At 72.8% G+C, this 60,948-nt stretch overlaps 5 protein-coding genes across 11 annotated transcripts in view; 2 read left to right on the top strand and 3 right to left on the bottom strand.

The window, feature by feature from the left end:
- Window positions 1–1,446: 1,446 nt before the first annotated feature.
- Window positions 1,447–32,736, top strand: KIF1A (kinesin family member 1A; the record flags this gene model as incomplete). 7 transcript variants are annotated; one of them, XM_084254876.1, is made up of 48 exons in its annotated part: window positions 1,447–1,552; window positions 2,382–2,458; window positions 3,043–3,222; window positions 3,314–3,379; window positions 3,657–3,835; window positions 4,210–4,321; window positions 5,129–5,206; window positions 5,510–5,575; window positions 5,903–5,920; window positions 6,168–6,243; window positions 7,272–7,350; window positions 7,624–7,766; window positions 7,916–7,942; window positions 8,829–8,962; window positions 9,067–9,146; window positions 9,379–9,454; window positions 11,007–11,086; window positions 11,377–11,483; window positions 12,073–12,156; window positions 12,568–12,748; window positions 12,822–12,894; window positions 13,021–13,114; window positions 13,660–13,808; window positions 13,876–14,054; window positions 14,667–14,804; window positions 18,029–18,147; window positions 18,767–18,852; window positions 18,991–19,129; window positions 19,329–19,500; window positions 19,577–19,667; window positions 20,398–20,516; window positions 21,017–21,072; window positions 21,478–21,586; window positions 21,873–21,939; window positions 22,040–22,124; window positions 22,837–22,942; window positions 27,335–27,358; window positions 28,304–28,418; window positions 28,670–28,803; window positions 29,202–29,263; window positions 29,407–29,552; window positions 29,648–29,848; window positions 30,018–30,095; window positions 30,469–30,593; window positions 31,174–31,326; window positions 31,602–31,794; window positions 32,319–32,437; window positions 32,694–32,736. In XM_084254876.1, 48 exons carry the CDS (start codon window positions 1,447–1,449, stop codon window positions 32,734–32,736), a joined length of 5,124 nt encoding a protein of 1,707 aa, XP_084111002.1. The 7 variants fall into 7 exon arrangements, with proteins under 7 accessions (XP_084111002.1, XP_084111001.1, XP_084111005.1 ...); XM_084254875.1 differs by lacking the exon at window positions 27,335–27,358 and adding an exon at window positions 24,711–24,737; XM_084254879.1 differs by lacking the exon at window positions 7,916–7,942.
- A 6,444-nt stretch (window positions 32,737–39,180) lies between these two features.
- On the top strand, window positions 39,181–42,649 carry LOC311172720 (aquaporin-12-like; the record flags this gene model as incomplete). The annotated part of the gene is made up of 3 exons (XM_084236249.1): window positions 39,181–39,787; window positions 40,364–40,480; window positions 42,381–42,649. The coding sequence occupies 3 exons, from the start codon at window positions 39,181–39,183 to the stop codon at window positions 42,578–42,580; spliced, it is 924 nt and encodes a 307-aa protein (XP_084092375.1). The 3' UTR covers window positions 42,581–42,649.
- Window positions 42,650–49,965: 7,316 nt separating this feature from the next.
- Window positions 49,966–51,078, bottom strand: LOC311167380 (G-protein coupled receptor 35-like; the record flags this gene model as incomplete). Its single annotated transcript, XM_084228319.1, has 1 exon — window positions 49,966–51,078. The coding sequence occupies one exon, from the start codon at window positions 51,076–51,078 to the stop codon at window positions 49,966–49,968; it is 1,113 nt and encodes a 370-aa protein (XP_084084445.1).
- Window positions 51,079–52,939: 1,861 nt separating this feature from the next.
- On the bottom strand, window positions 52,940–56,730 carry GPR35 (G protein-coupled receptor 35; the record flags this gene model as incomplete). Its single annotated transcript, XM_084228306.1, has 3 exons — window positions 52,940–53,985; window positions 56,423–56,627; window positions 56,725–56,730. The coding sequence occupies 3 exons, from the start codon at window positions 56,728–56,730 to the stop codon at window positions 52,940–52,942; spliced, it is 1,257 nt and encodes a 418-aa protein (XP_084084432.1).
- A 175-nt stretch (window positions 56,731–56,905) lies between these two features.
- Window positions 56,906–60,948, bottom strand: part of CAPN10 (calpain 10) — a gene marked incomplete at both ends in the record, with an annotated part of 13,646 nt that continues 9,603 nt past the window's right edge. The window contains 4 exons of the mRNA XM_084228296.1: window positions 56,906–57,049; window positions 58,721–58,823; window positions 58,975–59,261; window positions 59,755–59,913. Coding sequence (XP_084084422.1) covers window positions 56,906–57,049; window positions 58,721–58,823; window positions 58,975–59,261; window positions 59,755–59,913 — 693 coding nt within the window. The remainder of the gene's footprint in view (window positions 57,050–58,720; window positions 58,824–58,974; window positions 59,262–59,754; window positions 59,914–60,948) is intronic.

The raw sequence follows: 60,948 nt of genomic DNA, 5'->3' as shown, positions 1-60,948 counted from the left end.
GGCTGTTGGGGCCAGGAGCAGCGTCCATCCGTCTCGTGTCCGCCACGGCCTCGCGGCCCCACTGGCTCCGGCACGTGCCCGGCTGGCGGCTGAGGGGCCCTGAAGCCGGAGGCTCGAGCCCCGCAGCTGACAGGGCAGCCAGCGCCCGGGACACCTGCCCTGGCCGTTGCCTCCCCCTTCCTGGCTTTCTGCTGGGTCAGCTTCAAAGTCTCCACGTTTCCCTTCTTGCGGGTAGCGGGTCAGTTGCACCTTCTCGCCGGCACTCAGCAGGGCCGGCCCTGCGAGCTGCGTCCAGGGCCGCTGGGAGGGGGTGTGGCCGAGTCCTGCCCCCTCAGAGCGTGTGCGTGTGCGTGTGGCGTGTGCATGTGCCCGTGTGCCCCCCTTGCGCCCACTGTCCCCTCCTGTCCTCTGACTCTTTGGCACCTGAAGACCGGGGCCGGGGCAGCCGCTGCCTGTGGCGCTGTGGGGGCTTCACTCGCCCCCGGCAGGTGGGGTCCCTGGTTCGGCAGAGACTGCTGCCCCCTGGGGCTCGCCCGGTGCCTCGGCCCCTCCGGCCTGCTCGGCTGGGCTCCGACGTCCAGGCATCAGGCTGTGAGGCCCCCAGGTCCGAGAATGGCCCGGCCTTAGGGGACCCGGGACCCCGAATCTCTGGGCCGGCTTCCCCGTGGCCCGGCAGTGGCTTGGCCTGGGGGCACTGCAGGTCCCGGCCATCACAGCGGCCACGCGGCCCCACCTGGGGCACCCAGGACCAGGTGCCTTGGCCGAGAGCCCGTGGGGGCTCTTTGCTCTCTTCAGACCTGAGGCCTGTCCATTTCCTCCCGTGTGCTGGGAGTGTCACTGCCCCCCCGGCCCCCCAGGGCTCTGTGTTGCCCACTCCCTGCCCAGAGCTGCTAAGGCCCCTGAGTGTCCTGTGACACCTCCTGGGCCGGGCCCCTGAGGTCTCCTCTGCCATGTGTCAGGCCTGGACTCCGGACATGGACAGTTTGGGAGTAACTAGGGTCGCTGTAGGGGGCCCCTCTTTGTTCCTATTTTTCAAAATTCTCATTTGCCAAATTCCACTGGAAGCCCCACGCGTGGGAATCGTGTGGACGACGCAAGCAGCTGCCCACCCCGGCCCTCACAGGCTTCTCCCTGGGGCCATGTCCAGGGCCGCCTGGGGTGGGGCCCCTCTCCGAGAGGGCGCCCCGGGGTCCCGGCCGGGGGTCTTGCGGGCACACAGCTCAGGCCTCGCCGGCCGCTGAGCTCCCCGCTCTGGCTTCCCATGACGCCGGCGCGGGCTTCACGGCAGCGGCGCCCTCCCCAGGCTGGGGCGGGTGTCCGGCGGGGTCAGCGGGGGCGCCGTCCTGCCTCTCTCGGTGCCTCCTGACTCACGACCCTCTCTCCCAAGGTGCCTCCCCGCTGCCCGGGGCTCCCGCCGCTGAAGGGGTGACCGAGAAGACCGCGGAGATGGCCGGGGCCTCGGTGAAGGTGGCGGTGCGCGTCCGCCCCTTCAACTCCCGGGAGATGAGCCGAGACTCCAAGTGCATCATCCAGATGTCGGGGAGCACCACCAGTGAGTGGACCCGCCCCCCGCCCCCCCCCCGCGGCCCCTCCACGCCTCAGTCTGGGGGCTCCAAACGGCGGAAACGTCAGCGCTCACGGGGCTGTGGGGCAGTCCCAGGTCAGGGGCGGACAGGGCCAGCGCCCGCCCGCCGCCCCTCCCGCCCCTGGGGGCTGCTGCCCTGGCCCATTCTGGGGCCCAGGGACCCAAGAACACAGCAGGAGCGCCCCCTTGCCCCGCTGCGGTGGGCTGGGGCCGCCCAGAGCCTGGGCAAAGGCCAGGTGGGGGGGGTGCCTGGAGCCCGGGGCGGAGGTTGAACTTGGCCACCGCGCTTGTTTCTGAGGCCGCCACCGCGTGGGCCTGCGTCCGTGTCCTGGGAGAGCGGGGCCCGGGGGGGGGGGCCGGGCCTTGCTCTGGGAGGAGGCACGGGGGTGACCCCGGGCCCGCGAACAGGCCTGACGGGCAGTCCCGCCGCCTCCTGCTGCCTCCCATCCCAAAGGCCCCGTCACCTCCCTGGGCTGCCGGACCTGGGGTCTGGGCCTCGAGTCTAGCCGGGCAGCCCTGGGGAGCAGGCTGGACGCCGGTGGCTGCCCATGAGGCAGCTCCAGAGAGCGGGCGTCTCGGCTTCTGGGGCGACGCCTGAGGTCCCAGCATGGCGACCCCCCCCCCCCGGGCCTGTCTGCCTGGCACCCCCCTGGAGGGCTGTGTGCGGGGCCAGCAGCCGCAGACCCCACCACACGCCAGGCCCCGTGGCCTGGGTCCTGCACCGCTGCTGGGGGCTGGCTGTCCCACGGGCCCCCGGCTCAGCGCCAACCACCGCCCCGCCCCGCCCTGCCCGCAGCCATCGTGAACCCCAAGCAGCCCAAGGAGACGCCCAAGAGCTTCAGCTTCGACTACTCCTACTGGTCGCACACGTCGGTGAGCCGCGCCGCCGCTGCCCGGAGTGTGGTCGGGGGCCTCTGCCCCTGGGGCGGGTTCCGGGGCCCCGGTGTGTGCAGACACCCCGAACCCAGAGGGGCCAGAGCCGGGTGCCCTGCGGCCCCTGCTGCGCCCCTGGGAGACCCCGCTGTCCTCCCTCCCGCCTCCACCGCCCAGTCCACCCCCTGCCCGCCCCCAGCTCCTGACCTTCCAGAGAGTGCCCAGTCCGGACCCCCAGTGCCGGCCCCTGCCTGAGCTGCCTTGGGGGCCTGTCTCAGGTCGGCCGGGGTTGCTGCTCTTCGGGGCGGTGCCAGCTCCTCCCCTCCACTTTGCCACAAGCCCTGGTCAGCAGCGCCCAGCGCTGTGCTGGGCCTCCCTGGGCTCGGGCCCGCCCTCCGCAGCCCTGCCCGGCTTCTCTGGCTCTGAGCCCTGCGGCTGCTCCCTCTGCGGGGACGCCCTTCCCCTGCTCGCCAGCAGCCTCGCCGCCACCCCTGCCCATCGCCCGCGGCCCCCGGGCCGCGCAGTCCACTGGGGAGGCGGGGCGGGGGGGCCTCCGCCACACCCGCAGCGCCCGCTCCCCGCAGCCCGAGGACGCCGGCTACGCGTCGCAGAAGCAGGTGTACCGCGACATCGGCGAGGAGATGCTGCAGCACGCCTTCGAGGGCTACAACGTGTGCATCTTCGCCTACGGGCAGACGGGCGCGGGCAAGTCCTACACCATGATGGGCAAGCAGGAGAAGGAGCAGCAGGGCATCATCCCGCAGGCACGCGGGGCACGGCGGGGCCGGGGGGCGGGGCGGGGACCGCGGGGCGCGGCGGGGCGGGGCGGGGCCTCACTCTGCCCGCCGCCCGCAGCTCTGCGAGGACCTGTTCTCCCGCATCAACGACACCACCAACGCCAACATGTCCTACTCGGTGGAGGTAGGCCCGCGAGGCCGTCCCTGCCCTGGTGGGCGCCCTTGGCTCCGGCTCCCGCCCGCCCCCCCAGCGTGACCCCAGGGCAGGCCCGGGATGACCAGGGGAGGGGAGGCCGGGAGGCCGGGCCGCTGAGTCCCGACCGGAACACTCTCGGGGCCCCACCTGGAGGCGGCCCTGCACCCCCACCTGGGGGCCCCGGTCACAGCCCCAGCCCCTGCCTGGGGGGGCCCTGCTGCAGGTCCCCGGCCCCACCGCGGCCTCTCATGCGCGTCCACCGCAGGTCAGCTACATGGAGATCTACTGCGAGCGTGTCCGCGACCTCCTGAACCCCAAGAACAAGGGCAACCTGCGCGTGCGGGAGCACCCACTGCTGGGCCCCTACGTGGAGGACTTGTCCAAGCTGGCCGTCACCTCCTACAACGACATCCAGGACCTCATGGACTCGGGGAACAAGGCCAGGTGGGTGTGGCCCGCGCCTGTCTCCCCAGGACGCCCGTCTCCCTGGTCGGTGGCGGCCCGGGCACCCCTTGTATGGGCTCTCGCCTCCCAGGGCTGCTCCTTCTGGGTGGCTAGCTCCGCCTGCCCCCCACCGCGGGGCCCGCAGCCCAGGGGGCCTCTGGCAGCTGCGGCCGCGCCCGGGGGACCCTGCTGGGCTTTCTGCAGAGGCGGGGGCGGCCCCTGGGGCTCTGAGGCCCACGGGCAGGAGCTGCTTTGGGATCACGGCCCTGGGGCGTGTGAAGCTGCGCCTGCTCCCCAGCTACGCGTGATTGGGGGCAGCAGCCCCCAGTGCCTAGACCCCCCACCAGGTGACCGCCTGTGGCTTCCGTCCCCAGGACCGTGGCCGCCACCAACATGAACGAGACCAGCAGCCGCTCCCACGCCGTCTTCAACATCATCTTCACCCAGAAGCGGCATGACGCCGAGACCGACATCACCAGCGAGAAGGTGCGTGTGTGCGGGCGGGCGGGGGGCCGGCGGCTGTCCGGGCCTGGAGGCCGCCTCGTGTCTGTGTGGGCCGGGGTGTGGGTGGGCCCGGGGCAGAGCACCGTGGCCCAGGGTCCCCTCGTTCGCTGTCTGCTGAAGGGTGGTGGAGACTGGGGTACACGGGGACATTTGGTGGCCCTCCCAGGGCAACGGTGGGGTGGGGTGTCTTTTGAGAGGTGACCCTGGCCTTGGTGTTGGCTGGCAGCAGAGCAGAGGGGGCCCAGGCCCTGGGCTGGAGCGGAGCCTCTGGGTGGGTGCCGGCATCTGCGAGCACGAAGGAGAGGTTGTGCTGGCAGGCAGTGCCCAGCCTGGTGCCTTCCCCACAACTGGGCACGCTCAGGGGCCCTGCAGGTGTGTCTCCTGGGGCTTCCGCCCAGGCCCACGGTCTGGGCTCCCCAAAGGCGCAGGGCGGCACCGGCTTCTCCTGCTCATCCCGTCTCGACCTTGGCCCGGGTCTCTCTGACCGTGCCCTGCCCCTGCCCTGCTGTCCAGGTTCCCTCTACACCTGCTGGCACCAGTGACACCATGGCCAAGGTGCCTGGGAAGGGGCAGCTGGAACTGGCAGAGGAATCTGGGCTGGCTCCTGGGCGTCTGCCAGCGCCCCCTGCCTGCCACACCGGGCCTGGGGCTGTGGCTGGGGTGTCCTGGCCTGGAGTGTGGGAGGGCACTGCTGTCAGGTCAGGGCAGCTGGGGCAGGCTGGGGGTGGCTCCTTGGTGCCTCTTGCCAAGCCCCCAGCCCTCACCTGCCTGTGCCTCGCCCGCCCTCAGGTGAGCAAAATCAGCCTGGTGGACCTGGCCGGGAGCGAGCGAGCCGACTCCACGGGCGCCAAGGGCACGCGCCTCAAGGTAGGCTCCACTCGGCAAGGCCCCGGCCCAGCTGCTGGGGGGCTGGGCCCCAGGGTATGCCTGGCAGGAGGCTGGGGGCTGCCAGAGACCAAGCCTGGACTCCCGTGCGTTAGCAGGGATGGAGGCCCCAGCCAGCTCCTCGCCTGTCTGCGTGTCCCCGAGACAGACACGGCCTGGGGCACCCCGGGCGGGGCGGGTGGCACAGGGGGCACCTCAGGCAGGGGCGGGTGGCGTGGGGGAACCACAGGCTGGGGGGCTCGGGCCCAGGGGCATGCTCAGGAGGCCCGGGCCTCTCGCCCACAGGAGGGGGCCAACATCAACAAGTCCTTGACCACGCTGGGGAAGGTCATCTCCGCGCTGGCTGAGATGGTGAGCTGGCGGGGCCTCTGCCTGGGCCCTCTCTGGGGCGGGGAGAGGCCACAGGCCAGAGATGGAGGAAGGATCTCCTGCTGCCTTGGGGTCCTCCCTGGAGGATGGGGGTCCTGGCCCCGGCAAGGGGCTGGCCAGTGTGTGGTGTGGGTAGAGCTGGCCTGGCCTTAGCGGTGGCCGGGCTTGGTGGGCGGGTCTGCGGTGGGGGCGGTGGGCAGGGGGGCGGCGTGGCCTCCCACGAGAGGCTCCTGTGGAGGCCGCAGGGACCGGCGCGCCCCCCGCCCCGCCTCCCCCAGATCCTCAGGCCCTTTCTCTTTTCCTTCCCAGGACTCGGGGCCCAACAAGGTGAGCCGCCCGCCTCGCTCTGGGGCCGGGGGGCAGCGCCGGGAGCGGGTGGAAACATGAAGTGGAAAAGCCCAAATCGCTCTACACCGGGATGGGTCCGCTCAGGGGCGGGACGCGGCAGGGGCGGCCCTGGCTGGGCGCGGGCACTAGGCGCAGGGGACACCGCGGGAGAGGGTGGCCCCCCGCGGGCCTCTGCCTGCCCCGCCCCTCCCGCCAGGGCTCAGGGGGCTCTCCACGTCCCCTGCAGAACAAGAAGAAGAAGAAGACAGACTTCATCCCCTACCGAGACTCCGTGCTGACCTGGCTCCTGCGGGAAAACCTGGGTGAGGACTGGCAGGCCACCTGGGCGCCCGCCCGCCCTCCGGGCCCTGACCAGCAGGCTAGGAGGCAGGCCTGGGGCCCATCTGGGGGCCGGGCCCGTGACTGGCAGAGGCAGCAGGTCAGCGAAGCAAGTCTGTCGGCAAGCCTGGTCCAGGCCTGGCCCCCAGGCCAAGCTGCCTCTCCTTCCTGGGCCTCAGCCTCCTCCCGCGTGATGCCAGTAGCCACACGTGCCCACTGGGCTTCGGGGCCGCCGTGGGACTCCCTTCCCGTGTCTGAGTCCTCAGGAGGGGCAGGGAGCTGGGGCTGACTGGCCCCACTGTGGCTCCCTGCCCATCGCAGCTGGAGGCTGACTCCAGAGGGGGTCCTGGGCAGAGCCACGGACACATGGCCGGGCCTGCCCCTCTCCTGCGGGCGTGGCTGAGGTGTGCAGAGCCCGGCGGGGCCACCCCATGCCCCAGGGCCAGCCTGGCTGACTCCCAGCTTGGGCCAGCGCGATGCTGCAGCGTGCATCCGGGGACGGGGCCGCTCCCGGGCAGGGAGGGCCCCCACCACCTTCCTGGGCCCCGGCCTGGCCTCTCACTAGTGCTTCGCAGTTCAGGTGGGGTCGCCAGAGCACAGGTCCCCCAGGCCAAGCACGCGAGGCCGCTGTCCAGCCCCCAGCCCTTGGCAGCAGTCACCCGATAGGGCCCTGGGCTTGTGTCTGGACACAAGGCTGCCTGCCGTGGCCTCCACGTGGCCTGGGCCAGGGCCTGAGCACTGCCGGTGAGGCCAGCATGGAGGAAACTGTCCTGGTCTTGCAGCCAAGGCCATAAGCTCCCTGGATTCTCCTCTTTTGGGGGAGCTGGTGTGAAAAGACAGAGTATGGGAGAAAAACACCAACAGGCCTGGGGGGACGGAGGCCAGCCCTGCCGTCTGTGTTCACCTAGCAGGCCCATGACTCAGTTGACCCCACGGGGCGAGCACCCGGTCTGAAGGGGGGGCGGTGGTCAGGGCTGTGGGAGCGGGCGGGTGTGACCACATCTCCCCATAGGCGGGAACTCGAGGACGGCGATGGTGGCGGCCCTGAGCCCCGCGGACATCAACTACGACGAGACACTGAGCACCCTGAGGTGTGTCCTGCCCGCTGCCCGCACTGGGGCCCCGGGTCGCCTGGGACCCCGGGCCCGCCCCCCACCACCCCCGGGTGCACCCGGGGGCTCAGGCAGGCCGGTGCCCCGAGGCAGGAGAGCTGGCCCCGAGGCCCCGGTCATCGTGGGTTTCCTGGCCTGTGGTGCTGCCCGCCTCGGCCCGCCCCCGGCCTCGGTTTCCCCGCGAGGGTGAGCCGCTGCCGTGTCCCAGGCTCTGCCTAAGCCCGGCCCGCTGAGGCGCTGCTGCCCCACCAGGTACGCCGACCGGGCCAAGCAGATCCGCTGCAACGCCGTGGTCAACGAGGACCCCAACAACAAGCTGATCCGGGAGCTGAAGGACGAGGTGACCCGGCTGCGGGACCTGCTCTATGCCCAGGGTCTGGGCGACATCACCGACAGTGAGTGTCCGGCCCCGTGCCCAGCCCCGGTGGTCAGGGCCGCCTCCCGCCCGCGGTCAGGGCCCTACTGTGCTGTGCCCACCCGCGGCGGCAAACCTGTTCTTCTGTTTCCGTCTCTCCCACGCCTCCCGCGCCTCCCACGCCCGCAGCCAGCACTGTGCCCGGAGGACCCACATGTGTGTACCCCGCTGCCCCCCGCCCCGCCCTGCCTGGCCGCCTGCTGCCTGCCTGCAGCGGGGCTGGGGCGGGCCTGGAGCCCAGTGCCCCCGGGTCGCAGGGAAACCGAGGCTGCGGGCCCAGGGCCGCGCTGATCTAGCCGGCTGACCGCCCGAGCCGGGGATGGGAAGGTCTCTGTCCCCGTTCCTGGCTTGGCTGCCCCCACACCCCGAGACTCCCCGGAAATGCTGGGGTCTCCCAGCGCCCAGCCGGGTCTCCACTGGCCTTGGGCCTGGCTCCATGGGGAGGGCCGCCCCTGTGGGCTGAGGGCACCTCGGTCTCCCCAGCGCCCCCCGCTGCTGCTCTGCTGTGTGCCTGCTGGCTAGGAGGGGTGGGGGCCATGCCCGGGAAGTGCCAGGCAGCTCTGGGGGCTCTTGGTGCACCCCATGCTATGGTGCCCCAGGTTTGCATAGCCTCCTGCGGGGAGGAGGGGCATCCTCAGGGAACCCACAGAGCACCCCCCTCCGGCTCTCTGGGCCGAATGCCCTGCTGGGCCAGGTGCGCCAGGTGCTGTGGGTTGGGGGACAGGTGCCCCTGGGGGGGTGCCGGGCCCAGGCGGGGTCTGCTGCAGGGGGCCTGGCGGTGCCTGTGGCTCAGGCCCGAGACAGCAGGAGGCTGGGGGCGGGAGGAGACGCAAGGGGACCCTGCCGGGAGGGGCCTGCATGTGCTTGTCCTGCCAGGCTGCACCGCGGCGCTCACCCCGGCTCCGCTTGGCCGTCCCTGGACCCCCTAGCTTCCCCCCTCCTTGCGCTCTCCTCTCCCGCTCCTCAAACCGTCCACTCCTTCCCTCCTGGCCAGGGCCCGTCTGGCCGGCCAGCCTGACCCCAGCCCATCGTCTCTCTGCAGTGACCAACGCGCTGGTGGGCATGAGCCCCTCGTCCTCGCTGTCAGCCCTGTCCAGCCGCGCCGCCTCAGTGTCCAGCCTGCACGAGCGTCTCCTCTTCGCCCCGGGCAGCGAGGAGGCCATCGAGCGGCTGAAGGTGGGCGGAGGACGGGTTGGGGTGGTCAGCGCGGTGGGGACTCCGGCCTGGCCCGGCCCCCACCCCCCCAAGGCCCGGCCCTCACAGCCCGCGCCCGCTCCCAGGAGACGGAGAAGATCATCGCAGAGCTCAACGAGACGTGGGAGGAGAAGCTGCGGCGCACGGAGGCCATCCGGATGGAGAGGTGGGCCTGCCGCCCGCCCGCCCCGGCTGCCACCAGGGGCCGTCCATGCCGAGCCTGACCCGCGGCCGCCCCCAGGCCCACGCATGTCCCCACCCCGGCCCCGCCTCTGCCCGCACGTCCCAATCCTGGTCCCGTGTCCCGGCCGCGGACGCCTGCCTGCCTGAGCAGAGGCTCTGGGCGGCCTGGGGGGCAGCCTGGGGTCCCGGGCCCACGCGCGTGCTCCCACCCCCAGGGAGGCCCTGCTGGCGGAGATGGGCGTGGCCATGCGGGAGGACGGCGGCACGCTGGGCGTGTTCTCGCCCAAGAAGGTAGGCCCCGCCCCGCCCCGGGCTGTGGGGGGCGTGTGGACCAGGCGGTTGGGAGGCAACGCGGCGCCTGGCCCCCCAGGTCTGGGCTGGGGACACTGGGAGACCCCGAACGCCAGGCTGGGTCTCCGTCACCACAGATTCACCCTGGCCTCAGAGATGCCCTGGGCGCCAGGTGGGACACTGAGGCCAGGCCAGCCCTCCCAGAGAGGCCTCTGCTCCCACCCAGGCCTGGCCTGGCCACCTGACCAGCCGCCCAGATGGGGCTCACATTCGGGGAGAATTCTCGGGGTGATGCTAGTAGCCAAACCCCACCCCAAAGGGCGTCAGACGCCTAGAGTCCTCGACACTTGAGCTTCAAGTCAGGTGGCCTCCCTGGCGGCGATGGCGGCCTGCCCTGCTCCCAGCCCGCCCCCAGCCCCGCAGCCTGGCCTTGTCTGGAGCAGAGGGCATCTCCATTTGCCAACCCCGGAGGAGCACGTAGGGGGCCTGTTGTGCCAGTCGGGACCCCAAGGGAGGGGCTGGCGCTGGTGTCCCTTTGGCAGGTGGCTGTCCAGGATGGGCTGGGCTGCTCGGCAGAGCCCCAGGTTCTCCAGGTGGGGCAGCACTTGCTGTGGCCCAAGGCAGGAAGGGGGTGCCTGGGAGGCCCCCGGGGCCACGAGGTCTAGACCTGCTGCCTTCACACGCCCCCCCAGAGACTCTTGTCATGGGAACGGGCAGGCCTGCCCCCCCAGAGGGGGTGGTCCACCCCGCACCCCGCTAGCTGTGGGCATGGCTCCCCTTGGGCACTTGGCGCCCGAGGTGGCTGCTTCACTGGCGGCAGGGGGGGTTGCTGGGGACCCCAGGCCCAGGCACTGCCCAGGCTGGACGAAAAGCCCTGGGAACCCCAGGGACCGCCTCAGAGAACTTGGGGTTCCTGGGGCCCTGAGAAGCACTCAGGCGGGCTGGGATCTGCCCTGTGGCAGGGCCCTGGCCTGCATGTCGGGAGCCCCGAGACCCCAGGGAGCAGGAGAGCATGAAGATGGGGCACAGGCAGCCCAGGGGCCACCGGGAGAAGGGCCCCCCGACCTCAGGCCTTGCTTGAGAGACCAAGGCCAGAAGGATGTGGGCATCTCCCAGGGGAGCCAGCGGGTCCCCGCAAGCTCTCCACACCCCCAGGGCCCAGCCCTCCCTGTGACGGCAGGCCTGCTGGAGAGCCCGCTCCTGGCCGCCCTGGTCACACGGGGCCCTGGGGCCAAGAGCCGGCCTCCGCGCACGTCCAGACCCACCACAGCTCCCAGTCCCGGGGCCACGTCGGAGCCCAGGCCCAGAGCCGCGACGCCCGGCCCCTGCGTGCTGCGCCCTGGCCCTGCCGGCACCCAGCGGTCCCTGCCCAGCGTCCTCATCCCCCCTGGGTGCCCAGGGGGCGTGGCAATGGGAGAGGGGGCACAGGGGCCCTTCGAGCCTCTCCTTCGCGTCTCCAGTGTCTCCCTAGCCCTGGGTCTGGCCCTGGGGAGAGGTCAGAAGGCCAGTGGGGCTCCTGCTCCCCAGAGAGGTGACCCTCTGGTCTCCCCAGACGCCGCACCTGGTCAACCTCAACGAGGACCCACTGATGTCCGAGTGCCTGCTCTACTACATCAAGGACGGGGTCACCAGGTAGGGGTGGGGTCCGGGGAGGGGCAGGGGCACGGGGGCGCCCAAGGAGGGACGGGAGGGCCAGGGAGAGGGGCCCAGGGGGTCAGGCCAGGAAGGGGCCCGTGGGGGGCTGGCCCAGGGAGGGGGCCCAGGGAGGGCCGAGTCCGGCCTGCTGGGAGGTCCCGGCCCCCACGCTTGTCCTGGAGCAGTGCTGGGCCGTGGGCTCTCCGGCCAGCCTGCCCGGGTGTCCCTGGAGCAGGGCCGTGGGGCCGCAGGGGTGGGCGTTGGGTCACCGATGGCGCCGCCCCCAGGGTGGGCCGGGAGGACGGCGAGCGGCGGCAGGACATCGTGCTGAGCGGGCACTTCATCAAGGAGGAGCACTGCATCTTCCGGAGTGACTCCCGAGGGGGCGGCGAAGGTACTCGCCCCAGGGTGCCGCGCTGGCCAGAGGCCAGCCTGGGCTCCCGGGCACCCCTCCCTGCTCCCCAGGCTGGCCGATCCCCCAGAGGGCAGTGCCCGCCCGGCGGGCAGGTGGGACCAGCCTGAGGCCGGAGAACTATCTTTAGCTGACCCTCTCCTGGAGGCCGTGGAGCCGCCATCTGTCCACTCCTGCCTGTGCCCTGGCCCCGTTATCCATCTCGCCGTGACCGTGTCGGCTGCCATCCCAGGGCCGGCCCGGGCTCAGAGTGGTCCTGGCCACGTCCCACCATGGGGAGGCCTGCGTGGCCAGACCGCCTGGGAGGGTGGACAGAGTGGCATGGGGCCTGGCCAGGGCTAGGGCATGCTGGACAGTGGTGCCCACAGGAGCCAGGGGGTCAGGCCCGCGCAGCTTCTCTGGCTCCGTGTCTCATGGCCTATGCCTGCTGGGTGCCCCCACTTCCCTGAGGCCCCAGGATCGCCAGCAGTCAGGGAGCAGCGGTCAGGGAGTCCTGGTGGGGCCCACCCGGGGGGCCGGGCCTGCAGGCGGCAGCCCCTCACGGTCCCCTCTACCCTTCGCTGCCCGGCAGCCGTGGTGACGCTGGAGCCCTGCGAAGGGGCGGACACCTACGTCAACGGCAAGAAGGTCACGGAGCCCAGTGTCCTGCGGTCAGGTGCGTGGCGGGTCGGGCCCCGGGCCTCTGACCAGCCCCACGCCCCCCACTGGACACCAGGTGGGGCTCTGGGCAGGACCAGCCCGCAGTGTGGCTCCGTGGGGCTGCCTGCTCTGAGGCTGGCAGACCCCGCCTGGGAGATGCCCCGCCGCACAATTGGGGCTCTGCTGCCAGTCGCGTCTACTCGTGGGCCGCCACCCTGGCGCCTGCCTGTCACCTGTCCGTGCACCTGTGAGATTGACCCCAGGGGCTGGCTCCTGCCATCGCGGGCCGCGGGAGGGGTGCAGCTGGAGCAGAGGGCCGCTGGGGACGTCCGGGGCCCCACTTGCAGGACAGGCCTGGCCCCCGCCTTCCTCCCTCGTGCCTGAGCACCCCCAGCCCGCGCCCCCCAAGCCCGGCCTCTGCCCCCAGGAAACCGCATCATCATGGGAAAGAGCCACGTGTTCCGGTTCACGCACCCAGAGCAGGCGCGGCAGGAGCGCGAGCGCACACCCTGCGCCGAGACGCCCGCCGAGCCGGTGGACTGGGCCTTCGCGCAGCGCGAGCTGCTGGAGAAGCAGGGCATCGACATGAAGCAGGAGATGGAGCAGAGGTGCGCCCCGCCCCCGCGCCCCGCCGGCCCGCGCCCCCGCCGCGAGCCCCCCACTCACGCCCCCGGCCCCCAGGCTGCAGGAGCTGGAGGACCAGTACCGCCGGGAGCGGGAGGAGGCCACCTACCTGCTGGAGCAGCAGCGGCTGGTGAGGCGCCCGGCCCCCCCCCCGCCCCGCCCCTGGGCCCCGCAGTCTCGGGCGGCTCTGCCCCGCGGGGTGGGGGCGGCGGGGGCGCGGGGCGGCCTCCCAGGAGCCCGGCCGCTTCCGCCCCAGGACTACGAGAGCAAGCTGGAGGCCCTGCAGAAGCAGATGGACGCCAGGTACTACCCCGGGGCGGCGGAGGAGGAGGAGGAGCCCGAGGACGAAGGTGAGCGCGCCTGGCGCGTGGCGGGGCCGGCCCCGGCCGGGGAGCAGGACGGGCTATGGGTGGGCACCGCGCACACGCGTGCACCGGCACACGCAGGCACACGCACACTGGGCCACCGTGTGCGGGGACACCGCGCGCGCCCCCGGCCCACATGTGCACGCGCCTGTGCACACCCACGTTCCTGCGCGGCCCCCGCGGGGACGGAGGCAGCCGTGCAGGCGCCTGTGTCGCTCAGCTGGTCCCGAGGGGGTCGCGGCTTCTCCCCTCAGGAGCCTCTGCCTGAGCACTGGGGGCCCCTCTGCGGCTGCGGTCAGGGCGGGCGGGGGGACAGCGGCGCAGACTCGTCCAGTGAGGCCTCTCAGCTGGCCAGCGCCTTCGTGCCGAGCGACCTGGTCTCGCCTGGACGCACCTGCCGAGACGCCCTTCCCCTCCCGGGGCGCTGGCAGGCCAGGGGGGCGCAGGGGCGGGCACAGCGCCAGCCCCGGCCGCGCGCCCTCGCTGGGGTCCTGGCCGCCGGGAAACGCGCTCGGGCGCTGTGCCCACAGTGCAGTGGACGGAGCGCGAGGGCGAGCTGGCGCTGTGGGCCTTCCGCAAGTGGAAGTGGTACCAGTTCACGTCGCTGCGGGACCTGCTGTGGGGCAACGCCGTGTCGCTCAAGGAGGCCAACGCCATCAGCGTGGAGCTCAAGAAGAAGGTGCGGGGGCCGCCGCGGGGCAGGGCCCAGGGCCCCCGGCGCCTCTGACGCTCGCTGCCGCCCCCAGGTGCAGTTCCAGTTCGTCCTCCTCACGGACACACTCTACTCCCCGCTGCCCCCCGACCTGCTGCCCCCCGAGGCGGCCAAGGAGCGGGAGACGCGCCCCTTCCCCCGCACCATCGTGGCCGTGGAGGTGCAGGACCAGAAGAACGGGGCCACCCACTACTGGACGCTGGAGAAGCTCAGGTGGGGGGCGTGTCGCCGGCCCTTCTCAGCCTGTGTCGGAGCCTGGGGGCGCCTCCTTGAGGGGCCGGCGCCCTTCTGTGGGCTGCGGTGGCGGGGGCTGGCGGGTGGGGGGCTGGGGGACGGGGCTGCGGGGAGGGGCGGGGCTGCCAGATGGAGCTGCGGGCAGGAGCAGGTGGTTCCGTGCGCCTGGGCCCGGGGACGTGGCTGCCGACCCCCCACTACTCTTGGGGTCCGGGAGCCACAGCTCCTTCCTGGCCTCCGTGTTCTCTCCCCACCACTGACGTGCCCGGGCGCTGAGAGCCCACCCTGGCCCCAGGCACTCCCCGCCTCCCCCTCCCCTGCGCCCCCTGCTCCCCTCCCCTCCTGTTCCAGTTCACCCTCCTCCCCTGCTCCTCTCCTGCTTCCCCCAGTCCCGCCCCCCACGCCGCTCCCTCCCTCCCTCCGCCGTCAGCTGCTGGGCCGAGCTCACGCGTTGCACCGAGAGCCCCTGCCCGCCCTCTGCTGACCATTTGCAACGTCCCATGAGGCGCCCGGGCCTCGGCGGGCCTGCGCAGGGTGCGCGGGGTCCTGCTGGCCCAGGACAGGCCGCCTGCCCACACCGCTCGCCCCCAGGCAGCGCCTCGACCTGATGCGGGAGATGTACGACCGGGCAGCCGAGGTGCCCTCCAGCGTCGCCGAGGACTGTGACAACGTGGTGACCGGCGGGGACCCCTTCTATGACCGCTTCCCCTGGTTCCGGCTGGTGGGCAGGTGGGCGCCCCTGCAGGGCCAGAGGGCGGGAGGGGCCCTCCGGGGGTCCTGCGGGCCTGGCCGCACCTCTGACGCCAGGCTGCCCAGCGCACACGGCCGGGGCGGGCCGGCGGCCCCTGGTGGCCCCGGTGCGCGTGGGAGGCAGGGCCCGGCAGGGACGGGGCCTCGGCGTGGGGAGCCCGGGCCGCCCTGGCCGCTCTGCCCAGGCCGCCTCCCGCCGCGGCAGCCATGCTAATCTCTGTCTGTCTTGTCGCGCCCCAGCTGGGCCGCCGCCGGCCGCCACAGCTACCCCCTGCTCCGCTCGTGCTTGAGCGAGCGCGCGGCCGCCCCCGCCCCCTCCCCCGCCGGCTCCAGCCCCGGCGCCGCGGAGCCCCCCGAGGGGGAGGAGGAGGACCTGCCGGACGACGCCTTTGCGGAGCGGGTGCCGCACTGCGGCCGGGACCCGTTTTACGACCGGCCCCCCCTGTTCAGTGTAGTAGGCAGGTTGGTGCGGCAGCGGGCGCTGGGAGGACGGCTCCCGGCCCGGGCTCCGCGGGCGCCGGGGATGTGGCTGGCCTGGGGGTGCCGCCGGGGCGGGGGCGGGCGGGGTCTGGCGGGGTCCAGCCCCGGGAGGCCGGTCCCAGAGCCTGCGTGGCCCCCAGCAGAGGCCGGAGCCAGGCCCAAGGCCAAGTGTGGGGAGGCGGCCCGGGGCCCCTCCTTCTGCTTGGGGAGAGGAGGTGCCCCGTCAGCCCCCCGGGCCAGCGCAGGGCAGGAAGGCCCCCCGGGCCTGCCCCTGAACCTGAATAAAGTGAGCGTGGCTCGACCCTCCGACCCCGCAGCCCGCGCAGCCCGCGCAGCCAGCATCTCCTGGAGCAGCCAGGCCAGCGGGGCGGGCAGTTTGGCGGACGCGGGGCCTGTCGGGGGCGCTCCGGGAGTCCGTCAGCAGCGGGAGCGTCCTGGGGACCGAGTGGACGGCGTTAGGCCGGCCCACGCCACCCTCCCAATGTGGGGTTGCCTCCTTGGTGGCTGCTGGGTGTCTTGGACACCGGCCGTGGCCTGAGGGCTGGGCGGCCGAGTGGGGCCTGGCGCTGCATCCCCGGGTGCAGGAGGTGGGGAGGCCCGCTCTGGCCGGGCGACGAGGCGGCCCGCTGCAGGGCTGGGTCCTGTATCCCTCTCCGGAGCTGCCTGGGGGGCTTCAGCGCAGGGAGGCCTTGAGGGATAGGGGTGGGCCTTGCCCCCCGCCCGGGGTCTAGGACAGGACCAGGCCCGGCCAGCAGAGTGGCCGCCCTGGCCCGCGCCGGGGCCCTTGGAGGTGGCCGGCCTGTGGCCCCGGGAGGCCAACTCTCCTCCCCGCCCACCGCCCCCCCTGCAGCTGCTGCTCTCTCTCTGCAGCCTCTGCGGCCGGGACTCTGTGTCCATCTCCACCAGGAGGGCTGGCCGGCCGGCCAGCATGCCCCTCCCCCCGCGCTCACCCCACCTCGCAGCCTGGCTCTGCCCCGCCTGCTTCTGGCCTCGCCTGGGGGCTCCCCCGGAGGAGGGTGGGCTGCCCGGGTGGGGGGAGGGGGCTTGGCACCGGGTTCCTCAGAGTCACCCCTGCCTGGGAGGTGGGCGGGGCAGGACAAGGCGTGGTCACTGCAAAGCGCTGGCCTGTTGGGGCTCCTGCTCCTGGCGGGAGCTGTGCGGGGTGCCAAGTGAGGCCGTGGCCCCCGCCTCCTGGGCCCATTTCCACTCCTGCCCCCAGCTGGGTTGTGGGTCAGAGAAGATGGGGGTGGCCACAGGCCCCCAGGAGTCTTTTGGCAGCAGGCCCCACCCTCCCGGCCATGTCGGCCCCTGGCACCCTGCTGTCTCGGCCCCCCCTCTGAGGGGCGGGCAGCTCCCGACCGCCAGGCCCGGCTCCATGTGTCTGGCTGTGGGCGGCATGGGGCGAGGCAGGGCGCGGTGGGGCGGCGTGGGGCGGGGTGGTGTGGGCGTCGCGGGCAGGTGTCCTGTGCGGGATCCGCATGGGTTCAAGGCCGCGTCCGCGCCGTGCATGGGGGACCTGGCCGCAGCGCCCCCACTGGCCGTGTCCTGGGCCTCGCTCCTCAGCGACTAGAGTTGGGGTGCTCCTGTCTCCTCACCTCCGTGAGGGGGGGCACAGGGCCCCGCTGGCCCCACGGCATCCCCCCACGAGTTCCCAGGGGGAGGGCCTGGGGGCCTCCTCTCCGGAGTGCTGACCGTGCCCCCAGGCCCCACCGGTCAGGGTGCTGGCGCCCACATCGCCCGCCTCGGCCTGAGGTTCTCCTCCCCAGAGGGGGTGGTCCCGGGGCAGGGGGCCCCTGGGTGCTGGGAACAGGACGCATGTCCGGTGGGGCTGGTGGGGCTGGACCGCGGGTGCCCCGGCCGCAGCGCCGGCCTCCTCTGGTGTCCTGGGGCTCTGGTGTCCCAAGTCCATCCCGGCCGCTGGGGCCCGTGGGGAGCGGCAGGGCGCCAGCCGCCCTGCTGCAGGGGGTGGGGCAGCGGGAGGCCCCTGGGAGGGGCCTGCCTGGCCAGCTGAGGTGGGCAGGGCGTCGTCCTCCCTCCTTCCAGATGCCCCTGGGCCCACGTCTGGAATCCGGCTCTCACCTGTGTCCCCCACCACTGCTCCCTTTTCACCCCCCAACGCTCCAAGCTGAGCTCCTCCCTGCCACCCCAGATCCTCATGGGCTGGGGGCTGCCAGTGTCCCCTGGGGGTGTGGGGCTGCCAGCCCGTCAGCTTTCGGCCCTTCCGTGCCCGGCCCTCCTAGCGGGATCCCGATCCAGGAGGGCGTCCCCATCGTAGGAGAGCACCCCTACCACAAGGCCGCCTGAACGCCGCTGAGGTCTGCTCCCCGTCAGCCCCTGCGGAGCCCAGGGCTGTCCAGAGCCGGTGGCCCCGCGCCTCTCGAGGGGCGGCCAACACCAGCGGGCCCGTGGCCACCCTGCCCGGAGGAGCTCAGCTGCCCAGGGCGTGCCGGGCCACGTGCGTCTGGGGCGTCCGGGCGCAGTGCTGCCCTCTGGCCCGGCTGGGGGCCCCGTCTGTGGCGTCAGCTCAGAAGGACCCCTGGGCAGGGGCCGCCACCCAGCCCTCCGGGAAATGTGGGGGCAAGCCCGAGGCCCCCCAGGCGGCGTCCTCCCCCAGCAGGCCGAAGGCCCCGGCTCTCCCTGCCCGCGCCCTGGCTGTGTGCTTCGCTCTGCCCTGCCGTCCCGCGTCCGGGCACCCCAGGCCGTGACGCCGCCTCTGCCCCCAGGGCCTTCGTGTACCTGAGCAACCTGCTGTACCCCGTGCCCCTGGTGCACCGCGTGGCTGTGGTCAGCGAGAAGGGCGAGGTCAAGGGCTTCCTGCGCGTGGCCGTCCAGGCCATCTCAGGTGGGTGTGGGCCGCCCGTGGCCTGGCCTGGGGCCCGGCCCCCCCGGCCCCGTCTCTGGGTCCCAGCGCAGGCCCCACTGCCTGGGGCCTGACCCCTGTGCTCTGGGGCCCGAGAGGCGGCAGGTGCAGGCCTCCTCCTGCCCCGTGCCCTCAGGTGTACCCCGGGTGTGGTTGTGCTGAGGGCTGCGGGGTGCTGCCGCTGGGACCCCTGCTGTGGCGGCCACCCCGCCTCGCCCTAGGCCCGTGCCCATCCACGGCCCCTCTGTGGCCAGGGCTGCTTCCCGCTGGGCCTGTTTGAGCCCTGGTGCTGACACCCCAGGGACCCCAGGGCACCCTGCTCCCACCAGCAGCACCCCCAGATGGGCCGAAGCCTCCTGGGCCCCCATCCCAAGCACCCCTTGAAGGGGCCATACCAGAGGCCACCGGGGGACCCTGAAGGCCCTCTGCCTGGGTGCCGTGGGGGCCTGGGGTCCCTGGCGCTGCCCCTCCCAGCACTCCCAGGCAGTGGCCAGCTAGGGGGCAGGAGCTTCTCGGGGCACAAGCCCACAGCTGAGGTCCAGCCACTGGCCCAGCCACACAGCCCAGGGCAGCCGGTGCTGATGCCTCCCCCCACCCCCAGCCGACGAAGAGGCCCCGGATTACGGCTCCGGCGTCCGCCAGTCGGGAACCGCCAAGATCTCCTTCGACGACCAGCATTTTGAGAAGGTGCAGCTGCCACCAGCCCCTGTGGTCCCCTGCGCCCCACAGCACCCCGGGTCCCTGGCAGCCTGGGCCTCCCGGGCCTCCTCCTTTCCTCCCCCGCCCTCCCTGCCCTCCGCGTCTGCGCTGACCCGGCGCCCGCAGTTCCAGGCCGAGTCCTGCCCCACCGGGGGCCTGTCCCGCTCTGGGGCCTCGCAGGAGGAGCTGCGCATCGTGGAGGGCCAGGGCCAGGGCGCGGAGGCCGGTCCCTCGGCCGACGAGGTCAACAACAACACCTGCTCAGGTGGGAGCCCGGCCCGCACGGCCGCCCCGCCCCCCACATGCCCCCCACGTCCCTCTGCCCTGGCCCCCCATCTGCCCCCCCAGGAGCCGCACCCCAGCCAGCCCCCCATGTCCCTCTGCCCCGCCCCCATGTGCCCCGCCCCCACGCGCCCCCGTAGCCGCGCCCGGCCGGCTGCTACGTCCCTCTGCCCACCCCGCAGCCGCGTCTCCAGAGGGCCTCCTGCCAGACAGCCCCGAGAAAGCCGGGCTGGAGGGGCCGCTGGACGCCGCCCTGGACCACCTGCGCCTGGGCAGCACCTTCACCTTCCGCGTGACGGTGCTGCAGGCGTCCAGCATCTCCGCCGAGTACGCCGACATCTTCTGCCAGTTCAAGTGAGCCGGGGCCGGGCGGGGTCCTCTGCACTGGGGTCTCCCGCCCCGCCCGGGCCCAGCAGCTCTCCCTCCGCAGCTTCATCCACCGCCACGACGAGGCCTTCTCCACCGAGCCCCTGAAGAACACGGGCCGCGGCCCCCCGCTCGGCTTCTACCACGTCCAGAACGTACGTCCGGCCGCCCTCCCCCGGGCCCGCCCCCAGCGGCCGCGTTTGCCATTTTGGGGTTCCTTCTCCCCTTGGGAGAGCCAGCCCAGCGGGGCTCTGGGGCTGGCCGGGCAGGCCGGGCCAGTGGTTGTGGGCTGGCTGCTCCACGGGCCAGGGTTGCCCTGAGGCCAGCTGGCAGCGTGGGGGGGGGCAGCCGGGAGCGGAGAAGGGGCGGGCAGGGCCCTGCTCATCCACTGCCGGGCCAGAGGGGGCCCGACGCACCTCACTCCCCAGGGAGGGTCGCCCCACAGGAGGCCTCGGCTGCCGGCTGGTGCCTGTGTGGCCTGAGGGGTCCCCAAGAACATCACTCAGGGGGGTCCCACACTCCCCCAGTCCTCCCGCACCCCCCAGTCCTCCCACGCCCCCCGTCCTCCCGTGCTCGTCCTCAGCCAGCCCCTGTGTCCCTGTTCTGCGAGGACACGGCTCTCTGACCTGTTGTCTGCGGGGAGGCCCGTCTCTAAGCGGACCTTGGGGGTCAGGACTCGACGTGGCACGGGGCAGCCACGCAGTCTCAACCACGGCCATGGAGTCCGGGGAGGCCCCAGGGCCCGACCCCAGGCCCGGCCTCCGCGCCTGCTCTGGCTGTGCCTGCTGTGCCAGAGCCGCTGGGGCCAGACCCCATGGCGGGGGCAGGAGGGCGGGGTGGGGGGCACAGGCCGCCCACTCACCACTCGTCCTTCCGCCGGCGCAGATCGCGGTGGAGGTGACCAGGTCCTTCGTGGAGTACGTCAGGAGCCAGCCCATCGTGTTCGAGGTGTTCGGCCACTACCAGCAGCACCCCTTCCCGCCACTCTGCAAGGACGTGCTCAGGTCAGCCGCCCGCCCGGCCAGCCCAGCGGCGAGCATCCCAGGAGGCCAGCCGAGGCCGTCCTGAGCTGTGTGGTGCTGGGGCGGCAGGTGGGCCCTGGGGCGGCAGGTGCTGAGCCGGCGGTGGCCCAGAGGGGACAGCTTCTGCTGGCAGCGCCCAGAGGACCCAGCGGCTCCATCATGCCCTCAGCAACCCCAACCCTGTCCCTGCCCCTGGCTCCAGGCGGCTCTGGGGAGGCCCCGCTGGGCTCATCTTCCCAGGGCAGAGGGGGGCAGGTGGCATCTGGGGCGTCGGGGGCGAGCTGGGCCGAGGGGTGCTGCCCAGGAGCCCTGGAGCCCTCGGCAGCACATCCGTCCTGGACGTGCCTGGACCTCAGGCCGAAGGCGGATCTCGCCCACCATGAACAACCCCCCAGGCGGGGGGGGGCTCCCACAGGCCTCTCCAGACCCCTGTGCGCCCAGGTCCGCCCCTGGCGCGGGCCTCACCCCCGCTCTCTCTGCAGCCCCCTGAGGCCCTCCCGCCGCCACTTCCCCAGGGTCATGCCCCTGTCCAAGCCAGGTAGGCCACTGCCCGGGCGGGGCTGGGCGGTGCCCGTGCTGGCACCTGTGCGGGTGGCGCTGGCAGGCCCAGGTGGGTGGGGTGTTCCCTGCCTGGCAGTGGGCGGGGCCCAGGGTGGGGTCCTGCCAGGCCCCAGGGGCTGGGCCGGTCGGGGACCCAGCGGGGTCGTGGGGCTCCGAGCAGTGTGGACCTGCTGCCCCGCTGCTTCTGTGGGGCGCGAGCCTCGGCCGGGCCCAGGGCAGCTGCGGCGGCTCCTTACACCTGGGCTGGGGACAGTGGGGCCGAGGCCTGGCTGCTGGGGTGTGGGATGGGGCTGCTGCCCGGCCTCTTGGGGGTGGGCGCCCCGCTGCCTCGGAGGCTCGCCTGTGCCCAGGGTCGCCCCCAGCACCTCCCTCCTGCCCCCAGTGCCGGCCACCAAGCTCAGTGCGCTGACGCGGCCCAGCCCCGGGCCCTGCCACTGCAAGTGCGACCTGCTGGTCTACTTCGAGATCTGCGAGCTGGAGGCCAACGGCGAGTGAGTCCGCGGGCAGGGGCTGGGCCCGAGCGTGGCCGCCCACTCCCCACCCCCCACTCCACGCCCGGCCGGCTGGGGCAGCCTCCAGAGCCCCGTCCCTGTGGGCAGCGCTCGCGGCGGAGGTGGACGACTAGGGTGGGGGGCACGTGGGGCGGCGGGTCCGGCCGAGGGGGCCAGGGGCCTGCGGTGCCCTCGGAGCGGCAGGGGAGCTGTGGCAGGGGCGGTGGGGGGGAACCCCTGGCCAGCGCCGCAGGCCTGAGCCCAGCAACCGCACCTCTCTCCGCAGCTACGTCCCGGCCGTGGTGGACCACCGAGGTGGGATGCCCTGCGTGGGGACCTTCCTGCTGCACCAGGTGCGGAGCCCGCTGGCCCTTGGCCAGCCCCCCCCTCCCCCCCGCGCCTGGCCTGAGCTCTGCCTCCTGTGGCTCGGCCTGAGCTGTCTTCGCCCCGCAGGGCATCCAGAGACGCATCACCGTGACCCTGCTGCACGAGACGGGGGGCCACATCCGCTGGAAGGAGGTCCGGGAGCTCGTGGTGGGTGAGTGAGCGGCCCCGCCAGCATCTGCCCGGCTCGCTGCCCCACCCGGCCCCCGGCCCAGTCCCAGAGCCGGGGCCTGGTGTCCAGACGGGAGCCGGGAAGGGGACTTACCCACCTGCCTGCGCAGTGTGGGGGGGTCACGTTGATGTGGGCGTGGGCCCGGAGCGCAGCAGCCACGTGTCGGCCGTGAGCGACACAGCAAAGCGTGTCGCCTCCACGCCCGATGCAGAGGCCCAGCACGCTCAGCTCCCCGTCGGTGGCCCGCGGGGCTGCGTCCCACCTGGGTCAGGCTGACCGGGTGGGCTGCTCTCCATCTCGGCCCTGCACAGAGGCCCCAGGCGACTGAGCATGCCGTGGTCAGGCGCTGCAGCCTTGGGTCAGGAGCGAGGACAGGTGTGCAGCGAGCCCCCCCCCCAAGGGGCCAGGAAGTGCCGGGGCCTGGGCTGGAGGTGGTTCATGAGGCCTGCAGTGAGGCACCTGCCGGGGCAGCCCCATTGGCACCGCACCCGCCCCCCAGCTGGCCCTCGTTTTCCCAGCGGGACGGCAGCTGCATGGCTGGACTGGACGGGGGTGTGGTGTGGGGGCGGGAGGACAAGGAGCAGCGCTGACTGCACTCTTGGGAGCCAGCCACCCGGGGCCACCTCTTAGCAGACGGGCAGAGCTGCGCCCAGGGGTGCCTAGGAGTGACGTGCCCCCACCCCCATCCCCACAGGCCGCATCCGAAACACCCCGGAGACGGACGAGTCCCTGGTTGACCCCAACATCTTGTCTCTCAACATCCTGTCCTCGGGGTACGTGCGTCCAGCCCAGGACGACAGGTGAGTCTCCGCAGCCACGGTGGCTCCGTCCCGATGGGCGCTCTTGGCTCCCCGCCCTCAGCCACCTCTGTCCGTCTGTCTGTCTGCTCGGCCCCGGCCAGGCCCGCCCCCAAGCGTCCCCGCAGGCTTGGCCGGCACTGAGTGTCCGTGCGGGGCCGGGTCAGATGCCGGCAGTCACCGGGGTAGTGGGCACTGGCCCCCAGCTCGTGGGTGCTGGCAGCTGGGGGCGTGAGCAGCCTGGACTCCCCAGACGACGCTTGGGGGTGTGGCCTCTGGTGGGGTGCAGGCTGGGGCGGCAGGCAGGCTGACACTCTGGGCAGCGGCCTGGCGCACCACCCGCAGGCACTGCTGGCCTCGGCCCTGGCGCTCCTCTCCAGTTTCTGGGTGGTGGCCGGACCCCGCGCAGCCCAGCGCGGCCGCGGGCAGGGCGAGTTGACGCCAGGCGCCGGCAGCCGGGGAGCGGCCCTCGGGAGGCCAGGTGCAGGCTCGGGTGCGGCTGCCCTGGGGCCGGCCTGGGGCGCTGCTGCGGGGCTCAGGGGTGGGCGGCTGGGGCGACCGGTGCCAAGGGACGCGCGCCCGGGTCTGCCCGCGGCTGAGCCACCGGAGACCACCTCTGAGACTGGCGTGCTGGGGGACGCACGCGCCGGAGGGGCCTCCGGTTCTGGCTCCCGGGTCCACGCAGAGCTGGGCCCTTCGCTGACTCCTGGAGGGGCCCTGGCAGGAGTCACCGGGGCTGGGGGCGGGGAACCTTCTGTGCAGAGGAGGCGGGCTGAGCTGGGGCGTGGTGTTCTCGTGCTGAGAGGACCAGCAGGGTGACCGCCTGGGAGGGGGCACGGGCTGACGGTGGCCGGGCTCAGGGCTTCTCCTCTCGCCATGGAAACGCACCCTGGCGGCAGTGGCCTGGCACCGACCCACGGGCAGGGCGCTGCCTGCAGGAGGGTGCCTGGCGGGTGGGGTGTGGGGCCTGTGCCCCTGGGCGGGCCCCTGCCGTGCTGAGCGAGCTTCTGGCCCGGCCTCCACCCCTTCCTTAGCATCTGCAGCTCCCGGGCCCTCTGGGGGCCCCTGCACTGTCCACGCCTCCCTGCCCTCCCCGGCCTGCACAGCTGCTGGGAGCTCCGGGGCCCAGCCCTGGCCTCGGTCTCGGGGGCCGCGGGGGCCCTCGGCTGGGCCCCGCCTGCGTCAGTGGGGCTTTGGCCAGACTGCGTCACCCGTTCCTGGAGCCTGAGAACCCGTGGCTGGAGGGCTCGGCCCTGCTCCCGGGGCTGTGGGGCGAGGTGGCCCACGGTCCCCCTCAGCCCGCACTGGGGTCAGGGCCTGGCCGGGGCAGGGAAGGTGCGTCCAGGGCATATGCCAGGGCTCCTGCCCGTGCTGGTGTGGCCGGCGCCTGGGGAGCCTCGAACTCCCTCCTGCCCAGTCCGGGGCCCCAGTGGCTCTGGCTACACTGGCCAGGCTGGCAGGCCCTCCCGGGGCCTTCGTTTCCCTGGACCAGGGCCCACGACCTCGGAGCCCAGAGTGGGCAGGCTGCCCCTGCTGCCCCGCAGAGCCGAGGCCCAGGGGCCCCCGGCCCAGCTCCGTCCAGGGGCCTGCGCTGCCCGGAGCTTTGCCACGACCTCGGCTGCCTCCTGCTCGAAGGCCCCCGCTTCGCAGCCCCGCCCCAGGCGCCGAGCGGCCCCCCGCTGCCCGCTGCCCGCACCGCTGCCCGCACCGCTGCCGCCCGCCCGCCCGCCCGCCGCCCGCGCACTAACCTGTAATCCTTTGTGTCTTGCAGGCAGTTCCTAGATTCGGACATGCCTAGGTACCTTGCCCTGGCTTACCCCGCCTCCTTCCCGCCTTCCCCGCCCTCCAGGCCGCGTCGACCCCACCCCTGGGCCTGCACCCGCCCCCCGCCTCCCTCTCCCGTCGCTTCACCCCGTTTCCTTGCGACACTTTGGTTTTCTTTGCCCCCCGCCCCCTGCTGAGCCCCGTGGGCCCCACTCCTGGTTTGCCTGCTGTGGTGGTGGCTGCCCTTCCGCAGACCCTGCCCCCCGCCCTGAGCCTGGCCCACCCAGCCTCACCCCGAGTGGGAGCAGGGGTCCCCACGGGCTCCCGCCCATGCCCATGGGGGCAGGAGGGAAGGGGGACTGTAGTGGACATGGGGTAACCCCGAGACCCCTGAAACTGTACTTCCCACCCAGGGTGTGGCTCCAAGTCGTGCCCCACACAGGGTGGGTCCCCAAGTCCATGTCTCCCACCCGGGCAGGCCTCCGGAGGCCCCCAAGACTGCACCCCCCACCTGAATGGGCCCCGAGGCCCCCCACTTGTATTCCTCACCTGGGCGGGCCCTGGCCTGTGCAGGGGCAGCTTCGGCTGTGGCCGGCCCCTTCCTGCTGGGAAGCTGGCGGGGGTGACACCCCATGAGCCCTGAATCTCAGGATGCTCGGGGGGCCGTGGGCATCCTGGGGCCTGCTTCCTCCCTAACGTGAGTGAGGCCCCTGCCCACACTGGCCGTGTGGGGGCTGCGAGGCCGGCCCCTGACCTGGTCTGCGGGAGCAGAGGTCCGGCTGTGGCCGTGGGTGGGTCCAGCTGCGTGTGGGGTCCTGATGTGCAGGCCGTTGGGCTGGGGCACAGCACGCGGGGGCGGGGGGGGGCCCTGAGGTCTGGGAGAGCCGCAGCTGTGTCGGCAGCTCCCTGCCTGTCCCTGGGCCCACACCTGGCCCGTGAGTGGGTCTGCTGCGGCCCCGGGGCCTGCGGGAGGTGCAGTGGGGGTGTCTTTCCCGGGGATCCCAGCCCGCCTGGGAGGCCGGGGGTACCTGCTGGAGGCGACTGGCCGGGTTGGGGGCTCCAGCAGGAACGGTCTATGGGGTCCCGAGCTCCCTTGGAGGGGATGTGTTTGGGGGGGGACCTGGAGCCGCACTGGCTGTGTCCTTGGCGGGGGAGTGGACAGCGGCAGAACCTTCTGGAACCGTGCGTGCCTCTCCCTGCCGGTGGGGATGGCCCTGGCGGAGGCTGAGGAGGGCGCGGGCAAGCCCTGGTCAGGGCATCGCCCTGCAGTGAGCTTCACGCGCTCTGCCTCGGGCACATTAGGAGTGGACGCGCCCAGCCCTGAGACTAGGCTTTGCTGGGACCACCCGGGTTGCAGGGTCGCGGCACCCCCACCCGGTGCCAGGCCCCGCCCCGCTTTCCGGAGAGGTGGGGTTCCCGGGCCTCCACCACAGAAGGGCCCCCGGTCCCATCCCTCCTTCCATCCTGCCCCAAGGCCCGACCCTCCCTCACGCGCAGCCTCCCCTGCTGGCTCGTCCCGGTCCGGGGTGGCGGGGGGTCGGCCCGGCTCCCAGGCCGGGCTGCTGGGGCCGCAGGCCGCTCTCCGCCCGCAGACGCTGGGGGGCGGGCAGGAGCCTGTGTGAGCGCGAGTCCAGAGCCGGACTCAGGGTGGGCCTGTTTCTGGGCCCGGAGACCTGGGAGGCCCCTGGGGGAGGAGCCCGCCCCGCGGGTAGCAGAGACCAGGGGGCGCCCGGCCTGGCTCCCAGAGAGGGCAGCTTGGCGGGGAGCTGGGGAGGCGCCGCGTTTCTCCCAGGACCTCCGGCCGGCGTTCCCGGGGGCCCGAGCGGAGCCCGAGGGCGGCCTGCTGGAGCTGCGACCTGGCGCGGGGGCTGTCGGTCTGCTCCCGCCCCCTCGGAGCAGCCCCACTACGCGGCCGGGCTCGGCCGCTGTGGTCCTTCCCGTCCTGGCTCAGGAGGGCTGAGGGCTCAGTGGGGCGGCGCACCCCTCCCTGCCGGCGGGGGTCCCCGAGGGCTTTTCTGCAGGGGGCGCGGGCAGCCCCTCCTGGGCGGAGCCCGGGGTGCGGGCCGAGGGGTCGCAGGGCATGGGCCTGCGGGTGGCGCCGGCCGTGCGGCTGTGGGCTCGGGCGGCGCCTCCCCAGCGGGCTGGGGGTGTGAGGGCGTCCAGGCCTCTGGAGCTTGAGCCGGCGAAGGCGCGCCCTAGCTCCGGGGCGGGGTCTCGGCCAGAGCCGCTCGTGGGGTCCTCGGGCTGGGCCTTTCCCAGGTCCTGGGGCCAGTCAGGGTCACCCTGAGTCCGCGGGTCGAGTTGGCCCCGAGGACATGTCCAGGCAGGGGTGGGGGCCGCGCCTTCCCCGGGAAGCAGGGCACAGCCCGGGCTGCGCATCTGTGGAGCCGGGGGCTGAGGGTGTGGGCGCCGGCGGCCGCTGCAGCCCCAGGAGGTGCCCGCCTGCCCTGCCGGGGGCGGGGGAAGGCAGTGGCCGGCGGGAGGCCCCAGGGAGAGGCGCTGGGCGTCGTCTCGCTGCGAGCGGGTGGACGGCAGCGCGGGCCCCGCGCACACCCTGCTGCACCCGCCCCGGGAGGCCGCCTCTGACGAGCGTTTCTCTGTGTGTGTCCGTGTCCGCTGCCTCCGCCCTAGGGCCTCCTTCGGAAGCGGCACTAGGTACAGCGGCCTCCTCTCTGCTCCGCTCGGTCTGCGCTCCGTGCCCGCGGGCCCCTCTCCTCCCTGGCCCCCCGCCCCACTGTCCTCACCCCCTCCCTGGGCCTTTGGGCGCCCTGTGCCGACAGCGACCCTGTTCCTCCGCTTTGCCCGGCGCCCGGACTGACCACGGGGCCCGCGGGGCGGCGTGCGGGGGTGTGTGCCGCCCTGCGTCCGTGTTGGGGTGTCTCTGCGAGTCGCTTGGACGGAGCCCGGGCGGCTGGGGGCAGCGCGCTGGCTGGGGACGGAGGCCCTGCCCGCAGACGCGGGTCCTCGCGGCCCCCTCAGGAGACGCTGCTCCAGGCTGAGGGACAGCGTCCCTGGGCCACGACCTGGCCTCCCGGGGTGCTGAGCTGCCAGGAGGGGCTTTGGGGCCCTGGCCCAGCTCTGCTCACGGTCCTGAGGGCGGAGGTGGGGGGGTGTCCGAGAAGCCACGGCCTCCGCAAGCGGGCAGAGCCCCCACCCCTGCCAGAGCCGCCCGAGGCCTCTCCAAGCCCCTCCAGGCCTCCTCTGAGGACGAGCGGCGGTGGGGGGACGGGGGCGGGCGCAGGGGTTTGGTAAACCCAGGCAGGTTCCCTTGGTCCTGGGAGAGACAGCACCCCCTTACTCAGACCGAGGCTGGGGGGCCGGCCACTCCCCCACTCCGCCCCTGCCCGCCCCGCGTCGCTCCGTTCTCATCACCCCTCCCCACCCCTCCCGCCTCCCCGTCCAGCCTCAGCTGGGGGCCGTGGCCAGCGTGTCCCGCACCCCTGGGGCTGCGCGCTCTGGGGTCCTGAGTAAGGGGGCGTCTGTCCCTCCTGGGCACCCCTGCCCGGGCTTCCCGCCTGGGCCTGTCCGTCTGTCTGCACGTGCCCCCCGGCCGCGGCCGCAGCGCCAAGTCGCCTCCGTCTGTCTGGTCTCTGCCCCCAGGACGTTCTTCCAGTTCGAGGCTGCGTGGGACAGCTCCATGCACAACTCCCTGCTGCTGAACAGGGTCACCCCCTACCGGGAGAAGATCTACCTGACCCTGTCCGCCTACATCGAGGCAAGAAGCCAGGCCCTCCCCGAGCCCCCCGCCCGCAGCCAAGGGGCAGGGAGGGGCCTGTGCGCCCCGTGCTCGTCCCAGGCCCGGCCGCCGCGCTGGCCTTGCTCCCATGCACCCCCCTCCCCACCCCCCCGTCTTGAGCCCACGGCGTGTCCTCTGGTGGCACCTGAGTGTGGGCCCTCGGGTCGGGCCGGCTCTGCTTCGTGGGACGCCCTGGGCGCCCCCATGCTGACCCCTCGCCCCGCGGGCAGATGGAGAACTGCACGCAGCCGGCCGTCATCACCAAGGACTTCTGCGTGGTCTTCTACTCCCGCGACGCCAAGCTGCCCGCCTCGCGCTCCATCCGGAACCTCTTCGGCAGCGGGAGCCTGCGGGCCGCGGAGAGGTGGGCCGGCCCCTGCGCTCGGCCCTCTCCCCCGACCTCGGGGTCGGCGTGGCGGGCACAGGAGATGCTGATGATTGTTCCCGCAGGGTTGGGGGGCTTGGGGCTGCACCCCGGCTGGGAGCCACAGGGGCTCGGCCGCTGGGAAGACGCCCGACCTGGGGGCTGGGGCGAGGGGCTCTGCGGCTGCCCCCTCCCGCGCCATCTGGCTCATTCGTCCCCCGCTGCCCTCCCCGCACCCCTGCACCCTTGGGAGGCTCGTGGGCTCAGGCCTCCGGAGGCCCCCGGGGGCGTGTCCACAGCCTGGAGGGCTGCCCTCAGCATTGGCGGTCCCGGGAGAGGGCGGCGGGGGCGTGGGTGGGGGCTGGCACGTGGGGCCGTGACGACGCGTGTCCCCACAGCAACCGCGTGACCGGGGTGTACGAGCTCAGCCTGTGCCACGTGGCGGACGCGGGCAGCCCAGGTAGGTGCCCGGCTCCGGCTGGGGCGGTGCTCGGAGCCAGGCGGCCTCGCTCCACGGCCCTCTGGCACCCCTGGGTGGTGAGCCCACCCCGCCCACACCGTGGGCACCACTCACACAGAGGGTGTTTCCGACGGTTTCCCCAGGGATGCAGCGGCGGCGCAGGAGGGTGCTGGACACGTCGGTGGCCTACGTGCGGGGCGAGGAGAACCTGGCGGGCTGGCGGCCCCGCAGCGACAGCCTCATCCTGGACCACCAGTGGGAGCTGGAGAAGCTGAGCCTGCTGCAGGAGGTGGGCGGGGGGCTGGGCTGCGGGGGGACGGGGTGGGGGGGCACGCCTGGGCTGCTCCCCGGCTCCGGGCCTAGGCGAGGCGCTCTGGCCCGCAGGTGGAGAAGACCAGGCACTACCTGCTGCTGCGGGAGAAGCTGGAGGCCACGCAGAAGCCCAGCCCCGAGGCACCATCGCCCGGCTCCAGCGAGGACTCGGCATCCCGCAGCTCCTCCGGGGCCTCTTCCCCACTCACGGCCGAGGGCCACCCGTCGCCGCTGGACATGCCCAACGAGAGGCAGCGGGAGCTGGCCGTCAAGGTGGGACCGGCGGCCGCCTGCGGAGGGGCCGGAGCTGGGAGGATGAGGCGTCTGCAGGCCCCACCCCGATACCCGCCCTCCCCGCGAAGCATTTGGGGTGCTCGGCGCTGCTGCCCTCTGGGGTGCCCGCACTGGGCAGCCCTGACCGGTGCGCTTGCTGTCCCCGCAGTGCCTGCGCCTCCTGACACACACGTTCAACAGGGAGTACGCGCAGGGCCACGTCTGCGCCAGCGCCAGCGAGAGCAAGGTGCGCCGCCGCCGCCTCTGCCCCGGGGGAGGGGAGGGGCCGGCCCCCCTGCTCAGCGGCCTGCTCCCTCCTCCTGCAGCCCCTGCTCCCCCCAGGCCGGGGTGGCCGAGGCCTCCCCCATGGAGCCCCGCGGCCGGCCCCGGCCCCGCTCATCTGTCCTCATGCCCAGCTGTGTGCGGCCTTGGCCCCTGGCGCGGGGCCTCCCACGGCCCGCACTGAACACCCTGAAGTGGGCTCAGGCCACCCCCACGCCCCTCACGCCCCTGGAGGGCGCCGGGGTGGGGCTCCCTAGACAGGCGGTAGACTGGGCGTGGGGCGCGGGCGGGGGCGCGGGCGGGGGGCCGCGGCCGCGCTGAAGCTCGCTCTCCCCCAGCTGTCCGAGATGTCTGTGACGCTCCTGCGGGACCCGTCCATGTCGCCGCTGGGCCCGCCCACGCTCACGCCCTCCTCCACCTGCCCGTCTCTGGTCGAGGGGCGCTACGGGGCGGCCGACCTGAGGTGGGGCTCCCGGGCGCAGGGCCGGGCGGGCGCGGGGCGGGGTGCCCAGGGCGGGGCCGAGGCCGCGGTCCCCCTCCCTGTCCCTCGTGCCGCTGAAACGCACGTGTCCAGTTCAGGACACGAGGGCGCAGGGGAGTCGCGGAGCCCTGGGAGGGGGTGGCCGCGCGCCCAAGGCCGCTCCCCGCACTGTCTGCGGGACCCCCATGTCCCGATGCCCCATGGTGGGGGGGCGGCCGCAGGCGTCCCCAAGTCTCTGGGCTCCTTGTCTTCTCCCGTGAGGAGAAAGAAAAGGGCCCCGGGCCTCTGGCCCTTGTGCTGGGGCCTCCGGGGAATGTCCCCAGCGCGGAGTCACCCTCGCCACGACTGCGGTGCCACCTTCCGGTGGGGGCAGGAGGTGGCGGGCGGGGAGCCCCACAGACAGCCCGGGCCAGGGCGGGCAGCCTCCTCCTGGGACGCGGCCGGCAGACCGCGGGTGCGCAAGCTGCTCTGGGGGGTGCTGCTGGCCCCGGGCTGCCCGAGGGGGGTCCCGGCCAAAGGAAGCTGCGGGCAGGGGTGCAGCTGCTTGACTCGGCCTTCTCAGGACCCCCCAGCCCTGCTCCCGGCCCGCCAGCCCCGAGCCTGAGCCCCTGCCAGAGGTGGAAGCCAGGCAGGTCCCCTCCCCGGTGCGGGTGACCGACGTGGACAAAGAGCCGCAGCCGCTGCTGGTTCCAGACATCCAGGAGATCCGGGTCAGGTGTGTGGGGCCCGGGCAGGCGAGGGCAGCTGGGCGGGGAGAGCCCGGCGATGTCCACACGTCCTCCCGCGGCCGGCGTGTCCACTAGCAGGTGCCCCCTGGCCTTGTGCCCCAGGTCCCCGCTGGATGGCCTAGGAGCATGGGGTGCCGGCGAGGGGCAGCCTCGGCTTGGAAGGGCTTCTCCGCTTTATAGCCGGGGAGACCGAGGCCAGGGGAGGGGTTGCTTGGTGCTGCCCGGCCGGAGGGCACCCCTGAGGCCAGCGTCCCGCCCGCAGCCCCATCGTGTCCAAGAAGGGGTACCTGCACTTCCTGGAGCCCCACACGGCGGGCTGGGCCAAGCGCTTCGTGGTGGTGCGGCGGCCCTACGCCTACCTGTACAACAGCGAGCGCGACAACGTGGAGCGCTTCGTGCTCAACCTCTCCACGGCGCAGGTGGAGTACAGCGAGGACCAGCAGGCCATGCTCAAGGTGCGGGCGCGGGGCCGCGGGCGGGGGGCTGCGGGGCCGCGAGGGTGGTGGGGCCGTGAGGCGGGGCGGCCCCAGGCTGAGGCCACCCGGATCCCCGTCTCTCCGGGTGATGGCCGGTGCGGGGTGCAGGGACGGGGCCGGCAGTAGCCGCTCCCTCCTCCTGGGAATTTGTGGGGTGGCCCTGAGCCGAGGGCCGGCGGGCAGTGGCCCACAGGGTGGGGGGGGGAGCCGCCCGCGCCTACCAGGCCGGGATGAAGGGGTTAGCAGACCCCCCTGCGCCAGCAGCGAAGGTCCTGGGCCCCCCGCGGGAACGCGGATGCCGCCAGGGAGCCCCGGGCTGGGGCGGGGGGGGGGGGAGGTGGGGAGGCTGCGCTCGGGGGGGGGGCTGTGCCCGCTGCAGACCCAGGCAGCCCTCTCAGGGCCTTCTCCTGCCTTCTGGACCCCGGGGGTCTCCGCGGTGCCCTGGGGCGGGGGTGGTGGCCGCGGGCCGTAGGCTCAGCCCTCACCGCCGCGCCCTCCCGCAGACGCCCCACACGTTCGCCGTGTGCACGGAGCACCGGGGCGTCCTGCTGCGGGCCGGCAGCGACAAGGACATGCACGACTGGCTGTACGCCTTCAACCCCCTGCTGGCCGGGACCATACGGTAGGCACCCCCCGCCCCCCTCGCCCTCCCCTGCCGGACCACGCAGTAGGCCCCCCCTACCATGCGGGTCGGGCACAGGCGCTCGCCTGTGTCCGGGTTGCTCACGGGGTCCGACGCCCCAGAGTTTCAGATGCCGTCCACCCACCGGGCGGCCCGAGGCGGTGTCCCGGGCCTGGAGGACGGGGCCGGTGCCCACCTCTGGCCCCCGGCAGGCGGGAAGCGGGCGCCTCGCCTCACGCCTCGCCCCGGCCCGCAGGTCCAAGCTGTCCAGGAGGAGGTCAACCCAGATGCGGGTCTGAGCCCGCCGCCCACCGAGACGCAGCCCGACTCCGCCCCTGTCAGTCCAGCCCGGCCTCCAGCCCCCGGAGGCCCGCCGCGCCCCACAACCCGGCGTCCCACGACCAGCCCGGGGGCACCTCCTGCCTCCTCGCAGACAGGGCGCCCCGCGGGGCAGTGGCAGGGCGCAGGCGCGAGCTGGTATTTTTTTAAGCATAGACAGACTTATAATTAACCGCATTAGTTAGCGACGTGGGCCCCGGCGCTCAGCAGTGGACGGAGACGTGTTCTATTTATAAGTATTTATTTCTAACGCCTCACATAGGCCCCTAGTGGGCCCCGGACCACCCCGTGTCCCCACCCGCCTCTCCCGGCCCCCTCGGGACAGACAGCGGCAGCCTCAGACCTCGGCCAGGGTGTGCAGCGGCCGGCGGCTCTGGAGGTCCGAGCGGCAGTGGGCGGCCACCCCGGGAGCCCCGGCGGAGCCGCGGCCAGGGCCGCCTGGGCGGAGGTGGTCCTGGTGGGCAGAGGGAGAAGATCCGGATCCCCCGCGGGCCAGGTGTCCAGGCCGCAGGCTGGAGGTGGGCGGGCGGCTCTGGGGCTTCAGCTCCCGGGTGGGAGGGCCGACAGCTCAGGCGTCCACTGTCAGGGGCCTCTGGTGGGGAATCCCCTCGTCACAGCATCTGTCTGACCCTCTGCCCCACCCCCTGAGACCCCGGAAGGCACGGACAGGGCCTCAGCAGGCTGCACGCTCCGGCCACAAGCCCTTGGGGTTCTCAGGACCCCGCAGCCCCTTTGGGGCACACCCGGCCCCTCAAGGAAACCAGCAGCAGACCCCACAGCCCAGCTGGGGGCAGCTTCCTCTGGCGCCCCAGAAATGCCCCTTGCCAGTCCCCCAGCACACCCTCACCCCACCCTGTGACCGCTTCCCCCCACCAGGCTGGCCTGTCCATGGCTCCCCGAGTGTGGGGGCTGCTCCGACTCTCCCGGGGCCCCCTTCCAGGCTCTTGTTAGGATGCAGGATGAGGTGCCTGTGGTGGGGTCTGTGCCCCCCAGAAGCAGAATGGGGCGTCCAAGCCATCGCACACACTGGCCCTGGATGGGCATCGGCCACCCTATGGGTGCAGGGTCCCATGTCCCGCAGACGCCCCCAGACAGCACCAGCACGGGCCGGGGAGGGCAGAGGAGGGCAGGGGAGCGGTGGGTGTGCACCTCTGAGATGAGCGGGCCCTCGCGCTCTCCGGGGAGGAAGGGGAGGTGCTGGGCCTGACCCGGCCACTCAGGTCAGCCAGCCTGAAGCCGGCCTCGAAGGCCCTGCCTCCCTGGCACAGGTGTCTGAGGCCAGGCAGCCCAGTGCACCTGCCCCTGCGGGCGCCCCAGTCCTGGAGCCTCCGTGGCCACGGAGGCCCAGCTGCTTCCCTTTGCCCTGTTGCCACCTGGTTGTGGTGAGGGGGGCCGCATGGCGCCCCCTGGCCATGCCCCCGGCCTGCCCCAACACCACTTGTCATCCGGCTGAGGACTGGACAGGGCCACGCTGGGGCCTCACCCCCAGGCAGACGGGAGGCGGTGTCCGCTGGCACCCGCGGGTGAGGAAGGAGGGGAGATCCGGACAGCCGGCGCCCGGTCGGCGCTTGTTCTCACGTGGGGTGCTGCTCGGTCTGAGGGTGACCGCTGCCCTCCCTGCTCCCCACCTCTGGGGTGAGGTCCGTCCTTGTGAGCCGAGGAGAGTTCAGGGAGGGGCGCTGGGGGGCAGGCGCCTGAGAGTCCCCCCACCCCTGCCCTAGCAACAGAGATGCGGGTCCAACCACGAGCGGGGCGGCGCGCACAGACGTCCGCAGGCGTGTGCACACGGACACACAGGTGTACACAGACATGCTCGAGCTGTCACACACGTCAGGCGCACAGGCGTATGCACACCCCCTGAGGCAGCTGTGGTGAAGTGGTCTCCCATGCTCTGCCCGCCCACCCCACCCCACCCCCCACCCCCGCACCTCTAGGGCGCGGGGAAGACCCCCCAAGTGTTGCTGATGCTGCAGGTGTGAGGGGTGGCCGTGCCAGTGCCCCGTCCGCTCCCCCGTAGACCCCGGGAGGCACCTCGTTTATGCCTGGGGCCGGGCCAAGCAGGCCCAATCCCGGCGGCCTGTCTCCTGCCTGGCTGTCCCCCAGCTCCCCAAGACTTGTACATACGTGCCCCCCACCCCCGCCCGCCCGCCGCACCCCGTGCTGTGTGCGCTTGCGTCTGTGTAGCCCCCAATAAACGCCTGCCGAGCAGCACCCGGCCTCCGCCTGCTTCCTCCAGCTCCGCGCCTCCGCCTCCGAGGGGCCCTGGGTGGGCAGAGCCAAGCCTGTCCCGAAGCGGCGCCCCCTCCCCGGTGGTGAGGCAGAGGGCAGAGCCCCAGCAGCCGGGTCCCGGCGCTCACCTGCCTGCACCTGCCCAGCGCCCCAGGAGCCCTCCGCGGGGCCCGGGGCCCGCGCGCCTGCCAGGTGTCTCTGGGCTGGGCCCGCGCCCCGGCCCTCGGGCCGCGCTGCTCCAGGCACTGCGGGGCCCCCACCCTGACGGAGGCCAAGACCGAGCTGGGGACACCGCTGCCCTGCTGGCCGCTGGGGCGCCGGCTGGGCAGCCCCACGCACCCGCGGGCCCCCTCGGGCGCCCGGCCCTCCCGGGGTCCGCAGGCCCCCCGCCCGCAGGATGGCAGGGGCAGCTGGGCACAGCGGCCACCCGCCTTTCCTTTCCCACTGGGACACGCGGAGCCTGTCATTTGGTCACCAAGGGAGAGTGACAGCCCTTGGCGAGGTCTGCTGCCGCCCCGCGCCGGGCCCGGCGCCCCGGCCCCCCCGGCCCCCCCCCCCCCCCCCGCCCCGCCGCCAAAGGCCCCCCCCGCTGCCCCAGGGCTCCCCGCCCGCGCCCGGTGGAGGCACAAGGCGGGGCCGACTCCGGCGAGGACAGGCCGCCCTGGCGGACCGCACTGCCCCGGGGAGCCCGGAGGCCCTGCCGTGCCCGCGTCTCCACCCCGCGCTGCCCGCGCAGGCCGCCGCCCCCCCCCGGGCCCCCCCACCCCCCCCCCACCCCCCCCCCCCCGGCCCGGCAGGACCCGTCGGGCTCCCGGACCCCGCGGCTGGGCCGCCCCAGACCCGCTGCTCAGCACCCGCCCCCCCCCGCCCTTCTGCGGGGCCACCGCGACCCTCGGGCGCGCAGCGGGGCTCGTCTCCCTCTCCCGGCAGCGGTGGGGGTCGGCCCGGGGTCTCCCCTGAGCCCCAGGGAGCTCCGGAGCCTGCGGCTGCCCCTCCCGCCTGCCCCGCCCGCCCCTGCTGGCCCCGCCCCGGCTGGCCCCGCCCCACCTGCCCTGCTGGCCCCGCCCCATCCCTGCTGGCCACGCCCCACCTGCCCTGCTGGCCACGCCCCACCTGCCCTGCTGGCCACGCCCCACCCTGCTGGTCATGCCCCTGCATTGCTGGCCACGCCCCCACCACACTGCTGACCACGCCCCTCCCCTGCTGGCCCCGCCCCACCCTACTGGCCACGCCCCGTCCTCCTGGCCACGCCCCGCCCGCTGGCCACGCCCAGCGCGGGGGCACGGCTGTGGACTCCCGGGTGTTACCAGCCAGTCGGGCGAGACCGGCGGCCGGACAGAAGCAGCCCGAGAAATCGCGCCGGTGTTTGTGAACTAAACGGCCGCGGGTTCAGCGTCGCAGGAGAAACGCGGAGACGCCGTGACGGGGGAGGCGGGCGCTCGGCCGCGAGGGCCGGGCGGCGCGGGGCCGCGGCGGGGAAGGCTGGTCTCGGGCGCGGCCAGCGCAGCTGCAGGAGGACACGAGCGCGTGGGCCCCGCGGCGCCGGAGAGCGGCCCACGCGCGGGGGACGTCCAGGAGGGGAACGGAGACCGGGAGCCGGCGAGCTCGGCGCTCGAAGGGGCGGGCGAGCTCGGCCCCGGGGTGCTCGGGGAGGAGCCGAGGGAGTGGGCGGCGGATGACAGATGGCGGGACGTGCCGGAGACAGAGTGGCATCCGCAGTCCCGGGCCACGCGCTGGGCAGCGCCAGGCAAGGGAGTAAGTTTCCCGAAGGGACGCTCGGCCAGAGTTTACCGGGAGGACAGGCGAGCTGGCTGGGCCTGCCCACGGGCCGCTTAGGGTCTGAAGTTTTAAATCTTCAGTGTAAAAATCGCCCTCCCCAGCGCTGGCACACGGCCAGGCACACGGGCGGGCGAGGCCCGCTCGGCACAAGCTCTTCCAGAAGCGCCGCTGGCCCTCGGCCGTCCGCCCCGGCGGGGCACCCCACGCCACAGTGCACCCCGACACCGAGACAGGCGAGACAATGAAAGCACAGCCCAGTGTCCATCACGGAGACCGACGGGTCCCCTGAACACCGCCTTGCCAACGTGGATCCGAAGATCATGAAAATGGGGGCACTCCCGCCAACGGAGGTTCATCCTGGAAAAGCAAGACTGGCTCAAAAAGCAGCCCGGGAGCCCCGCACTGACGGGCAACAGGGTCGTTGTCCCACAGACCCCGAAGCAGGAGGCAGAGTTTGAGTAAATCCTTTAACTAAATCCTCCGAATCAGACCCGACAAGATTTGAGGAAGGCCCTTCAGTGGCGGTGGACTCCCCGCCCCAGGGGGTGTCGCAGAGCCACGGGGCCACGCTGCTGCCCCAAGGTGGACAGGCCCAAAGCCGGCTGGGCCTTCCTCGCCCCGGGCGTGCTGGCAGAGCTGGGGTGGGGGGGTGGGGGGGTGGGGGCGGGGCCCGGCGGAGAAGCCACTGCGCTCACCCGGGGGGGCTGCTCAGGTAGGGAACTCACAGGAGGTCCCAGAAGGTCGCCAGGTACCAGCTGAGGCGAGCCGGCGCAGAGCACAGGGCCAGTGCCCAGCACGACTCCGCTCCACGCAGGAGCAAGGGCAGTTGGACATTAGAATTAAAAACGCCGCCCCTGGGTGAGCGCCACCGGGAGCCGCAGGGTCAGTCTAACAAGACGGTGCAGTGTCCACCTGCGGGGCCACAGGTCACACCGGAGAGGCCCAGAGAAGACCCCAGTGGACGAGCTGTGCAGTACCCAGACCCCAGGTCCCCGCACGCGGCTCCCCAGTCCCCGGCAAGCCCGACGCATGCGGGAACAGCCTGAGCAAGTCCAGGGGCCACTCTTCCGAGCAGGTCCGTGGGGAAAGCGGGCAGCTCTGCTCCTGACTGGCCCCGGTGGAAGCCCCACCCAGAGCAGGGACTGCTGTGCCGTCCTGGCCCGGAACCCAGACCCCAGAACCACCCCCCAGCCCAGACCCCAAGCCCACAGACCCCTGGGTCCGTGGGGCACCCTGCGGACACGCAGCCTTCGTCCACTTGGGGTCTCAGGGCAGGTCCTGGATGGAAACGGGAGCCCCGAAGCTAGAGAGAGGGCGTCGTGCCCAGAGGCCGACGGGGACCCGGTGGACAGACCGGCCGGGTCGCCACGGGAGAGGAGTCGCTCACCCGGGAAACACCAACACCTGGTGGAGTCGCTGGAAGAACCCCCTGCGACAGAGCCAGGCCAGCCCTGAGTCCCTGGGCCCTGGCGGCCCAGCCCACAGCCCCCTGGGCGCCCCCCTGGGAGGTGACGTCCCCAAGAGTGGGCTCGCAGGCGGCTCCCACCTTCCCAAGGTGAGAGGACGCTGAATGAAGATATCCACCCGCTCCCTGGTGGCCATCAGCGAGGGGCGCTGCAGGAAATATTGGCCCCAAGCAAGCAGCCCCCAGATCTGGAATGACCTCACCTGGAGCGAGCCCCCAGATCTGGAGTGCATGCAGGGCCGGCCTGGCCTGCCCTCAGGAGCAGGGGGCCACTTTGGGGATCTGGGACCCATTCTGGAGGGGGCTCCTGTGATGCCTTCTCTGCCCAGAGGGAGGGCGCCCACGTCGCAGTGCCCTGGGGTGGGGTGTGGGGGCGAGCCTAGGGGAGGGGGCCTTCCCAGCTGGATAAAGAACATCCATGAAGTCCCTTCACTTCCTGGGCTCCCTGTGCTGCTGAGGTGGTGACCCCGAGTCCCGAGACCCAGCCCTCAGGGCCCCGAGCCCTTGCAGCAGGTGGGCCCAGCGTGGCAGCCGCCCTGGCCCCTGGTGGGCTTGGGAGCCGAGCCCAGGGTGGTCCCTCTAGGCCTGCGCCACTGCCCGGGCTCCTGGGACTTTCCTGCAGCTCAGTCCTAGGCCTGGGGCCCGGCCCAGCAGACGGCCGCCTTGCAGGGGGAGCTGGCGGTGGACGCATGGTAGGGTGGGAGCTGCCGGGAGCCGGGGCTGCAGAAGCTCCGGAGCAGCTGCTGAGCTGCGCTGGCCCCGGCCCCGGCCAAGCAAGCGAGGGGCCGGCCGGGGGCGGTCCTCTCTGGCGCCCGCCTCTGGGGGCCAGGTGTGGCGTTCCCAGGATGCGCAGGTGGACTCGCGGCACCTGCCCCGGGGCCGACACGTCAACTCGGCTGCCTGCGCAGCCGCTCTCCTGGAGGCCCGGGCCATGGCCGGCCTGAATGTGTCCCTCTCCTTCCTCTTCGCCACCTTCGCCCTGTGCCAGGCGGCCAGGAGGGTGGCCAAGGCCCTGCTCCCAGAGGGCGCCTATGCTGGCTTCGCCCGGGAGGCGGCAGGCGCCGCCCAGCTGGGGGCCTGCTGCCTGGAGATGCGGATGCTGGCGGAGATCGGGCCCTGGGCGGGCGGCTTCGGCCCCGACCTGCTGCTCACCTTGGTCTTCCTGGTCTTCCTGGTGCACGGGGCCACCTTCGATGGGGCCTCGGCCAACCCCGCCGTGGCGCTGCAGGAGCTGCTCCTGGCCCGGGCCTCCCTGGCCGGCACGCTGCTGAAGCTGGCGGCCCAGGCGCTGGGCCTGCAGGCGGGCTGCGTCCTCACCAGGCTCTACTGGGGCTGGGAGCTCAGCGACCTGCACGTCCTGCAGAACCTGATGGCGGCGCACTGCAGCTCCACCCTGCGCACCTCTGTGGCCCACGGTGCGCTGGTGGAGGGCACCTGCGCCTTCTTCTTCCACCTGACCCTCCTCCGCTTCTGGGACAGCCCTCCAGTCTACAGGGTGCCGGCCGTGGCCCTGCTGGTCACCACCATGGCCTACACAGGTGACCCCTGGCGCCCTGAGCCCCGCGGACACCCGGGCTGGCAGCCACAGGGAACAACAGGGTGAACGTTTCCCAGGAGCCTGGTGGGGGTGGTGGCCAGCTGGGCAGGCGGCCCGTGGGGGGCCCAGGCGGGGCCCCAGTGCCATCAGCCCGTCTGTCCCAGCTGGGCATCCGTGAGTGTCCCGTCCTCATGGGGGGCGGGCAGGAGGCAGCCGGTTCTGCTCTGGAAGCTCTTGCATCCCTGTCACCCCCTCTAGGGAGCCAGGTGCTGCCTTTCTCCCTCTCCTCGGTCTCCCCCAAACCCCTGCCCGTCTGGGTCCCTCCCCACCAAACTCGCGGCCCGCTCCAGCCCAACCCCCACCAGGCGCGCCTCGCCTCTCTGCTTGCCCCTCCCTGTCTGTGTCCCAGAGACGGCCCCCAGGTGGAGGGTGGTAGAGGAAGGGGGGCCTGTTCTGGGGCGTCAGAGTGGGACCCAGGCTCCCGGCCCCACTGGCCGGCCGGCTCCAGCCCCACCAGGCCGCGGAGAGGGGAGCAGTGGGGGCGCCCGGCCCGGTGGCAGCTCTGCCTTCCTCGCAGCTGGGCCCTTCACGTCCGCCTTCTTCAACCCCGCCCTGGCAGCCTGGGTCACCTTCCGGTGCTCGGGGCACACCTGGCTGGAGTACGCCCAGGTGTACTGGCTGGGCCCGTTGACAGGTGAGGCCACCGGGGAGGCGAGGAACTCTGGGTTGTGCTGAGCTGCGTGTGGCCTGCTGGCCCCAGGGGGAGACCCCACAGGGAAGGCCCTCCCTGACCAACCTGGGGGGAGGCGGGAGTGGCCCATCCGGGCGTGCACGTTGTCGTGGAGGGGCTGCAGCGGGGCAGGGAGCCTGGGCGCCGGAGAGGGCAGGCGCGCCACGGAGCGGTGGGCTGCTGGCACTGCAGGGGGGGTGGGCAGCGGGCGGGGCTGAGCCAGGGCGTGGGCAGAGCTGCGGGTCGGGGTGGGGCGGGGGCGGGGCTGTGGCCTGTGGGCAGGGCGGGGCTGCGGGAGGGGAGTGGGCGGGGCTTTGAGCGGGGTGGGGCTGCAGGGAGTGGGCGGGGCTGTGGCCTGTGGGCGGGGCGGGGCTGCGGGAGGGGCGTGGGCGGGGCTGTGGGGCGGGGGCAGGGCTGTGGCCAGTGGCTGGGGCGGGGCTGCGGGAGGGGGAGTGGGCGGGGCAGGGGCTGTGGCCAGTGGGTGGAGCGGGGCTGTGGGAGGGGGAGTGGGCGGGGCTGTGGGCGGGGCAGGGCTGCGGGTGGGGAGTGGGCGGGTCAGGGCGGGGCTGCAGGGGTGGGCGGGGCTGTGGGCGGGGCTATGGCCTGTGGGCGTGGGTGAGTGTGGCCACGTGGAGCTGTCCCCTGAGTGCCCTCGTAGTGTAACAGGGTGGTCCCCAGGAAAGGGGGAGGTTCCCTGCTCCACCCTCCCTTGGGTGGGGCAGGGAACCTCCCCCTTTCCTGGGGACCACCCTGTTACAGTAGGTCACTGGTCATGCTGGATTTAGGTTTTGCTCTCCTCCAGCGTGACCTCCTCTTAATTAGCTACTCACGACTGTAAAGATCCTATTTCCCTTAAGTCGCGCCCCGAGGTTTCCGGAAGGACATGAATTTGGGGGTCTCTGTTCAAGCCAGCACGGCCTCTAACTGCACAACTGCAGTGGGCCGTGAGAAGCCCTTATAGGGGTTCCTTTGGAAACCTTTTGGGGTGCAGTGGGGAAGAAACTGGGAGCTCAGCACCCGAAGCACATGGTGCTCGTGTTCTGGGCTTGGGAGGGACCCTGCGTCCACGCACCTTCTCTCGAGAAGAGCCCCATGTCCTGCCAGGTGGGCACAGACTCCCACCCCCTCCTAGGTCCGTGCACCCCCACAGGGGCCGGTCACCGTGTCCCGGTGCAAGTGGGCTCCCGCTCTCTGCCCTTTGCCTCCACTTATGGCGTGTCGCCCACTTGCCGTCAGGTTCACGGTCGCCCCCTCGCCAGCCCCGTCTGCTGTGCTGGCACTGCTCCCGACAGCCCTTTCTGTCGTGTGAGCGGTTTCGGGACACCGAGAGGCAGACGGTGCCGCCTCCCTGGCGTTCCCAGTGAGAAAGCGTGGTCAGACAGCGCCCCTGGCCGTGAGGCGTGGACCCGCCTAGGGCACCACCCCGCGCCCACCTGTGCCCGCCACCTTTGGGAGCAGGTGGGACTGGTGGGCACCCCAGGAGGAAAGGAGGTGCAGCAAGCAGAGCATGGCACACGTGGACACCGGGGCATTTCAGGAGTGGCTGGAGGCAGCCAGCGTGCTGGTCCTGGCCAGGGGCTCCCCACGCAGGAGTTTACACCAAACTTGAAGAATCTGTGGCCCAGAACTTGGCCAGGCCCAGCCCTCAGATGCCCTTCTCTCCCGCGGCACCTTGGGCCCCTTCTGTCCTCATCCCTTTGTGGCCGGCCCAGGAGGCACAGACCCCAGCCTCAGGGCTCTCAATTCCCAAGGGCTTGTCCTGCCCCCTGAGGCTTGTCCTGCCCCTGCAGAGTCCTGGGTGCCCAGTTGTCTGGGGGCAGTGAGCGCTGCCTGGGGGCCCGAACGCTGACGTGCAGCCTTGCAGGGATGGTCCTGGCGGTCCTGCTGTTTCACGGCCACCTGCCTCGCCTCTTCCAGAGGAACCTGTTCTACAGTCACAAAAGCAAGTACCGCACCCCCAGAGTGAAGCCCGCTCTGGTGCCTGGAGGCACCCGGACACCCACCGAGGGGAGCAGCGGCGGACAGCCTGGGCGGCAGGGGGTGGGCAGGACTGGCAGCCCCTGAGCTCCAGCTGCACCACCACCTGGTGAGGGTGCGGGCCTGAGCCGCCCGGGCACCTGAGCGAGGGGAGCAGACTCCTGCCCCTGGAAACCAATGGCCAATAAACTGCTCCTCATACCCCCTGTCTCGCAGCCACAGACTTCTGGGGGGTAGCGGGGGGCAGGACGCACAGCTGGGGCTGTCCTCCCCAGTCTCTCCCGCCTCCCTGAGCAGAATCAGAGCCAGAGGTGAGTCGGGCAGAAGACCAGCGTGGGTCGGCCTGCCCTGGGAAGCCTGAGGGTGCCCAGTGCTCCCTGACCTATGGCCAGGGCGAGCACCCCCACAGCCTAAACCTTCCAGCCCACTGAGGGCAGCAGCTGCGCCGGGGGCTGAAGGAACGGCAGGCCCCCATGCTGCAGCACCCCACCTCAGAGCAGACGCCCCCAGGCCTGCGAAACCAGACAAAGCCAAGCGCTATGGAAGGCTCCAAAGTGAGTCAGCGAGTCAGCCGCTCCCTCCCCAAAGATCTGGAACTTCACACCCAGGAGATAAAGCCCCTCAGGCGGGGGCCCTGGAGCCCCTTCCAGGGTTAGCCTGACCCTGGGGCGGGAGGGAGGGTCCTGCAGGCGTGTCCTCCTGTGCCGCTTCCTGGGGGCCGGCGAAGGGGAAGGACCCAGGCAGGGGGCGGCGCCCCTCCTCTGTCTGCTCCCGCAGCAGTGACCCCCTGGGGAGGGTGAGCAGCCCTGGGGAGAGGCCTGGGTGCTTTCCAGGGGCCCAACAGGGCGTCAGAGAAGCTTCTAGAAAGGGAGCGTGAGCACACGGGGCGGCGACGGGACAGGGTGGGCCAAGCCCTGGCCAGCAGTCTGTGTGGGCAGGCGGGGATGTCGCTGGGGCAGCCTCGGGCAGAAGCCAGGGCTGGGGGAGGAGGGGCTCCCGGGAGGGCCGGACAGAGGCAGGGACAGCGCCCGCCCCGGCACCGCCCCGCCCGCCAAGAGGCCCCGCCCCGGCCCCGCCCCCGCCGAGAGGCCCCGCCCCGGCCCCGCCCCCGCCGAGAGGCCCCGCCCGCCGAGAGGCCCCGCCCCGGCCCCGCCCCCGCCCGCCGAGAGGCCCCGCCCGCCGCGCCCTTCACGGGCCGCAGGCGCGCGCGGGAGCCGCTCTGGGCCGGGCCGGGCCGCGGGTCCGGGCGCCGCGCACAGCCTGGGCACAGCCTGGGCACGGCCTGGGCACGGCCTGGGCACGGCGCGGGGCCCGGGCGCGCGCGGCCATCGGAGTGGCGCGCGGAGGGCGGCCGCGCCCGGGAGGGGCCGGCGGGGGCGGCGCGGGGGGCTCGGCGGGCGCCCCCCCCCCCCCCCGCCGTGCGCCCCAGGCGTTTCAGGCGTTTCCCCAAAATTGTAGTGGTCGGTAGGACTTTGGACAGACACGCACGTGTCCGCGCCTGCGCGTGTGCTGGAGATTCCCCTGTTTACTCACACGCGGGCGCAGCGGGAAGCGCGGGGGGGGGGGGTCCCCCAGAGCCCGAGCGGGGGCCGCGCAGGCGGAGGGGCCGAGGACACTGCCGAGGGGGCAGCGGGCGGCAGGAGGGGTCTGCGCGCCCTGCGGGACCCTCCTCCGCGGCGGGGAGCAGCCGGGGATCGAACCGGCGCCGCAGAGGCTCGGGCAGCCTCGCCCCCGCCGCGCCCGGGGCGGCCGCTTGCGCAGCGCTGCCTGGGCCCGCCGCGTGACTCTGGGTCGGAACCTTCCCACTGCAGCCCGGGCGGCCAGGTGTAGCCACAGAAATTCGGCTGTGCGGCGCGGGAAGACCCTGGAATAGTAAATGTCAGCGACGCGAGCTCCAAAGTCCCTCAGAAAACGGTCATTCACCAAATTTCCAAATAAAATGTAGCGACGTAGAAAACCATTTTGATGTTTCAAAAACGTCATTTTTCACAGTCTCCCCACCAGGAGTCCCCACGATGCGCATCACAAAACGGACGCGTGGGAACCCTGTGGCGCAAGGGACCAAGGCTCCTGACTGCCAGTCGGCCAGAGCTGGCCCGTGTCTGTCATGCAGCGGCCCTGGCAGACATCCGCAGGAAACGCCGGAGTGTCTGGCACCATCCCAGGTCTCTGCTTTGGGAGTCCAACTAGACGCTGATGACATTAATTAGTGGAAATTACAGAGTAGGAACAGGAAGAGGGAGAAAAAGAGAATGAACTTGAGACAGTCACGGGAATTTAAAGGCGGGAGTCTTTCACACTGGTCAACGTCGCAGAGAGAGCAAATATGAAAGGGTTAAAACATCACCCCGGCAGCTCCGCGGGGACCCCGGCTGCGGCGGCGAGGGCCAGGCCAGGGCTCGGCCACACTGGCCTCCAAGCCCGCAGGCCGGGCCAGCGCAGCGTCGGGCGCGCACGGGGAGACCCCAGGGAGCGGGTCCCACCAGAGAATGCAGCAGGGCTGGGCTGGCGGGGCCAGGGGACTTGCGGGGGAGTCTGGGCCATGACCCTGGGCCTCCCGGGGCGGCTGCTCGTGTCCTGGGGTGCTCAGGCACAGAGCTGAGGACAGCCAGGTGGACAGGCCAGCGCAGCCAGACGACGCTCTTCCCTCCCTCCCAGGCTGGCCTGGCCCGGAGCCCCGCCCCCCCCACCCCCTCCCCACGGGCAGGGGCTGAGCACGGTCCCACCGCCTGCTCCGCCTTCAGCTCCGTCCCTCCCTCCCTGAAGCCACGGGGGCGGGACGTGGGGGGCGGGCAGGTTTGGGGGTCCCAGGGGCCCCCAACTGCCTGCGACAATCCCAAGACTTTGGAAACGGGAAGAACAAGTTCAGTCAGAGCCACTTCAGAGGACACCGTGGCCTCGCCGCACCCCAGGGTTCAGTGTCGGGCCTTCCTGTTGGAAATCAATCCTGGGGTACCCGGCACGGAAGCTGAAAGAGCAAAATCAAAATCAAGTCCCCCAAACTAGGGGACAAGATGGGGCCGCAGCCTGCAGCGCCGCCACGCGGGGCCCATCTGCCCGCGCAGCAGCCGGGCGCTTTGGGTGCGCCCCTGGGCAGGGCCTCCCCCCGGCCGCGGCCACGGCGGACGCCAGCAGGTGCGGGGAGCCCTCGCGCCTCGTCGGTCACCCGCAGTCGGGCGGGCCCAGGGATTCCGACGGCAAACATGCCCCAAACAAGGGTGCAGACAGAACCCCAGCGGCGGACCCCCCAGCGTCATCCAGACAAAAGTTCTTCTGCTCCAGACCTTGCGAGGCCCAAGTCTCTCCAGGAGGATCCCCTGGGCTTTCAGTGTTGAGGGCTGCTGCGTGCCCCCCCCGCCCCCCACCTGCGGCTGCCAGCGCTGCCGGCCTGAGTGGGAGGGCGGTGGTGCCACGCCGGCTCGCTCGTGTGGGGACACTCCCGGGGGCCGGCTCCGGGCGGGGACGGGCCTCCTGGCCTCACTGCTCGGGCACCCGTGACCGCACAGCTCCCCTCCAAGCGCAGACCTGGTAGGGCCGCGACCCCAGGGGCAGCACGTCACAGGGGACTGTCCCCCCGCCCGTCGCTCAGGCAGCCCAGCGGGGCGGGGGTGGCACGGAGGTCCGCCCGCTGCAGGTGGGTGGGGCCGGCGCCGCCGGACAGGGCAACCTCAGCCACACACAGACGCCGCGGGCAGGGGCTCCTGGGTCGGGCCCCCAACCCGCGGGAGGGCCCCCCAGGGCCTCAGAACAGGCGCTTCGGGCGAAGACGCGGGCTCGCCCCAGGGATGAGACCGCAGGCTCGCGGCCCGTGTGTCTGAAGGCTGGCGCCCCCGTCCCGGCACACCCTGTCCGCACTTGGGCCTGCCCAGGCCTCCACCCTCCAGCCGCCACCACCAGGACCCGGCATGGGCCAGGTCACCCTGGGTCTGACACCGGGGCCCCCGCGCCCCACCCTGATCTCCTGCTCTGTCCAGTCCCTGTGCACTCTTTGGGGGTTCCTGTGGGTGAGGGGCCTGACCTCGCTGGGACCCCATAGGTACAGATGCTCTTCTGGGGTTCTGCTGGGAGACACCCCAAATCTAACAGGTCCTGTAGGACTCTGAACAGAGGCCAAGGCCATCTCCCTGGGCCAGGCTGCTGAGGGGAGGCTTTGGGGTGACGGGCCCTGACGCCCGGCCTGCTCCCGTCGGTCAGCACTGCCCTGCCCCCGCCCCGCCCTCGGCCACGGCTCAGCGACGCCCAGTGCCAGTTGGGGCTGGTGACTGGCAGTTTAGAACTTTGGGAGCGGCGGGCAGTGCTGGGCCAGGAGCCGCCTGCCTGGTCGGCCCTTGGGTGCCGCCCCTGGGGCTTGGCCCCACACCGTGTCCATCCTGTCTCTGCCAGGGACAAACATCCACAGACTTTGGGGACCCACAGGCTTGGGGGACCACCGACCTCCTTCCTAACCACCTGGACAGTCCCGCAGGCATGGGAGGCCTGGAGGCCTTTCCTGCCCCCGGGGCGGCGGCGCTTCTGTGGAGGACACGGCACAGGTGCCCAGTGGCCCCAACGCCCCAGCCATCCACGTGGGTCACCAAGATGGACCAGCTGGAGCCCCAGGGGGCTGAGCCAGGCCGCCCCGGGGCTGCTGCCCTGGCCTGAGAGTGGCTGGGGACGGACCCCACCCCGGCGTGTGGGACCCGGAGCCGCCTCGGGGAGCCCGTGGCCATCGGGACCTGTCCCCTCCGTGAGCAAAGCCCCGGCCAGCTCACACCCGAGCTCAGCGGCCCCAGCATTTGGGAGCCTGGGAACAGACAGGGGCCGCCCTGGACTCGGTCCCAGGCCAGGGGCCCCGCGGTGGGGCTCGGCGACCCTCACCTCGCTCAGAAGCCCTGGCTGAGCCGCCGCCACTGAGGGCCAGTGGCCGGGCCCCCTAGGGAGGCGGCCATGCCCTGGCCCCTGGGCCTGTGGTAGGGACGGGGCCGGGGCTTCGAGGAGCAAGAAGGCGTCCACGGGGCGGCCCTGCCTGCCCGCGCAGACCCGGCCCACAAAGCTCAAAGCTGCAACCCCAGATCTGCCTCAACTCCGCAGCTGGGCGCCCTGCGGGGCCCACCCGCTCTTCCCAGAGCCCGTGGGCTGCCCGCCCCAACGCCAGAGGCTGCAGAAGCCCTCGCTCCTCCCGGCTCCCCGTCCACCCGCCTTCGCCTCGGACTCAGCGGGACCCGCTGACCTGCCCGTGACGGCCACTCCTCTCCGCCCTGCACCGGTGCTGGCCCTGGGTCGGCCGGGCCTCCCCTCAGTGCCCAGTGAGCTGCTTCCGGCTGCCCAGAGGCCGTCCTGCCACCACATCGCCCGCCGGCGCCGCCCACTGCCCCGGGGAGGACAGTGGCCCCGGGAGCCCCGAGAGTGCGGTGGAGAGCTGGCTCTGCGTGTCCACGCTGACCACCATGGTGCCCCTGCGAGGGCAGGAGGCGCCCGTGGACAGCGGAGGACAGCCCAGGCCTCCGGGCCACAGTCCTGTCTGCCGCACCTGCACTGCCCCACGCTGGCCGCCGCCTCTGGAGGGCAGCCCCGGCACCAGCACGGGGCTGTCAGTGATGAAACAAGGCCAAGACCGCGAGGACCAACCACTCAGCCGCACGGCCGACGTCCGCCCGGGCCTCCTGGCAGCACCTGATCCAGAGCAAACTCCGGCTTCAGGAGCCGCTGGCCACACCCCATGGCCCTGCCTCGCGGCTGCTAGCCCCTGCCCACACATGCCCCCCGATAATAAACAGACGCTGGTGCTGACCGCCTGCCTGGTCTCAGTCGTAGGCCCGACTGGCGGCCTCTGGGCTCTCGTTCCCGGCCCCAGGCCACGCTGCTGGCCTGTGTCACAGAGGGTGCAAGGCCCAGTGCCTGCCCGGCCCAGCAGGTGCAGGGCTGAGCCTGACGCGGGTGGCGGTAGCGGGGAGTGTGCTCAGGCAGGGTGTGTGGGCGGTTCTAGGGACAGTTCCTGCCCCTGAAGACATGCCCACTCTGTCCCCCAACCCGGGACTGACCGCCACAGTCCGGGGGGACCCCAGGGATGGGCCAGGCTGGGGAGGGGCTCCTGGACCTCTGGGGCCTGCCGTCTCCATAGGGACTGAAAGGGGGCGGGGCCGGGTAGTGCAGAGGCTGGGCCTTGAGACCTACCTGTCTCATCTGCCCTCGTGTCCCGAGCCCAGGACCTGCAGGGCATCCCGGGATCAGCAGGCCCCAGGGTGCAGGCAAGGGTGCTAAAGCTGGTGAGCAAACCACCTTAGGCTGGGTCCACGGCCAGCAGCTGTACACCATGCAAGTGACGCAGACCAGGGACCACTGACATCCACAGGCCTTGCCGCCCTGAGCCCGGACCACTCCGGGAGCTGACCACCCTGGGCCCTGACCATGCTGGGTCCTGACAACGCTGGGGGCTGACCACCTTGGGAGCTGACCATGCTGGGGCCCTGACCACCCTGGGAGCTGGCCACACTGGGATACTGACCACCCTGGGCCTTGACCACGCTGGCAGCTGGCCATGCTGGGGGCATTGACCACCCTCGACCCGGACCACGCTGCAGCTCTCACCAAGCTGGGCACTGATGTCAAACTTCCCTTATGAGAAACGGTGCCCAGTCATGGATTTCTCCAAAGCAGCCAGAGGAGATGCGGACAGTCCATGGGGACTGAGAGGGAGGGGGTGGGCATCAGAGGGCATCGGAGGCCTGGGCTGGGCGGGGAGGCGGGGCTGGCGTGGGGGCAGGGCAGGGGCGGGGTGGGCGCCGGGAGGGGTGTGCCTGCAAGCAAGTGCTGGGTGGGCAAGGGAGGGGCCCGGCCCCAGCCGGGCTGAGGGGGATGCACGGGCGGGGTCTGGGGCACAACAAAGGGACGGGGGCACCAGTGCGGAGCAGAAGCCCATGACCGGCAGCAGGAGGAAGAAGGGCAGCAGGGAGAAGGCCAGTGTCCTGGGGCCACGCGCGGGCCCCGGCTCTGCCCGCCCCTGCTCCCTCCTGGCCCTCACCCCACACCTGTCCCTGGTCTCAGACTCCTGGGGTGAGCCCCTCTTACTCCTTGGCTGGGTCCCTCTAGAGCGTCCACTGGGGCCTCCAGCGTCAGCCCCTTTTAAGGCCCCCATGGCCACCTGGACTCCCCACCACGCTGTCCCCGCCCCCCGCCAGCCCTCCCTTGGGCGCCCAGAGCAGCCTCCATCCTGACCTGCCTCCGCCCCCAACCGGAGTCCTGCGGAGGCCCCAGTCTGCAGCAGGACCGGCCACTCTTGACCAAGCGCCGCCGCCCGGTGAGCCTGCCCAGCCGCGGTCGCCTCCCCACCCCACAGGGCCCCCAGGGACGTGCTCGGCTCGGGGTGGGGCTGTTCTGGGGAAGGACGATCTCGGGCTCTGAGCACCCTGCCTGAGGCGGGGATGGGGCACAGGCCAGGGGGAGCCCCGCCAGGCTCTGGCTGGACAGAAGCTGGTGCTTGGCAAGCCCTGCTTTTATTCAGTCCTGCGCACGAGGGTGCCCTCCCGGGGGCCCGCAGTGTCGGTGACCGCGCCAGCCACCCCGGGGCAAGGAGGCGGCCGTCTTCCCGGCGGCCCCTGTGGAGCAGGGGCGAGCGCTCGCGGGCCCCTGGCCTCCTCTGCTGCCCCGCCCTGGCCTCCGGGACCGGGGGGCTCCGAGGCAGAAGCACCCTGGGGCGAGACGAGGAGGGCCCCCACCTCTTCCTGGAACTCCTTCGCCACAAAATAGTAGCCGGCAGCGTCCAGACAGCAGTTGGCGTTGGCCAGGCGGGAAGCCACCTGCACGAAGGCAGCCACCCTCTGGACAGTGGGGCAGGCCGCGCCTGTCCACTGGGCCACGAGCGTGGCCAGCAAGGCCACGTGCAGCGGCAGGAAGCACACCAGGAAGGTGACCAGGTTGGCGGCCACCACGTGGAGGGCCTTGAGGGTGAGGCCGGCGAACTGGGGCGGGGCCCGCCGCCGCTCCCGGGCCAGGTGCCAGAGCACCTGCGCGGAGCAGAAGGCCATGACCGGCAGCAGGAGGAAGAAGAGCAGCAGGGAGAAGGCCAGTGTCCTGGGGCCGCGCGTGTGGCCCCGGCCGAAGCAGAGCCTCTCCCCCGGCTGCAGCCCGGCCGCAGACAGCCCCACAGCCGTGAGCACCAGCAGCCAGAGGCCGGCGCAGGTGAGGGCGGCCTGGCGGGGGCTGCGCCAGCCCCGGGCCCGCAGCGGGAGGCGCAGGGCGGCATAGCGGTCGGCGGCCACGGCGGTCAGTAGGCCGACGCTCAGGTAGGTGTTGGCGTGGTAGAAGCCCTGCAGCACCCGGCAGGCGGTGCCCTCCTCCACGCCCCGCGGCTGGCCCAGCGTGGACAGCACCCCCGGCAAGCTCAGCACCAGGAGGCAGTCAGCCGCGGCCAGGTTGACCATGTAGACGCGGGTCTCCGTCCACCTGCGCAGGCGGCGGCCGAGCACCCAGAGGGCCGCGGCGTTGAGCGGCAGGCCCAGCGCCAGGACGAGGCCGATGGAGGCCTGGGTCAGCGCCTGCGCCAGGGCGCTCCTCTCCGTGCTGCAGCTGGTGACATTGATACCGGGGCTGGCGGCCGAGGACGCCATGGCGAGGGCCTGGATGGGCGGAGACGGGACCTCAGCGGCCTGGGAGGGAGCCCCCCGACCCCCCAGGCCTCAGGTAGGGCAGCGCCCCCTCCCAGCCCCGAGTCTCACCCCTCTCCTCCCTCCTGCCAGCCTCAGGGCCTGCCCCCCACCCCAGGGGACCTGCCACCTCCCTGCCCTGCCCGGCGGGGTGAGCGAGCCTCCCCAGTGACAGCGCCCCCACCCCGGTTGGGGGCTCAGGGCTCTCGCCTCAGCCCAGGGCTTCTCTCTGGTCCTCCCTTGGGAGTGTGGCCACACCCAGGCCACCCCTGGGCCCGGGATGGGCGGCCAGAGGCCTCTGCCAGGCAAAGTTGGCCCCTGGTTCTCCCTTGAGAATCCAGACCACCCCCCCACAGCTGTCAGGTCCCTGGCGGCCCCAGAGGCTCCCGGCCAGCAGGGGAGGCCAGTCTGAGGACACGAAGGGCCCGGGCACTGGTGGTGGCCGAGCTCACCTCTGGCCTCTCTCTGGGTTTCGTTGATCTCTCGTCTCTGGCCCCCCACCCCTGCCCTGCACACTTCTCGTCCTCACTCCTGTCTGCCCCCCCGCCCCCACCCCCGCCTCCTCCTGCCTCTGCCACTGGCCCCCGGACTCTGTCCCCCATCTCCCTACCCTTCTCCCCTGACCCCCGCCCTCCGCTTCCTGCCAGCTCTCACCGCTGCTCTAGGCCAGAGACCGCCCTCCACAGCCCCGAGCCGAGACCCACCTGCTGCCTCTGACTGCCCTCCACCCTCTCTCCTGCGGAGAGACCCTCAGGCAGACCCTGGCCGGGGCAGACCAGCCCAGGGGAGGCAGCCTGGCAGCCAGCAGGGCGAGGCGGGGTAGGCCGGGGCCGAGGCAGACCCTGGGGGGTGGCTCACCGCCGCTCCAGCTCCAGGACGTGGGCGCAGCGGGGCTCCCGGGCAGGCCTCCAGGCCAGGCTGGTCACTGCCTTGTGCTCTCTGCACCCTGGGGTGGGGTCACGCCTGCAGGGCCGGCAGGTGGCAGCAATCCCAGAGCCCTGTGCCGGTGGGTGCGCCGGGTGGCTGCAGACAGCCTCTGCCTTCTTCCTTCCTGACCGCGGCTCTGGCGGATGGGGCCGCCTAGGCTCCTGCAGCCCCCGCCCCGCCCCCGTCACCCCGCTGTGGTCCTGGAGGCACCAGGCCTGCACCCCAACAGTGGGCCCCAAGGCCGCGGCCCTGGGGCGGGGTCCCGCGGCTGCTCCGGCTGGCTGGTGGCTGTGCTGGGGGGCCATGGCCGTGACCTCTGGCTGAAGGGGTTCCCTGGCCGCACACCTCAGTGTCCACTCCCCCGACCCTGACAGCCCAGGTGAGGGGGCCCTGCAGGCCTCACCCCTCCCTGCAGTCCCCAGGACCGGGCATGGCGCAGGCCGAGGGTCTCTGGGCTCTCCCGGGAAAGGCGGTGGCTCTTCAGCTGTGCTGACCACGGGGCCCTCTGGGGGCCAGCTCGCGCCAGGGTGGGCTCTCCACTGGGGGTGCTGGGTGGGGGCCTTGGGTGTGAGGGGCCCTGGGTGGGGGCCTCGGGTGGGGGCAGGGGGAGCAGGATGAAGCTGAGGACATGCCAGGGACCCCCCACTGGGGCTGCACGGGAGGCTGACCGGGGGACTTCACCCCTCAGGCGCCCGCCCTGCCCACCCCAGCCCCCGGCTGGGTCCTGCTCGGGCCTCGTCCTCTTGCCCTTGTCCATCCTCCCTCCATTGAGGGCTGGGGTGCGGCCAGACCCTGCCCAGCCAGACCTCCTGGAGCGCACCTGCCCAGGGTCGGCCCTGCACCAGCACCTCCCGGAGTGCGGGACCCGCCTGGAGCTGGGCCTGTCCCCGGGCCGGGGTCACGCACGCGGTCCCGGTGCCCCGGCCTCGGTGTCCCCCGGGCCGGGGTCACACATGCGGTCCCGGCGCCCCAGCCTCGGTGTCCCCTGGGCCAGGGTCATGGACACGGAGTCCTGGCCCAAGCGGGCCTTGGCGCTGGGGCGCGGCGCGGACGCCTCCTGGAACTCGCGGGCCATGTAGTAGTAGCAGACGGCGTCCAGGCAGCAGTTGGCGTAGGACAGGTGGCTAGTGAGCAGGAGGGCGTACCGCATGGGGCAGGAGGCCTGCGGGCCCCCGGCCAGCCGTGCCGTCAGCACCAGGTGCAGTGGCAGGAAGCAGACCACGAACACCACCAGGTTGGCCCAGACCATGTGGGTGGCCCTGCGTGTGGCCTCGGCCTGCGCCGCGTCCCCCGCCGGCCTCCTGGCCAGTGTGGCGACCACCTGTAAGGAGCAGAAGACCAGCACGGCCAGCGGCAGGTAGAAGCCCAGCAGCGAGAAGACGATGGTGGAGGAGTTCTGGCGGGCGGGGTTGGAGAAGCAGAAGCCACCCTCCTGCTGGCCCAGCAGCCAGCGGGCGCCCAGGGAGACGGCCACCAGCACCCAGAGGGCCGCGCACAGCACCCCGGCCCGGCGCGGGGAGCGCAGCCTCCGGGCCCAGAGGGGGTGCCGCACGGCCAGGTAGCGGTCCAGCGCGATGACCGTGATCAGGCTGATGCTCATGTACCTGTTGGCCAGGTAGACGGCCTGGGAGAGCTGGCAGCGCAGCGAGTCTGCGTCCTCCTCCCGCAGCGAGCGCAACATGGAGGGCAGCGAGCACAGCAGGCACAGGTCGGCCACAGCCAGGTTGACCATGTAGACGCGGGTCTCGGTCCAGCGCGGCAGGCGGCAGCAGAGCACCCAGAGGGCCGCCCCGTTGAGCAGCAGCCCCAGCACCAGCAGCGCGCCGGCGTAGGCCTTGAGCACGTGCTCCGGCCAGCCCAGCGCCTGGAGGGCCTCGCAGCGGGCGGGGGCGCTGCAGTTGCTGCTGCTGCAGTTGCTCATGGTCCTGGGCAGCGGGTGGGAGGCTGTGGGGGGAGAGGGACGGGGGACGGGCGTGAAGGCAGGGTGGGGGCAGGGCCACACCCTCCGGCCAGGGGCCAACACCCCACCTGGGAGCCACTCGCCTTCCCCAGGGGCCCTCCAGGCCAATCCCCACTGCCCAGAGGCCTGGCCGCGCTGGGGGGAACCTCCACTCCCGTGCAGGGGCTCTGCCAGCCCTCGGCTCCCCGGGGCCGCTCACTCGTGGGGGACTAGGAGCCCCGAGGGTGGCCGGCACCGTAGGAGGTGGGGGCGGGACCCCGCAGCTGAGGCTCGGCTGAGGCCGGCAGCCTGGGACCCCTGGCTGCTCCCTCCGTGGCCCTGGCACCCCTCCCTCCCTCTGAGCAACCCCTGCCTGCTCCAGGGCCAGCCTGAGGCCCCTCCCCGGCCTGGGGCCAGGCGCCTCCAGGACAGCGCTGGGGGTCACTGGTGCCTCCCACCCCACCAGGCCTGCAGGCCTCGCCACACCTGTCTCTCCCGCCCCCAGACGCCTTGGGGCCGGGGCCGGGCCAGGCTCCCCAGCGGACAGAGCAGGTCTGCGTCCACCGGCGGCAGAGCTGGGCTGTGGCTGGGCGCTGGTGTCACGAGTGGCTGGCACCCTCTCCCCTCCCTCTGGCTGGAGGGCGTGGGGGTGTCCCTCCCAACAAGCACAAGTCTCTGGGGTCCCCCTTTAGGTGTGCACCGGGCCAGAGCCAGGCTCCCCCTCCAGGAAGAAGCATCCAGATCCGAGGGCAGACCTCTTGGCTGCTTAGCACCGGGGCTGGGGAGGGCTCAGCTCCGGGGCCCCCAGCTTAGTCCCTGAGGGAGCCGAAGGCAGGCGCCCCCTCAGGTCCAGGGCTGGCCACAGCCTGGGGGCACGGGCTCCCGCTGCCTCCCTGGGGCCCTGGCCCGTCTGTGAGGGACGGAGCTCTGCCCGCCGGGCCCTGCTGCGGCCGCCACTCCTGTCACGGGCCCTGAGGGGGCGGGGAGCACCTGCGATGTCCTTGCTGCCAGCTCTGTGGCCGGGGTGCTGCGGCCTCAGCCTGCTGCTTCCTGCTGGGGGGGCTGTGGGCCTCTCCTGTCTCCCTGCTGCTCCCCACTTCCTCCTCCTGGTGAGCTCAGCCTGCCGCCCGCAGCTGGGGACGCCCCGTGCGTGATAGGCACTGGCGGTCGCCACCAAGGGGAGCCTGGGTCGCCCTTGAAGTAAGACCCCTGTCCCCCGCCAGCCCCGGGGCCGGCCCCTCCTCTGGAGCCCGGGACTCCCCGCTCGGATCAGATAGGACACCCCACAGGCGCAGTCAGGCGGCGATCCAGCCCCAGAGCCCCTCTGACTGCGCTATTGCCCCCCCGGAGGTCCCACCATCACAGAAAGGCCCCAAAAGCCCAGCCCTGGCCTGGCTGGCCCAGCCCTCGCCGACGCTGGCCCCACCCCACCTCGTGCCCGCTGTCCTGGGAGGTGGCGGGGCCCGGCCGGGCTGGACCTGCCCCGCCCTCGGAGGTCAGGTGGGAGGGCCGACAGCAGGGCCACCGGCTGGACCCCACCTGCGCCTCCGGGCTGCGGGGCCGTCTGGGAGGCAGTGGGCGCGGTGTGGACACCCCCCAGAGCCAGCACGCTGCTGAGACGGGCATTTGCTCCGTGAGCGCGCGGGGGCAGGCTCTCGACGGGGTCCCCCGCCTGCGGCCACAGCCCGGCCCTGCCCAGTGCCCTGCAGCCGCACCTGCCCCCCCACCTCCCTCCTCCAGCCCTGCTCTGAGCTGCCTCTGCAGAAGCCCGGGCCCTGGTCTCCTGGCACTCAGGCCGGGGAACCCGCTGCACCAGCAGGGCTGCCCTCCCGCGCCCACCCCGGCCTGTGCGCCGGGCAGCAGGACCTGCGGCCTCTGCGTGGGCCCACAGGGGCACAGGGGCGCGGGTTCCATCTCAGGGGCCAGATGCAGCTGAGGGCACCCCTGCCACTTGAGGGGATGCAGGCCCAGGGCTCGGCCCCTGCGGCCCCCCTTGGCCTGCGACCTCACCCCCCGCAGTCCCCAACCCCGCCCACCAGGTCTTCCCACAACTCTGCGCCTGGTCCCCGCAGCCCCGGCCCCCCGCAGGTCAGCCGAGGGCAGGGCCTCTGCTGCTCCCCCCACTGAGACACCCTCCTGGCCACTCAGCTGCAGGAAGCGGCCAGCTCGGGAAACCCTGTAGACATGGGGGCGGCCCCGTGAGCCCGCACCTCGGGGCGGGTGCCACCTCCTACCTGCCTGGGGCGCAACAGCGGCGCAGGAGCCCAGCCCAGGAGGCTGCCCCACCTGGCCTGACCTCACAGGCCGTACCCCACCCAAGCCAACCTCGCTCCACACCTGGTCGCCTCCTGACCAGCCCCACCACCACCCCGTGTGGGTCCCGGAGGAGGGAGGGTGCGCTGGCACACAGCCCTGATGGGACATGGGCAGGCCATGGCAGACAGGCTTCCTGGAGGCGGCGGCCCTCAAGCTGGCCAGGAATGCGCAGACGTGGCGATGGGTGGGGCTTCCTGGAGGAGGGCAGGGCACAGGAGGCCTGCACGGGCAGGGGCACGGCGGGGCCCTGCGGCTGGTCCCCACTGTCGGGCTCTGCCCAGCGGCGGTGGGAGGCCGGGCCTGGTGGCGGAGGGTCCAGGCAGCGGGCAGCCTGTGCAGAATCCCCCGCGGACCTCAGCGCCTGGCCGCAGTGGGGTAGGACTTCGTGGAGCCTGGCTCCGCTCGAGCGCTGCTTCCCGCCGGCCCACCGGCATGGCCCCGGGGCCTGCTGCCTCGGCAGGCCGCTGCCTCTAGAGGTGCTGGGTGGGGGCCCCAGCCTGAGAAGGGGGGGCCTGTGGCCTGGGGGACCACAGCCTGTGGGGGATGTGGCTGGGAGGATGTGGCCTGGGGGGTGCAGCGGGGGAGGGTGGGGGCGGGGCATGGCTGGGGTCATGGCTGCAGGGGGATGTGGCGGGAGAGACGGGTGTGGGGGGATGTGACGGGGATGTGGCCTGTGGCAACCAGGGCACTTTCTGGTCCCCTGGACACAGCCTCCTGCAGTCTCTGCCCCCCTGCGCAGGGCCGGGGCCCAGGCTGGAGGGTGGGGGGCCCAGGGGGAGCCAGGGGGCCCTCCCCCACGGCACATCCTCCCTTCCTGCCCGACTCTGCTCCTTGCAGTGGGGTCCAGCCTGCTGGCAGCCACAGGCTGGCCGGCTGGGAAAGGCAGGGCGCCCTCTGCCTGCTCCCGTGACCAGCCCTGCTCTCTTCCAGGGTGTCCCCTGGCACCAGGCCTGGCCAGTCCCCAGAGAGGGCTCTGATCCCCCTGCCGCCCACCCTGTGCACAAGGCTCCTCCTCCTGCTGGGCCAGCCCCCTGCCGGCCTCTGGCTCCGCCCTAGCCTCCTGGTGAGGCTGTGCCGGCTGAGGCTGAGGGGCCGTGTGCCCAGGCCCCAGACAGGGCTGCCCGCCTCCTCCTGAGACTGCAGGGTGGGCCTGGCCTGCCAGGGGTGCTCTCCTCGGGGCTGGCCGGTGCTGGCCAGTGGCCCACTCTACACCTCTCCCTGTCCCCAGACAGACCTGCCTCCAGTGCCCTCGCCCCGGAGACCCTCCCCCACCCTTTGCCCCATCCAGGAGTGCCCCCGGGCGCGGTGCCACAGAGCTCTAACTCTAGGGAGCGGCCCCCACAGGCAGCAAGGGACACGGCACTGGGAGTCGTGAGGGGCCAGGGCAGGGCCCACAGGAGCCACAGGAGATGCAGCAGATGCCCCCCCCAGATGCAGATCCCCGCAGTGAGGGGCGCTCCAGGACACCCACCCCCAACAGAGCCCTGCCGGCCTGCGGCCGCTGCTCAGCCCACTCAGGCCCGCTGCCAGCGTCCGGAGCCCAGCCCTGCCCATGCCTCGGCCGCCTGCAGATGCCCGCGGCCCCTCTGCAGCCACAGCCTCGCCCGGGACGGCCTGCACAGCCCTGGAGCCTTGGCCCACCCTGCAGCTCTGCTCCCTCCAGAGGACACCGAAGGCAGCCACCCCTCCAGGACCGGGTCCCGGAGCCGGGTGCCCTGCTCCCCCCGCACCCCCTTGCTGCCTGCCCCTGGCTCCTCCGCTGGAGGCTGCTGCTGGCTGCGCGCCAGGCCCTCTCTGGGGGCTGCCCTTCTGCAGGCCGCCCCAGACCTGGGTCTCAAGCCCCTTCCGCAGAGACCCCCGAGCCCATGCCTCCCGGGAGAGCCTGTCTGGGGGCCGAGGGCAGGGCCTCACCTGCCGCAACTCCACCAGCCGGGGCGGGGCAGGGCGAGCCTATAAGGGCTGGTGCCTCCGTGGTTCGCTGCCTCGACAGCCTGTCTGGGGCCCAAGGGGAGGTTCGCTCACCCAGCACCCCAGCGACTGAGCTGGAGCCCTTCAGCCCCGGGGCAGGGCCGCCGCCCTGAGATACTTCCTCCAGCAGAGACGTGTCAGGCGGTTCCCAGAAGGGGAGGGAACGGAGGGGCCGCCAGGGAGCACCCCCCCAGCACAGCGATGGATGGCAGAGGGCCAGGCCCGACCACAGCGCAGGGGCGCGGCTTCCAGCAGCGGGAGGCTCCGCTCCACGGGGAGGCGGGGAAGGGGCGCCCGCGAGGTCTCCGCGACACCTGCACGCTGGGCGTCCCCCCACCTGGGCGCAGGGCAGTGGCCGAGAGGAGGGGAGCCCCGTGGGGTCGCCCCACCCCCTCCTGCTGCCGGACCGTCCTGGGGGTGTCCGGGCCTGCCGGCTGCAGGGGTCAGCCGCCCAACTAGGGGGCGAGGGTCCTGGATGCGCACCCACATGCCCGCGTGGCGTCCCTCCAACGCAGCTGCTGGGACCCGCCCGCGGAAGCCCCCCGCGAAGGCGCCCGGGCTGCGGGCGAGGTTCGGGAGCGGAGCCCGGCCCTCGGCAAGGCCAGAGCACCCCCCAGCCCCTGTTCCTCCAAAGCTCCCATCTCAGAGAACGACACCTCTTGCTGCCCAGGCCGGATGCTCGAGAGCCCCCCCCGACCCTGCCCCCGTACCCGCGCCCCGCCGCCAGCAGGCCGCACAACGCAGGCCCTGGCATGCTGGAGGGTGGCGCAAGGGGCCCAGGGCCATGGACAGTGCCAGTGTCCGCTGATCCAGAAGGGGCGGCGGCGCCAGAGGGCCGGGCTGATTCCACGATGGGCACGCTGGACACCACCGCTCTGGCCTCGACCACTGAGCCGGTGGCCGGCGGCTTCAGGGTGGCAGTGCCGTCTGCCCAGAAGACACGCGTGGCGGCGTCAGTCAGGTCAAAAGGGAAGAAGCAGACGAGATGGCGGCCGCTCTGGCCACAAGGGGCCGCCGGCCACGGTGCTGCCAGGGCAGGCACCCACCCTCCGGGCGGCAGGGCTCATGGGTGGAGGATTCGGGCACTGACGGGCTGGGCAGGGCAGGCTGCTCTGAGCATGGTGTCTCCCAAGCAGGCCGTGCTGGCCGCCGCCAGAGCCCCCGGGACTCGGCCAGAGCGGGACGGTGCCCACGCCAGGGCCGGAGCGCCTCAGGCCTGACCAGGGTGAGCGCATGAGCTGTGCATGCCGTAGAGGAGCGGCAGCCGCGACAGGGAAACGCAGGGGCACTGTGAGGAAGGAGCTGGGGTGCTGCTGGCCTCAGGCCCAGCGTGAGCTGGACGGTTGGCGCTGGGCCACGTGGACGCCCGCGTCCCGGAGCACGGCCAGGGAGGGAATGACGCGGCGGCAGCCGGGCCCGGGAGCCTCGCGGGCGGGCCCGGGAGAGGCGCCCACACGTCTGGCGGTCGGCGGCCCTCAGCGGACACGCACGCGCTTCTGGACCGTCCCAGCCTGCAACAGGAGGGCCGAGAGAGGACCGCGCGCTCCCCCGGCCTTGGCGCCCGCCACGCCCGAGAAGCCCCGCAGGAACAAGCCGGCCACCTCGCCCCGCCGCCAGGGCAGGGCGCTCCGCTGGCGCCCACGCAGGCTCTGGTGCGAGGGAGGGAGGCCAGGCCGCAGGCCCACATGGCGACCCTCCTGCAGCGCCCGCGGCCGCACCCGGCAGACGCCCCCTCAGACGCCCCCTGTCCCCGCGCAGAGGCCCGCAGCCAGGGCCCCGCACGCTCCCTCGGGAGGAACCCGGAGGCGAAGTCATGGACAAAACCCACCGCCGGGCACCCAGGCCCCCTCGGCAGCGCCCGGCAACCTGGCCAGAGGCTCCCCCTTTACCCAACCTGGATCGGGGGGCCCAGCCATAGAAAGGGGAGAAAGAGGCTCCCAGAGAGGAAGGGAGGCGCGAACTCCCTGAGGCCGCTGTGCGGAGCGCCCTGGCCAGGGCCGCGGCTGAGCCGGCAACGAACGTCCACCAGCGGGGCAGACAGTCGGGGGTGAACAGGCCGTGCCGCCGCTGCCCGCAAGGGGGGACCCCGGGAGGCTGGGCAAGTGGAGGCGCCCGGGGAAGGGCCCCCCGCCCCCTCGGGCCCCCCCGCGGCCTGCCACTGCCCCCATGACCCTCTGGCGGCTGGTCAGCCGGGAGCGCGGCCTCCCAGGGCCCCGGCCAGGACTCCGTGGGGCGCGGGGACGGGAGCAGGCCTGGACACGAGCAAACACACTCGGTGGCTGCAAGGGCAGAGCCGGCCAGGCCCGGAGCTGGGACAGCCCTGACCCATGCGTGTGTGGTGGGTGTGTGTAGTGTGTGTGCGTGATCACGTGTGGTGTGTACTTGTGGGGTGTGGGGTTGCCCAAGGAGCCGGCCCCCACCTCGGGCGTCTGGCGGGGCGGTGGCCCAGGCTCCTGGGCACACAGACCTCCATGGGCAGCGGTCCCCACAGGCCTGGGCCCCCCTAGTCAGCAGGAGGCGGCACCACTGTCTCATTTCCAAGCAGGGCGGAGACCGAGATGCCCAGCTGAGCAGTCCTGGGGCTTGAGGGTTCAGCCTGCCCCCACAAACCTCTCCTGAAACCTAGAGAGGACCCGCTCCCCGTGGAGCTGCCAAGCCCCAGGCCTCATTTTAGGGTACTAGGT

Source organism: Talpa europaea, assembly GCF_964194135.1.
Source record: "Talpa europaea genome assembly, chromosome: 1".
Lineage (NCBI taxonomy): Eukaryota > Metazoa > Chordata > Mammalia > Eulipotyphla > Talpidae > Talpa > Talpa europaea.
This window is presented reverse-complemented; position numbering and strand designations above follow the sequence as displayed.